This window comes from Vicia villosa, unplaced genomic scaffold, assembly GCF_029867415.1.
Source record: "Vicia villosa cultivar HV-30 ecotype Madison, WI unplaced genomic scaffold, Vvil1.0 ctg.001953F_1_1, whole genome shotgun sequence".
Classification (NCBI taxonomy): domain Eukaryota; kingdom Viridiplantae; phylum Streptophyta; class Magnoliopsida; order Fabales; family Fabaceae; genus Vicia; species Vicia villosa.
The window spans coordinates 162,042-234,130 of NW_026705789.1; the positions used below are offsets into that span (position 1 = coordinate 162,042).

The 72,089-nt window shown below is 32.3% G+C and overlaps 5 protein-coding genes across 6 annotated transcripts; 4 read left to right on the top strand and 1 right to left on the bottom strand.

The window, feature by feature from the left end:
- The first annotated feature begins 22,476 nt into the window (after positions 1–22,476).
- Positions 22,477–27,431, top strand: LOC131637250 (phosphoinositide phospholipase C 4-like). Its single transcript, XM_058907833.1, has 9 exons — positions 22,477–23,057; positions 23,482–23,678; positions 24,749–24,884; positions 25,028–25,276; positions 25,578–25,816; positions 26,016–26,133; positions 26,411–26,563; positions 26,736–26,822; positions 26,955–27,431. The coding sequence occupies exons 1-9, from the start codon at positions 22,734–22,736 to the stop codon at positions 27,246–27,248; spliced, it is 1,797 nt and encodes a 598-aa protein (XP_058763816.1). The 5' UTR covers positions 22,477–22,733; the 3' UTR covers positions 27,249–27,431.
- An 860-nt stretch (positions 27,432–28,291) lies between these two features.
- Positions 28,292–32,044, top strand: LOC131637233 (phosphoinositide phospholipase C 1-like). The gene is made up of 9 exons (XM_058907818.1): positions 28,292–28,752; positions 28,863–29,059; positions 29,139–29,274; positions 29,369–29,575; positions 29,697–29,884; positions 30,046–30,163; positions 30,245–30,388; positions 30,506–30,592; positions 31,645–32,044. Exons 1-9 carry the CDS (start codon positions 28,402–28,404, stop codon positions 31,942–31,944), a joined length of 1,728 nt encoding a protein of 575 aa, XP_058763801.1. The 5' UTR covers positions 28,292–28,401; the 3' UTR covers positions 31,945–32,044.
- A 4,928-nt stretch (positions 32,045–36,972) lies between these two features.
- On the top strand, positions 36,973–41,453 carry LOC131637248 (protein SMAX1-LIKE 7-like). The gene is made up of 3 exons (XM_058907832.1): positions 36,973–37,803; positions 38,227–38,470; positions 39,310–41,453. The coding sequence occupies exons 1-3, from the start codon at positions 37,223–37,225 to the stop codon at positions 41,176–41,178; spliced, it is 2,694 nt and encodes an 897-aa protein (XP_058763815.1). The 5' UTR covers positions 36,973–37,222; the 3' UTR covers positions 41,179–41,453.
- Positions 41,454–54,440: 12,987 nt separating this feature from the next.
- On the top strand, positions 54,441–57,547 carry LOC131637247 (zinc finger CCCH domain-containing protein 66-like). 2 transcript variants are annotated; one of them, XM_058907831.1, is made up of 2 exons: positions 54,441–54,619; positions 55,133–57,547. In XM_058907831.1, exon 2 carries the CDS (start codon positions 55,137–55,139, stop codon positions 57,171–57,173), a length of 2,037 nt encoding a protein of 678 aa, XP_058763814.1. In that variant the 5' UTR covers positions 54,441–54,619; positions 55,133–55,136; the 3' UTR covers positions 57,174–57,547. The 2 variants fall into 2 exon arrangements, with proteins under 2 accessions (XP_058763814.1, XP_058763813.1); XM_058907830.1 differs by having other exon boundaries at positions 55,086–57,537.
- Positions 57,548–67,950: 10,403 nt separating this feature from the next.
- Positions 67,951–69,297, bottom strand: LOC131637241 (uncharacterized mitochondrial protein AtMg00810-like). Its single transcript, XM_058907823.1, has 3 exons — positions 69,168–69,297; positions 68,982–69,076; positions 67,951–68,835 (listed from the first exon to the last, which is right to left on the bottom strand). Exons 1-3 carry the CDS (start codon positions 69,295–69,297, stop codon positions 67,951–67,953), a joined length of 1,110 nt encoding a protein of 369 aa, XP_058763806.1.
- Positions 69,298–72,089: the final 2,792 nt, after the last annotated feature.

Sequence of the window (72,089 nt, forward strand, 5' to 3'; positions counted from 1 at the left end):
GTGGGCTGCGGCATTTTCTTCCTTGATCATTGAACTTCTCTGCATTCAGCTTCTCAACCTCTCATGATCTTGCAGTTACACATTCTTTACTCTCTTTGCCTATCCACGTTCCAAACCGCTTCCACCCAAATCATTGTGATTTATTGTTTTCCCTTTTCCACTTTCAATCTTCCCTATATTCATGCAATTGAAGTAACAGTTTCAGAATCGTTTCAAAAGGAGAATCTGCGATATCAAAAAGGAGAAACAGGGTACCAACCAAAATATCTGATACGGCGACAAATCTGGGGTTTCCGACTGTTGAGGTAATGCTTAGATCTTATTATCTTATGGTATCAACTATCATTCTACAAAATCCTTCACTATGAATTTGAGCGAAACTGAATCGTGAATGTTGTTTGGTTTTGCTTTTTTTCTTTTCTTTCTGATATCAAATTTGATTACGTACTTTGATTTTTCGTTTTGGTTATGGTGTTGTTTGGCTGCAGTGAAAGAGAATATCAGAGAGGAGACAAGATTGTGTGGTACGCTGATGGTGATAAGATTGTGAGGTACATAATGTTTGAGGTACATAATGTGATGGTGATAAGATTTGCAGGGATGACAGTTTTCGACGTCATGACTATCATTGGGAATCAAACATTTTGTAATGGCTAAGTGATATATAAAATAAATAGTTATGCAATGTGAATTAAACTGATATGTACTGATTGAGCACTGATTGATTTTATGCAGAAAGTAACACTAAGGAAATGCTGAATGGAAGCTACTGGTTTTATCTCTGCAGGTGCTGGACTGGTGGTGTTGAGCAAGGTAATTTTGGCATCCTGGTACAGACTTTCATTCTTAACATGTGATTTTTTTTGTTGATGTTTCTGTTTTTTAAGTTTTGAAGTAATTTTTGATGACTTTTGGTATTATTAGATAAGAAATAATTGTGGTGTTTAAGTGTATGATCAGCAGAAAGTTTATGTGGAAGCCATTGAGTGAAATTGCTGGACTAACCACAAGTCAAGAAGCTTGAAGATGATACATTGCTGATTGAGGAAAAGTTTAGATAAAAAAGGAAAAGTTTATGTTTTCCTTTTTGATTGAATCAATGTTTTTCCAAATTGGAAAATTTTTACTTTGTTTATGGAGATTATTTGGTGTATCTGCATCAATTTGGTTTTCAATGAGTTGTTTTGTTTCAGGGATTTATGGTGCCATGGCTGTTGCGGGGAGTTTTATATGTTCGATTACCGGAATTGAATCTGTTGGAGGTTTTCATCTTTCAATAGATGATGTTCTTTAAGGACTTGGATATGCAGTTCCTCCAATTATGGCTCTTCTGTTTATACTTGATGTAAGTTCTTTTGGCTATGCAAATGATGATAAGGTTGTGATTTTGTTGTTTGAGTAGATATAAAAATGTGAAATTTGTAAGTTTCTCTTTGTTCTCTTTGGGAACTAATCATTGAAAATTTCTGAATGATTTGATTGCCTTTAGATTGTTTAAGGTAGTGCACTATACTTAGCTGAATGTGTGAAGTGACGCATAGCTAATTGTGACGTGCTACCGCTGATGTATTTCCTGCAGGTTTTCTTAATCTATTGATGTCAAGGATGCATATGTAACCGTCTTGAAGAGGTGCAGCGGATGCTACGCACTGCTGGACATGGATCTCAGAATTCCTTTTGGTTGTCTACTCAACTACTCTGCAGCTTCTCAGTAGATGATTTCCCATTACTTGTGCACTTACTCAAGGATGGATTTTGGTTCTTTGGCAGGAAAATGTCGGTTTTATAAAATATCCGGGTGCACTTCAAATTTCAAGTAGCGGACAGTAGCGGAAATTATTGGTTTTTGCAGCAGGAATGTCAGAGATGTACTTCGTAGCTTGCCCTACCTTCACAACGTTTAAATTCATACTGCTTATTTGATTAGAAATCGATGAGTTTGAATCTGATCCTGCTTGGATCAATAAGTATTCATTTGTAAACCATTATTACATTCTTTGTATTTGTTTAAATTATTGTATTTTTTAGTCAGTATGGAACAATTGGTATTTGGTACCTGAATTCTTAAAGTCTGCTTGTGTTGGCACCAGAATAGTGATTGTCATTGAGTGATTGTTATATCTTAATCACATTGGTTCCTTTATACGATGTTTATATTTCTTTTGGAAATGAGATATTAATGATGTTCCAAAATGATCTAAAAAATCTTTATCACATTGTCCTTGAAGGTTTTTCAAGTTTACTTCTAAAGATATTTCAAAATGATCTAAAAAATCTTGATCACATTGTCCTTGAAGTTATTTCTAAAGATAAGAATATGATAAAACGTTATCAATTAAATTGAAATTTTGTTAAAGTGAATAATATCAGGGAGATTAAAGTAAATAACATCAATGACATGTCACACTCACATAATCCTTCATTATTCATTTTAAAAATTTTACACTTATCATTTTAAACATATTAACTATTTTTTAAAAAATATTCATGAACAAATAATAAATATTTCGATCAGTTACTGAGCATTTGGAATGAACACTTATAATTTATTTTACATAATTTAAAAAAGTAATAATTTATTTATATTATAATTATTAAATTAAGATAATTTTATATATTTTTAAGAGATTTTAATTTTGGAATCATTTATATATGCTTTCAATAAAAAGATTTTTACATCATTGTTAATTATGAATCATCAAATCATTACAACATTTAATTTAATTATTATATTTAAATGGTTCATGAATGGTCAATCTAAATAATAATAAAAAATTAAAAAATTAATTTAAATATAATTTTTGTTACTGTATGACATAAGAGTACAAACAAATTCTCAATTTTACATTTGTAATACTATTAATTTATTCTTAAAATATAAAAAATTTAATATATACATTTTAATTAACTATTTATATTTTAAAATATCAATAAATAATATAAATATAATAAATTTATTTATTGATACTTGCTTTTTTAAATTATGTAAAATAAAGTAATTGATGTATTTAAAGTAATCTTTATTTTAAAATAATAGTTTTATTAATAAAAAATATTAAAAGTAATAACTTATTTATATTTATAATTATTAAATTAATATGATTTTATATATTTTTAAGAGATTTTAATTTTGGAAACAGTTTATATATGTTTTCAATAAAAAGATTTTTACATCATTGTTAATTATGAATATCTTCAAATCATTACAACATTTAATTTAATTATCGTGAATTCTTATCTACCCAACCAAAAAAGTTGTGTAGAGTTACCTTTAGTATAAAATGCTTTGGAAACAACCAAAAAATATATTATTTAATAATTAATTAAATAGGATAAAATTAAATGATACAATGTGATTGGTGGAATGTACACTACCAAACTTTTTGTGATGGGTAGAGAAGTTGTCCCCTTTAATTATATTTAAATGGTTCATGAATGGTCAATCTAAATAATAAAAAAAATTTAAAAATTAATTTAAATATAATTTATGTTACTTTATGACATAAGAGTACAAACAAATTCTCAATTTTACATTTTTAATACTATTAATTTATTCCTAAAATATAAAAAATTTAATATATACATTTTAATAAACTATTTATATTTTAAAATATCAATAAATAATATAAATATAATAAATTTATTTATTGATACTTACTTTTTTAAATTATGTAAAATAAATTAATTGATATATTTAAAGTAATCTTTATTTTATAATAATAGTTTTATTAATAAAAATTATTAAAAGTAATAATTATTTATATTTATAATTATTAAATTAAGATAATTTTATATATTTTTAAGAGATTTTAATTTTGGAAATCGTTTATGTATACATTAAATGAAAAGATTTTTACATCATTGTTAACTATGAATCATCAAATCATTCCAACATTTAATTTAATTATATTTAAATGGTTGGTGAATGGTCAATCTAAATATTAAAAAAATTGAATATGAAACTTAATAATTTTTGTAAGATAATAATTTATAGTATATTTATAAAATAAAAAATAAATAATATTATATTGAAATTGATTAAAAATAACTAAGTTAACCGTTGGATTAAATTTATAGAGGACATCCTCATTTATGATGTACAAAATACATTTTACGTTAATTACATTTATGGTGGGGTGTATTTGGATTGATTTGATCGCATATGGGTCTTATATTTTCTGCGATGGAATTGTTGAACCATGAAATAACATTTCAACAGTATAATTTGGAGCATTGATTACAAAAATTAATTTAAATATAATTTATGTTATTTTATGACATAACAATACAAACAAATTTTCAATTTAACATTTTTAATACTATTGATTTATTCTTAAAATATTAAAAAATTATATATATACATTTTAATAAACTATTTATATTTTAAAATATCAATAAATAATATAAATATAATAAATTTGTTTATTGATACTTACTTTTTTAAATTATGTAAAATAAATTATAAGAAGAGTCTACCACTTCCTGATCAATTGGCTTATCCACATCAGCAAAACACTCCATAAAATTTCACATCAGTCTCAACCTTTGACTCTTCAATTCACAATTCACGGTTAAATTCTAGCGGTTACTATCTCCATTTGACTTCCCATGTTCAATATGATATAATCATACATGTTGTTAGTTAATAATGACATTTATTGATATTTACACATTTATGTACAATTATATGCAATAATATATATTGCACATTATTAATAATATTAAATTATTTATATATGTTACAAATTTCAAAAAAATCGATAACAAAGTTTTACATTTGACTCATTCTTAAAAAAAGATTAATAGATGTATTACTAATTTAAATATTCTAATGATTTAATATATTATTTTTATTTGTCAACTTTAAATTTTTATGTGAATTTAATAATTTTGGTGATGATCAATAATAAAAACAAATTTTGATCATATCACAATTTCAATTTTTTATGAGCACTCATTTATTATCTCTTTTAAAATATTATCTTTTAATTAAATTTCATTTTTCAAAATACATGTCAAATTTATTTAATAAGTTAATAAATTAGCTATTATTGTGTCTAATATATATTTATATATATATATATATATATATATATATATATATATATATATATATATATATATATATAATATAAAATAATTTAAATATTAAAATTAAACTTTTAATGGGTCAAACGATACAATAAATAGGGGATAAATGCTCAACAATTGAAATTGTAATAATATTCGGCTGTCCACCCAAGTTGTGTTATACTAAAGAGTAATGATACATAGAGTATGTAGTAAAAGCAGTTTTATTAACCAATAAAGACATTAACTGAAATTAAAGTTTATTATTACAATGCTAAAAGGTAACTGATTTTTTTAAATTCTATTAACTGTCACAATCAATTGTTGATAAAAATAAAAAATAAAAACATATTAAATTATAATAATTGAAATAGTAGTAAGGAAATTAAATTCAGGTCAAAAATATATAAAATAAATAAATAAGAGTTTCGCTAAAATACACCTATTTATTTTTAAAGTGTATATGGTACTAATATTAACACATTTAATTAAATATTGAATAATAACAAGAATAACTTTATAAAAATATTCGTAGTTTTTTTTGAAATATTACCACACTGGTACCCGTGCGAATGCACTAATATCCCGTTAATATTCAAAATATCAAATATTAACGGGAGCGCGTAGTTATTGATTAAAATATTGAATATTACCGAGAAAACGAAGTTACTGATCACGAATTTGGATATTATCGTGAATATTAACATAAACATTAATTTAATGATAAATTTTAGGAATATTAACGAGCAAATTTGGAATATTAACGGGAACACGAAGTTATTGATCAAAATAATGAATATTAACCGAAACATGGAGTTATTGATCAAAATAATAAATATTAACGGGAACATGAAGTTACTAATCAAAATATTGAATAATGAATATTAGCGAGAACATGAAGTTACTGATCAAAATATTGAATATTAATGGGAACATGAAGTTACTGATAAAAATATTGAATATTAACGGGAACAAATTTGAAATATTAACGGGAATACGAAGCTACTGATCAAAATAATGAATATTTGCGGGAACATGAAGTTACTGATCAAAATATTAAATATTAAATATTAACGGGAACATGAAGTTACTAATCAAAATATTGAATATTAAAGATAATATTAAATTACTGATCAAAATATTAAATGTATTGAATATTAACGGAAACATGAAGTTACTGATAAAAAATGACATTTTAACGAGAGCATATATTGAATATTAACGAGAACACGAAGTTATTGATCAAACTATTGAATATTAACGGGAAAACAGAGTTATTGATCAAACTATATTGAATATTAACGGGAACATGAAGTTATTAATCAAAATATTGAATATTAACGAGAACATGAAGTTAGTAATCAAAATATTGACTATTAACGTGAGTATTAAATTACAGAGCAAAGTATATAATATTAACAGGAACATGAAGTTACTGCTAAAAATATTGAATAATAATGGAAACATGGCGTTATTAATCAAACTATTGAATATTAACAGGAACAAATTTGGAATATTAACGAAAACACGAAGTTAGTGATCAAAATAATAAATATTAACGGGAACATGAAGTTATTGATCAAAATATTGAATTTTAACAGGGACATGAAGTTACTGAACAAAATATTGAATATCAACGAGAACACGAAGTTAGTGATCAAAATATTAAATATTAAGGGGAACATGAAGTTACTGGTCAAAATATTGAATATTAACGGGAAATGAAGTTTATTGATCAAAATATTGAATATTACTGGGAATACGGAGTTACTGATCAAAATATTGAATATTAACGGGAGCACGCAGTTATTGATTAAAATATTAAATATTAACGGGAGCACAAAGTTAATGATCAAAATTTTAAATATTATCAAAAACATTAAGTTACTGATCCAAAATTTAAAAATTAACGGGAACAAATTTTGAATATTAACGGGAACACGAAGTTACTGATCAAAATAATAAATGTTGACGGGAACACGGAGTTATTGACAAAATATTGAATATTAACAGGAACACGAAGTTACTGATAATTTTTTGAATATTAACAGAAACATTAAGTTACTGATAATTTTTTTGAATACGAACGGAAACGAATTTGGAATATTAAGGGGAACACGAACTTATTGATCAAAATAATGAATATTAACGGGAGCAAGGAGTCACTGATCAAAATAATGAATATTAACAAGAACATGAACTTACTAATCAAAATATTGAAAATTAACGGGAAGAAATTTGAAATATTAACGGGAATACGAAGTTACTTATCAAAATAACGAATATTAACGGGAAAATGAAGTAACTGGTCAAAGTATTTTTCTATCAATTATGTATTTTGAATGAATCATTATTATAAATGGAGTTTGTAGTGGTTTCTCATTGGCCTACAAGAGAGAGCTGATCGTTTGAGATTGGGCTGATAGTTTGTAGTTATAATTGAGCCAAAATAACTAATTTTCTCCTTAACTAGCCATAGTTATCACTAATTGAATTATATGATTTTATTGAATATTTCTTCGTTATAATTTGTGAATTTTAACTTTTCCTTCATTATAATTTGTCAAATAAAATATTATTATTTTTATAACTTTTTCAATTTTATCCCAAACTTAATCTTTTACTAATATCTTTTATTTTTCTCAATCACAATGCGCGAAAACGACGGGTACCCGTGCGAACGCACGGGTAAGACACTAGTTTATATAAAAGATACAAATTAAGTAGTCGTGGGTCGTCGAAAATATATATTTTAGCAGAAAAATAAATGAAATATTTAAATAGTCATCTACCCGTGCATTCGCACGGTTGTGTAATATTATTATAAATAGTAAATAAATACAGTATAGTGATGATTAAGAAATATATCTAAAAGTTATACAAATTAAGTAGTTTTGGTGTGTCAAAAATGTATATTTTAGTAGAAAAATAAATGAAATAATTTAGTAGTCATTTACACGTGCATTCACATGGGTCGCGCAATATTGTTACAAATAGTAAATAAATATAGTATATTGATGGTTAAAAAATGTATATAAAATATATACAAATTAAATAGTCTTTGACCCATCTAAAATATATATTTTAATTAAAAAATAAAAATAAAAATTAAATAATCATCTACCCGTACGTTCTCACGGGTGGAGTAGTATGAAGATTGATATTAATTAGTATATAAAATATATATTTATTAAGATAATTAAATATAATTAAATGATCATATATTTATTTTATATTAAGTTTTAATTTCTTAATGTATATCTTTAATTTTTTTAACATTATTTTTCTTTAGCAGTTTTCAGCTAACAATTTAACTAAACTTTCATTATTTATACATTTTATAATAAAAAGAAATTTACTTTTGATGCAAAATAAACGTTATGCTACGTTAAAACAAATTTCTAATTCTTAAATCATAAAAATCACTTAGTGTAAATTGTCACATTATTATCACACGAAAATGACAATAAAAGACATGAAAATAATGGATTTTATCACTTTATTATTACACATTATTATAAAAAATGAATTTTATTAAAAAGAAAAAATAAGCTATTTCAACAATAAATAGCAATCATTATTATTAACACACATTTATCATAAAAATAATAATAATAAAAGAAATAAAAGTAATTGTTTAATAATAAGATTCCTATGAAACTTGATCTCTGCGTGCAAGTTTTCTATGAAATTTGATCTATTTTTTCTTATCTGATTAAAAAATTTTCTTTAGCCACCTCTCTACGGGGGTCACCCCAACGAAATCCCAAAATTACCCCTGCTTCGGAGATGCATCTCCGAAGTTATTTTTTTTGAATTTTTTTGAATTCGGAAATGAATCTCAGAAACACCAAAAAATTCAAAAAATTTACAAGTGCCTTTTCTTAATTATTCACCATTATAGGACAAAAATGAGTTGTAATCAACCTGATTTGAAATTTCTAAGTGCCTTTTCTTTCTCCCCCACCACTCTTAGACGGTTGGTTACCTTCTAAGAAATATGGTAACACTTTCCTACTTAAAAGCCTGCTCTCTCACCCATTTTTCCTCTATATGTTGCAGCTCCGGTTGTTCGTCCACCTGTTGCAGCGCCGTTTGTTCCATCTGTTGCAGCGCCGGTTGTTACTCCATTTGTTGCTGCGCCGGTTGCTTCCTTGAGTTCGGCTCTGATTTCCATCGAGAGCCTGACTGCCGAAGTTAAACAGAAGGCTACTCTAGAGTCGGCTCCGTCGTCTCAGAAGGCGGTTAGGTTTTCTAACCGACCTAGTTACGGTCAATTGGGAAGGAAAATTCAAGTTCGTGCTAATCATTTTCAGTTGCGAGTGGCTGATAAGGATCTACACCACTATGATGTAAGTATAGTTTGCTCATAAGTTTTTTGAACTTTAAGTGTATAGTTTTTGTTGTTGTTTATTATGTTGGTAAGTTACAATGTGGTATGGATTTCTAGAGGATCAGAACTTTCTAACCTGTTGCAGCGTCTCCTCCATCGTCTTCCTACTTAAAAGCCTGCTCTCTCACCCATTTTTCTTCCAATCACAATGTCTAGCTTGTAACCGCTTTCATCACAATGTCTAGCCGCAGTGGAGGAAACCATCCCGAATATCGCCGGAGTCAACCATCTCCTGCACATGCTTAACAATCATCCGTCAATGCTGCAGGATCAGGCCGTGGTGGTGGTGGTCGTGGCTCTCGCGGTGGACATACCGCCGGTTCTTCTTCCTTCGGACATCCACCTCCTCCGTCATATATATGAGAATCAATCGGGTTAAACTTGACTAAAGCACGCTTCATATATGTGAATGTACTAGTACTCATTAACTGTACTCATACAGTATCCTACAAGATATTTTACAACATGTTTAAATGATAACAGCTATGTTAACAAAAGGGCAACAATTTCTACACTTCTTGGTAAAAACAGTAAAAGTAAAGAAAGTGTAATTACCGGGAATATGAAAAGGAGGAGGTAGGTGAACAAGGGTTGGGTTTGGTTCAGTTATGTGAAGAAAGTGAATCGATGTAAAAACAGTAAAAGTAAAGAAAGTGTAATTACCGTGTTTAACAATATGTAACTTTAACCTTATGTAATGTGATCGATGTAATCTTCATCCGATTAAATAAAGCGAATCGTTCTTGTTTGTTATTTTTCTTCTGTCCAGACCTTATTTCGGAAGTGCATTTCCGAATTCCTCCAAGGGGGTGAATTCGGAGATGCACTTCCGAATACACCAATTTTCTGAAAAACAACTTTATTTCGGAGATGCATCTCCGAAATCAATATTTTTCATTAAAAAAACACCTTTTCGGAGATACATTTCCGAGAACATCTTTTTTTCCAATAAAAGTACGTTTTCGGAAATGAACTTCCGAAACAGGGGGCATTTTGGTAAATTCACCAGAGGTGACCAAGAAAGATAGGAGGTGGGTGAAGAAATTTTCCCGATTAAAGAATCATGTCTATGTTTTTTTACCTTTTAATTATTCATGATTTTGATTTAGCCTGACATATTATTAGGATATTTTATCAAATATTAAATTTAATTATACTATTTTAATAATAATATTGATATGTTTATTACTTAATTACATTTTTAATTAATTTGTGACTCAATCATGTGATAATATTTATTAAACCTTTTATTGAAAAATTTAAACAAATCATTATAATTTAAAATTTTTAATTTGAAACACAATATATTTTAAAATTATTGTGTGTTTAATTTAATTTAAAAATAAATAAACAAATAATTTTTAAATAATTATTAAAAAAAATCATTGCCAAAAAAATATTTTAACCATCATATTTGCTATAAAAAACATAAATTTAGTGGAGACAATAATATAAAATTATTATTGAATTATATATGAAACTAATATATAAACAAAATGTTTATTACTGACCACAATATTAATAATTGAATTAATATATTAGTATATTTGTAAAATGGAATAAATAATCAATTTAGTATAATATATACTATAATATAAATTTTAGATAAATTTAAAATTTAAAATAAATAAAAGTTATTATTTTTCTCTTTCCAATAATAAAATTGTTATTTAGTTATTAATTATTATTAATTATGATATGATGAATCCATCTAATTACTCTACCTATTTTACTCAAATGCTTAAATGAACATAAAAATCTCCAAACTCTGCCTATGTTATCTTTTGCGCATTCAAATAGAACAAAACTCTCCAAACTCTACATTCTTATACACTTCAAATAGAACAAAACTCTCCAAACTCTGCATTCCTATACACTTCAAATGGTATGACTTAATAATAAAACAAAATATTTCCTTTTCAAAGAAAAATCCCAAAGGATTTAGTAATAACTATTTTCAATGTTTTAGAAATATGTTCATGTTGTGTATATAATAGTCAAAAGCAGTGTTTTAAAAACCGGACCGGACCGGCCGGTCGGACCGGTCGAACCGGGAACCGGCCTGGTAACCGGTCTGGTGCAATAGTCAGATCGGGTATGCCATCAAACTGGTGGGAACCGGTGAAAATTGGGAAAACCGGCGGTTTAATTGCTTTTTTTTGTTTTTTTTTAAAACTTTTTTTGAACTTTTTTTTTAATTTTTTAAAAATTTTTTTTTTTTAACATTTCTTTTAAACTTTTTTTTTTTAACTTTTTTTTTAATATATTTAGTAGTGTATTACTTAAATAGCATTCTCACATAGTTTTTTTCGTTAGTGACGAATTAAAAACTTTATTGTCTATTTGTTATCTTTGCTAATAAATTTTGTTAAATAGCATAAACATATTGAATTTTATTTGATTTTCTTTTTAGGAGGATCCTATTTTGAATTAAATTTGGTACACAGTGGAGTTATTTTGTTATAAACTATTCAATTAGATTCTGTTGTAATTAGACTTTGTTTGCAATTAAACTTTGTAATTTTTTACTATTTTGTTATGTGTTATACCTTTGTTTAAAATTTGAATTTAAGTTATGAAATTTGAATTTATGATATGATATTATTTAAAAATTTAAAAGCTAGTTATATTTTTTTAGAGACTGAATCATCCGGTTCGACCGGTTTTATACCTATATAATGACAGGTCTATTCAACCGAGTTATCCGGTTTAATCCGGTTTAGTCGTGCGGTTCGACCAGTGACCCAGTGGTTCGACCGATAAACCAATGACCCAGTACCCTCATCGGTTCGATGATCGGTCCGGTTTTTAAAACACTGGTCAAAAGAAGAGAAAACAAAAAATGATCGAATATTTTGGACTGCATAAAAAAAACCCATCAAAAACGAAAAAAAAATTGTTTGTGAAATAGAAAGATCAATGAAGATGAATGTAAAAAAAAAACAACATTAACACGAATCATCAAAGAAAATTATAGTGGAAAGAATCGTTATGAATCATAAATTTGCAAATCAAAACTGTTTTGGAAGAGAAATTGGATGGAGGAAGAGTTTGGCATTGGATTGATTATTATAGTGGATGAGATTTTTGTAGAAAATTTCTTTATCAACCCCCATGTCTTCTTGGTCACCTCTGGTGAAAACCCAAACTACCCCTAACTTCAGAAATGCATTTCCGAAATGCAAGAAAAAGGTGTTTTCGGAGATGCATCTCCGAAAGTGCCTTTTTTTTTTAAAAAATTGCCTTATTTCGGAAGTTCATTTCCGAAAACAGCATTTCGGAAGTTCATTTCCGAAATACTGCGCGTTTTGCAGATTAAGCAAAACAGCCCCCTCCCCCTAATCATTTACCCAAACTCAAACTCTCTGCAAAAATTCTGCAAAAGCAAGTGTGAAGTAGCCAAACTCTTCTTCCAAACTCAACCAAACTCATCATCAAACACTAATTGGTAAGTTTCTCATTGTTTTTTCAAGTTTTAGATCCATTTGAATAAACTCTATTAGGGTGTTTAGAAACTGAAAAAATCACATTAAGATAGGTTATTACTGATATTAGGATGTTTAGTAGGCATAAAAATAGTTTTGGTTTAGGTTTTTGGGGTCTGCCATTGGAGGTTGCAGAGAAGTTCTGCGCAGGGGTGTTTCGGAAGTTCATTTCCGAAAACACCTCCATCCCAGTTTTCGGAAATGAACTTCCGAACTGTATCAGAAGTGCATTTTTTTTGTTTTTTCATTTGTCTCGCAAATTAATCGATTTCGATTGTTTACAGGACATGTCAGGCAACCAACCATCACGCATCAGACAGGGTAGGGAGACCCAGACTGCGTCGGCTAGACGCGAGCGGGCGGCGGCGCAGCTGGCGTCGACACAGGGACGGGGGCAGGGCCGGGGACAACGTGTGCGAGTTCCCGTGGGCGACAGAGAGGGTACATCTGCTTCAGGATCTAGGAGTCGGCTGGCTCGGGTATCTTCTTCCCGCCAGCGAGAGGAGGAGGAGGATGAGGAGGAGGTGGCACCAGTGTCCTACCACGAGCCGGAGGGGGTACCAGATGTTGACCCTCCAGCCGGGGAGGAGGATGAGCAGGAGGACAGCTATTCGGGAGGGCCCATTGACACTTCCGTGCTGATTCACTACCACGATCACGTCGCTCGGCGTATCTGGGAGGGAGAGGTATTTTTTATAAATTAACCGTTTATTTATCACCATTTTTTATAATTTAACCGTTTATTTGTCGCTTATTTAATATATGTCGCTTATTTGTTTTTTTTTTTGTAACAGGAGAGAGAGCCATTGAAAATGGTGAACCACGCCCGGAAGATCTTTATTCTGTTTAAACCAGCAGCTGAGTGGTTTAACGACCATGTGCGAGGTTCAGGGCTTAGCGGACTCTGCATGACGGGGTACACCACCATCAGCACCGGCATGCAGGGGGCATTTGTGGAGTGCTGGCGCAAGGAGACGTCCTTTTTCCACTTGCCGGTTGGGGAGATGACGATCACCTTGCATGACGTGCAGTGTCTTCTCCACCTGTCGATTAGGGGGCCGTTGTTGCACCACTCCCGGATCCAGAGGATCGAGGCCATTGAGTGGATGACGCTCTATTTGGGCATGGAGCACGAGGTTGCTCACTTTGAGTGCGTCACGACATCTGGGCCTCATATCCGGTTCACCACACTGAGCGCTTATTTTGAGCACCACCTGGACGCGGCGGCCGAGGTTGAGGAGGCGGGTGACGAGCTATTCACACAGTATCACCGCGGCTGTGCTCTCCGGTGCTGGTACATGCATGTGGTAGGCGCTGCATGCTTTGTGGACAAGAGTTCAAGGTACGTCGACGTGACCTACCTCCGCTACTTCATGGACCTGGATACCGTTCACCAGTGGAACTGGGGGGCAGCTACTCTGGCATACCTCTACCAGAAGCTGAATGAGGCCTCCAACTGGAGGACGAGGCAGTTGGTCGGATCCTGCACACTACTTACGGTACGTTTTATTTTAATACATTATCGTATTTATTTATTTATGTTTCGTATTTATTTTTAATATATTATCGTGTTTCTGTTTCAGAGCTGGATCATCTCCTACTTCTCCCGCATCCACGGCTTTCACATCGATCCTGCGTACGTGGACGCCATGCCCAGGGCCGCCAGATACGTTCTCCAGAGGGGGAACGATGCGATGGGACTATACCGTGGATACCTGGACCGCACGATGCACGACGACGTCACCTGGAGGCCGTTCAGCGACTACGCTCAGATTGTCCCCTTTGACGGCATTGCTCTATATTCAGGCTGGCTGGCATGCGGGACTACCATCATGGTCCGGTATCTCCTTGAGCGGTGCATGCGTCAGTTCGAATTCGTGCAGCGGATACCCAGGTCACCCTTTGAGGCTGCTCCCGACACAGTGACCCGAGTGCAGCTCACTGCCATATGGGAGGACTGGCAGCATCATGTGGTACCGCAGGAGTACCGTCTCACTCGGGTCACACAGGACTGGCACAGTGAGGAGGGATACGTCACATGGTTCTATCGGGTGTCACATCCTCTGCTGAGACCCGACGTTCCCGGCGCTCCTAGGCCAGCACATGAGGAGATCCTGGAGAACCAGCAGGCCGAGGATGACCACGCCATTGATCTCATGCCGATCTGCCAGCGTATAGAGATGCTTGGGCGAGACGCGTTGGATCGAGGTGTCGTTCAGCAGGACGGTCCAGAGACTGTGGCAGTGATGGAGATGATCGTCACTGATGCGGGCCGTGCGGCGGGGTACAGGCGGCAGAGGAGGGCCCAGGGTGAGAGGGTTAGGCACACCCAGTAGTGGTCGGGTTTATTTATTTTTTGATTTCGGATTGTATCTTTCGCACAGTATTATTATTATTTTCGGCTTGTATATATTATTTGGATTTGATTTATCATATTAGTATTTTCAGTTTATCTGTTGCTTATTTTATTTGGCGTTTGCGTTTAATTAAAATGCGAGACTGTAAAGATAAAACATAAAAAAAAAACACAGTTTCTGCATAATTCGGAAGTTCATTTCCGAAGACACCCCCCATGAGGTGTTTTCGGAAGTTCATCTCCGAAGACACCCCCCATGAGGTGTTTTCGGAGATGCACTTCCGAATTGTGGAAATTTTTTTAAAAAAAAAAGCGCTTCGGAAGTTCATTTCCGAAGCAGGGGTATTTTGGAATTTCCGCTGGGGGTGACCCCCATAGGGAGGTGGCTAAAGAAATTTTCTTTTTGTATGCATTGAATGGTTGTAAATATAGAGGCTCTTATATATTCAAGACATTGAATAAGATTATCACGTCTGAGGAAGGAGAATGATTGCATTGAATTATTGGAATTGGGTTCTTTAGATGAACCGTCTTACATAGCCGCCAAAAATGCTTTGGAATGGGAAGATTTCAATTTTTTTTAGTAATAATGAGTGTATTGAATTTATTGGGTGTATTAAATGTGAGATTTAAAACTTTTTAAAATTTACACAGAAATTGTTATTAGTTTAATTTATCAAGTTATAGTAGTTGTTAGGATATACATAGAAATTATGTTGAAAAATATATGAGTATATGGTGTAGTGCACTTTACACACATATAAAATCGATTATCTACCCGTACATTTGCATATGTGCAATGACCGTGTGTCAGTCCCATCCCGCACCCATGGTTTTGCAAGGCGTAAGGTTTTAGAACCCATGTGTCCATTTAAAAAATATATGTCACTTATTTCCGTTTATGAAAATAATTGTATCAACCGTTGACTTAATATGAAAATATATGTCACTTATTTTCGTTTATGAAAATATATGTCACTTAATATGACTAATATTTTTTGTTTTTTTATTGTTAATGTTATATATTTTGTACTTTATAAATTAATTTATAAATTTATTAACAGTTTAAGTGTTTAACATATATTAATTTATATTATTTTTTGCTTATTAATTAATAATTAAAAATATGGTATTACTTATATAATATAAATCTCATGTTTAAATATTATGTTAAATCAGAATTGAATGACTTTGAAATTGTTTTTACATGAATACTTACTCTAAGAAATATTTAATAATATAAAACATATTTTATATAATTTTTTTTTTTTAGGAAACAACTTACCTACTTAATATCCAATTAGTTGGTCTAAAAAAAACCCTAATATTAAAATAATTAAATTATTTCTTAAATTTAATATAATTATTATAATTAATATATATTGTAATTAATCCATTGTAGTTATAGAATTTGAATAAATATTTATTGTAATTAATCTATTTTATCCTATTATTTTTGAAAAGTTACAGGGTATCATATTCTGTTAATAATTACGAACAGACTAATTTGAACCATTTAATTTGCAGATTTATTTGAATCGAGTTAATCAGGACGGGTCAGTCTGCATACTCAGCTCTAGTTATAATTAGAGAAGTTAAATAGTTATTATTCAAATTAAATTAAAATAATAAAATAATTTTTAAAATTAAATATATTTATCATAATTAGCATTTATTGTAATTAACTCATTATAGTTAGAGAAGTTGAACAAATATTTTGTGTTGCGTTTTATGCAGGTTTCTCTTTTTTTTTAAATGCTACTGACAACCCTTTAATAATTATAGATAAATAGGGGCAAACCCGTTTAATTTGCGGATTTATGCAGAGCGAGTTAAATAGGGCAGCTTAGCCCGCATACTCAACTCTAATTATATTTAGAGAAGTTGAATAATTATTGTTCCAATTAAAATTAAATAATAAAAATATTTTTTAATATCATAAATATACATTCAATCCTATTTTCTAAAATAAATCATAATTAATAAATTGAATCAATTTTTATAGAAACAAAACGATATTGTCATCTTTAGACGTTTAAAAAAATTTATAAAATAAATCATAATTAATAGTTGAATCAATTTCGCAATATATGTAATTTCAATTTACATATTTATAACACAAAATTAAAATATATCATTAATATTGTCTTTTGGCCATAAACTAAATACTGCTCTAATTTGGATGTAATTAATAAAAAATCAATGTATCCTAATTATACTTAATTGAATCTTTAATATATATAATTGGATCTATTCATACAATCACCATGTGAAGTATAGGAAATCATGCAATTTAATTAAAAAGTTAAAATAATAGTCTCTTCCTCAACTCATTTTTGGATGAGCATGGATCGTCTCTTGCATTTCATATACTGCCATGGTCATGCCCCTAATCCAATGGCCAGGAGATTTTAAAGGAATGAAATAAATCAAAGAAAAATATATTGAAACAAAAATGAATGGTGGAAACTGAAGCTGGGCAGAGGGTAGAAGAGAAACAACAGGAGACAATTTGGATCCTTTTTGGATTCATTCTCAATCAGTAAAAAAGGTATTATAATTATTGCCACAAAACAAAAAGTGAAAGATAATAGTTAAAAATGAGAATAATTATCTATAATCAACAAATTATAATTTTTCTTTAGATAATAACAAAGGAAAATGCTATTTCTCACGAATAGAAGAATCACGAATTTGTCGCGAATGATGTGTCATTTTTTCATTTGTTTTATTACTTCATAATTTCCATGTATCTAGTAAAATAAAAAAGAAACGGTCATGCAGTTATTCCACAATGACGTCATTTATTTATTATCCTTCCTTGTATTCCATGAAAGATGAGTTTTGATTGGCTACACTTTAATCGTGAGGAATTCGTGATTAATTTATTCGTTACCTATAGCATTGCTCAATAACAAATGCTACATCTTTTCACATAGACCAATTATACTCTTCAAAACAAAATAAGAAGAAAATAAATAATAGTGAAAACTACCTAAAGACAAATTGAATAGTAAGAAACTAATCATTTGTATAAAAAATAAGATGTATTTTAGATATGTATAAGGCCAAAGTCTCTCTTCTCATAATTTTACCTTTTTTTTCTTACCCTTTCCAAACCATTCAGTCATATCTTCATCATCATAACTCAGGTTATCAGAAGAACAAAACCTACAAAAATAAAAAGTTCTATCAACAAATTGACACATAATTGTAGATAATATGTAATCAAACAATATCATAACATGATATAACAAAAACAAATTTATAATACCTCATCAGATACCAAAATATTCAGAGCATCTAGAACAACATTTGGATCACATTCAGGTCTGCACTTTAAACTGCAAATTAACAAAAAAAAAATTAATTTTTCATGTAAATGCATAAAACAAAATCTTGCCTTATAAACTAAAAATTTGAACAAAACCATTATCGCTGTAATTTAACATTTAACCAAAAATATGGGTTTTGATAAAGAACAATAACCAACGACAACATATCAATATGACTGTATTATTCAAAATTTTGATACTGCAAAACATCTGGTACCACAAATAAATTGGTATAATCAATTAGCACAGACAAATAATTTTTTAAAAAACTTACAGTAATTATAAGATTTTATAGTAAAAAAACAATAGAGAAGTGAAATATTTCGTGATGATATCAGATATATTATTGGATCCAAACTCAGTTCACAAAGACCTGAGTAAATTCAACACAACAACAAAATCAAACAAACAAATAAAGAAAAGTAAATATGTGAGAAAAAAGAGAACAAAATTGTCACGGTAACAACACCAATCTCCAACATACCAAACAAAATATTCAAGGTATCTAGATATCTATAGGTGAAATCAACAATTTTAAATTTAATGTGAATAAAGTATACTTCCAAAATCAAACACTTTAATTTCTAAAATTAACAACAATTGAGTAAAAATCAAATTCCTCCAGATTTCTCAGCATAAAGACTTCAGTTTCCTTATATTTAAATCTAAACAAAATAGTAAAAAAAACCATTTTTCTCTCATTAATTCATTAAAAATATTTTTTTAATAAAAATAGATTGAAAAAGACTTATCAATTCAAAAAAAGTAAAAAGTAAAATCAGATCGATGAAAAGCAAAAAAAAAAAATTTAAGAAGGAAAATTACCTTTGGAGGTTTCGAAAGCATGATTGATTTGGGAGGAGAAGATGAAAGATTAGGGTTATGTTGTGGGTATTAATAAGAAATCTTAAACCAGTCAAAATAAAATGAAGAAATTGGAAAGGGTTTGCCATGATTTTGATAAAGGATGAATTTACGGTTCTCATGTTGAATGATGATGGTTTTTAATGGGTTAGTCACGATTTAAGAAAAAAGATAGGAAAGGGAAACAAAATTTGAATCGGTTTTGCAGATGACGGTGGAAGAGGGAAGGACAGAAATAACTCTGAGGAGAAGTAAGTGGAGATGATTTAATATAGAGGATGAATAGCAGAAGAAGAATGAGAAACATTTGGTATGTTTCCAATGTCTTTTCAAAGTAAAAACAATGTATTTTCCAATGTTTGGGAAACTAAAGCGTGTGATGATGGAATATAGCATGTTCCAATAAAAGGATTTCAAATAATTAGGGCTGCTGCAATTTAATTGGTTTAGTTGTGTAATTATTGTTAGGGGTATGGAATACTCTCTCAAACTGATTTTTATTAGGATAATTAGGGAATTATGGTGGTAATTAATTTTTATATATTAAAGTAGATTCATCATGTGGCTTTCCTATGATACTATCCTTGTACCATTGCCTAATTGAAAATAGTAGAAGCTTAGTAAAGAGTAAAACAGTATCATAGTGGAACAAAGTGTAATTCAAAACAGTCTCGTTTGACCGAAATAGCTGAATTAAGCGGTATAATTAGTTGTCCGGAATTTGATGAAAATTTACGTGGTAGCTAAGTTTAATTAGTAGGTTAATATGATAGTGATATTTTGTTGAAATTGTTCTATTTTATGAACCGACCGAAATTGTGTGGATTTGAGTATCCTTTATATTAAATGTTGGTTTTGAAATAGAAAATGAAATAGTAAATTGAAAAATGTATTGAAAATAGAATATTGAATTGAATTAATATAATATGATTATTAATTGGTTGATTTAATTAATAGTTGAATTAATTTCAATGACTATTTAATTGGAAAATACTTAGATTTGGATAAATTATTTGGTTTATCGGTAATTTACGATATTTTGAGAATTTGTCCGTAATTGTGTTTCGGTTGAATATTTGAGTTGAGAACAAAATATTATTAAGCCAATGATCTTATTTTAATAATTAACGATATCTAATTAGTTATATGTTAATTTGGAAGTTGTTTGGCTTACTTGGTATATTGGCATATTGCGATTATTTTGAGAATTGGCCGAAAATTGTGATTTTGCTTTGGATGCTTTTGTTGCGGTTAATATTGTGATTTGCCGATATGATTATTATTGTGCATTGTTATGTGGATATCGTTGTGGTGTGAATCCTAGCGGATTTTAATATCGTATATATGTTTATATGAGTTGATTAAGTTGTGTTGAGAGCCTTTGGCTAAAGTTGAACGGTGTGATGTTGATATGTGACTGTTGCTGTTGTTGTATTGTTGTTAAGTTGTGTTGTGAGCCTATGGCTAAAGTTGAATGGTGTGATGTTGATATGTGACCGTTGTTGTTGTTATTATCGTTATGTCGTTGTTGCTAAGTTGTTGTCGTTGTTGTGATTGTTGCATTCATTGCATAAAGCATGCCTGAAAATTATGGCAACCATGTTGAAAGTTGAAGTCTTATGCCTTGGCCTTGATGGCACCACGTTGAAGGCTTATGCCTGAAAATTATAAAACACCTTATGGAAATATCACCCCTGCAAATTACAACAGATACACTAAGACTAGTACTACCACCATCATAACAACAATAGCGATCGAAATCTTCAAATGCTTGATCTTCATAGTCAAAATCTTAATCTTAATCTTCATCTTCAATTCATCTTCTAGTTTCTTCCCTTCGTCAATTCTGACCTTTGCATTATTCAGTCTCTGACTCAATGTAGAAATCATGTCCTTTGCTCTTGGTCACATCTCTTCGTCATACCAAACAAAATGGTTGCATCGTTTGTACCCTTGGATCTACATATGATAGGATATGAATTCTCAATGTTTAGAAGAAAAGAAGGAAAAGCCGTTTTTCAATCACAACTGATGGAGTTTTTATAAACTAACCTTGTACATCCCACACCCATAAAAACGGCGTCCTGGGTTAGCATCAGTCCATGAAGTCATCAAGGGTGCATCCATACCACATCTGCATTCGCCATGGACGAAGGAAGATTTGGTACGACTACTTGCTTCTGAACAACGAGACATGGTCAATTGACAAAGGTAAAAGTTTGATTGAAGATTAGAGGTTCACTGAAGAAAAAGGAGATTAAAGGTTCGCCGAAGAAGAAGGGGACAAGGAATGTATCGTATGAAATTAGGGTTCTTAGAGGGAGAACAAAAAAGATGGGGTCAATCTAATTTAACAAATATCAGTAATTAATAAAATGGGATAATATAATTAAAAATATTGGGTTGACTGAGTTAATGACGTGGCAGCGTGTTGACTGCTCCATGTCACCATTAAAACACGCCACATATGCAATTTTAGTGGGGGACTCAAAAATTGCCAGAAGTTAGTAAATCTGAGGACTAAAAGGCTGAGTTTTGTAAAAGGAATTCAAAAGTTTAAAAGCATGTAAATAGGGGGCCAAAACTGCATTTAAGCCCAATTGTTTTTTATACACTGAACTCTTTTTCCTTAAGTTAATTTTATTCCATTCACAGCGAGTTTTGCAATTTCTTTTTAACAAAACAATTGTTATGTATCATAAGTTGTAGTATATGTAGTACATTATTTTGAAAATTGTTGATGATGATTAAGATTGTAAAATTAGATGATAAATTTAACTTATTAACATAGTTTTGAATGTCATTCTTTAAAAATTTTCTTTTTATATTTTGTTGTCCTTTTTTGACTAATATTCTAGTTAAGTTGTCTTTTGTAATGTGTGATTTGTTGAGTTATCAAATCATTACAATTTGGTGTATATATATATCGCTCATGTCTCATACCAACTTTAAAAAAAAATAGAAAGTAAAACAGTACTACTATGATTCTCTCTTTCAAAATTTCACATGGCAAAATCCTAGATCATTCAAGTGTGTGCTGTACTTGAATCACTTTATTAATTCCATTTCATTGATTTCCCTGTCACCTCATTTTCCATGCGTTAACTTATATATAATTATTAGCCACTTGTATTCATCAATGAGTGAATACATACAAAATAAATACACTATATCTTATCTATGAATTTATGAAGCATTGCATTGCATTACAAATCAATTACTAGTATTATATGGGAAGCTACAGAGTCTGTGTGTGCTTCCGGCGGAGTTTCAAGTCTGGGGAGGCTATGGTGTCTCAAGAGATCCGGGAGCTTTTCAACAAGTACTCCGAAGGTGGGGCCCATATGACTCCGGACCAGCTCCGCCGCTTTCTCACGGAGGTTCAGGGGGAGGTAGTGGATGAGGAGAGTGGTGAAGTTGACCCGCAAAAGGTGGTGGGGGAAGTTTTGCAAAAGAGGCATCACATTACGAAGTTTGCGAGGCATAATCTCACGCTTGATGATTTTCATCATTATCTGTTCTCTACGGAATTCAACCCTCCCATTAGATCTCAGGTAATGTGTCATAGTCACTTGCTTTTTCTATTTTGTTTCAATTAAATGCTTTGACTTTTAGTCAAACACCTCACGTGCAGTAGATGAATTTAGATTCAGATTACATATTCAATCAATGAACTGTATAGTGTTGAATTGATTTTAATTTGTCTCATTAAATCAGTTCAGTTAATAGTTGTGCACTGACATCATATTAGATGCAAGAGCTCGGGTTCAAACCCGTGACATCTCACTTATTCATCTTTAATAGTGACATTCCACTTTTTCACCTTTAAGAGATGAAATTCTAGGCACTCCGCTATTACCTGACCGAGATGCATGTTTGTTACAAGACCAAGTTTACTAAATTTGTAGAAATGAGAATTAACAATTTGATTGTGATAGATTTGACCTATTAGAGATGATGACTTGTTTTGTAATTCAGGTTAATCAGGATATGACAGCTCCATTGTCGCATTATTTCATATATACGGGCCATAACTCCTATCTCACTGGAAATCAACTCAGCAGTGTTTGCAGTGATGTTCCCATTATAGAAGCATTGAAAAGAGGTGTGAGAGTTGTTGAGCTTGATATTTGGCCTAATTCCACCAAAGATGATATTCATGTTTTACATGGAAGGTATTTATGTTTTTACTGATCAACACATTGCATAATGGCTTTAATGTGTTGTTTAGTAAGATTTTGTGATTTACTGATAAACGCAGTTGCTTTTAAATAACCGATTCTAATACGGATTGGTTATGCAACCTATTTCACCACGGGTGTAAATGCTAGTTGTGAATTATGAACCACGGACCTAGACACGGACACCAACACTGACACCGGAATAATTTGAAAAAATGTATAAATTGAACTTAATTATAAGTGTTGGTGTCTCAAACGGACACAAACACGCATTTTTTAAGAGGTTTCGGTGCTACAGGGGTTTGTGAAACATTCATAAGACTATTTGAGCTTGAAAAATTACTAATTATTTGAAATGTGTATGTCTCTTAAGAAAAACTCTTTAGCTCATGATGGTGTATCTCCTATCAAGAGTAGAAGAATAAGTAACCGATAGAGTGCAAATTTCATATTGAGCAGACCTATCTTAGCTTGATGAATGAATTATCACATGAATTTATATCTAGACACTAACAAGGATCTCTTGTTAGGACTGTTTATGGTTAGTTCTTGAAGAAAAACCGAACTAAAATAAACTGCCACTGCAGTTCGGTAAAACTTAAACGAACCATCAATGGTTTGTCCCAAACTGATATAAAGATTTGGTGCAAAGGTTTTTTGTTTTCAAACCAAACCTAAACTATCTTTACATAAACCAAACTGTACATTTTCAAACCAAATATTTTCTGTGAACGGAACTGTTTTTTCTTTGTGAACTTTGCGCCTCTTCAAACGAGACTAGTTAAAGGCACAAATCTTTCACATTAACTGATTTTGGGCTATTTAAAAAAAAACTAAATGCCAAACCCTTAAACCAAACCAAACTGATAAAACCAAATTGTGTCAGACAGTTCACAAACTGAACCAGTCAGTTTGCAACACAGTTTGGTTCTCTTTTCAATTTGATTTGGTTCCGATTTTTTAATTTATTCAACATTTCTTTTTCTTTGATTTTAACTTTTTGATGGTAGTTCATGCTAAATAACTAACTTTTCTGTATATTCTGTGTTCATATGTGAATGTAGGACATTGACACCACCTGTGGAGTTGATTAAATGTTTGAAATCCATTAAAGATTACGCTTTCGTTGCATCTCCTTATCCAGTAATAATTACTCTGGAAGACCATCTTAAAGCAGACCTTCAAAAAAAAGCTGCTCAGGTAATTTGTAAGGACTAAAAACAAAAAGTGAAAATTTTATAAGGACTAAAAACAAATTTACCCTTTTGTTATATCTGAAAGGAGATAATCGTCCAGGTTCACAATTTTTTTGGAATTAAATCATCATTCTGTTTTTATATTAGATGATAACTCAAACATTTGGAGATATGTTGTTCTGTCCAAATGATGAAAATTTAAACAATATTCCTTCACCTGAAGAATTGAAGCATAGGATCATGATATCAACAAAACCTCCAAAAGAGTACTTAAATTCCAAAAGTGTGAGGGAGAGTTCCAAACAGTTGCCGAAATCAAATTCAAAAGATTCGGATGAAGATGAACGGAGAAAAGAAGTCCCTGATGTTGTAATTACACAAAATGAAGATGATAAGGTGAGAAAAAGTTAAGAAATGCACTTTATAAAAGCCTTTATTTTCTCAATACAATGTCCTATTGGTTTTAGTCTTATTGGATAAAAAACTTAAATTTAGGAGTCAAATTATCTTCATATAACTATACGTTGTTTTCATATATAAGCTATACGCTGTTTTCATAAGCTATTTTGAAGACCTTATGAACATACCATAAGGTGTTTTATAAGCTCTTCTAACAGTCTTAAAAGAGCTCGTATAAGTAGATAAGCTTAATGAAATCGATTCAAGCATTCTTCTGATTTGTTCTATTTTCTTACAGGGTGACTCTGACACAAATCAACTGAATGATGATGACGAGGATGATGATGTATCAAGTGATGATGACTATGAATCAAATCAAGAGAGTGAATATAAGCGTTTAATTGCTATTCATGCTGGAAAACCTAAGGGAAGTCTTAAGGAAGCCTTAAAAGTTGAAGATGATAAAGTGAGACGCCTTAGCTTAAGTGAACAAGCTCTTGAAAAGGCTGCTGAGTCACTTGGAACTGATCTTATTCGGTAGTATATCTGATTCCATATCAAATATCAATAGTTCTCTGTGGTTAATTATGTTCTGTAGATGGTAAATGGATATAACATGGTGTTGCAATTCATTGATTATCCACTATATTTATGTGTCAAAATGATTCACTACTTCTCTTGCAATTTTCGTAAAACTCTTCATTTTAAGTGTAATGCTTTCAATTTTGTATGATAGGTTCACCCAGAAAAACTTTTTGAGGATATATCCGAAGGGTACCCGGGTCACCTCCTCCAACTACAAGCCACTGGTTGGCTGGATGCACGGTGCTCAAATGGTTGCATTCAATATGCAGGTTTGCATCTTGTTTTTAATTTTTTTCCCTTTAGCATTCCTAATTAGTCTTTTCAATATTAGTTTTATGTTTGTGCGTGTTAAAAACTTATTTATCATTCCATTCAAAGTTTACTACCACGTTGTTATTATATGGTAGCGTTACTGTTAAATTAATGACGAACGATCAGTGTTTGTTCATTTGCCTCGAATCATTCTGCATAAAGATGGTAATTAAAGATGGTAATTTCTGTAAATTTGCTATACGTTAGACTAATAGACTTTAACCCCAACTACAGGGATATGGCAAAAATCTTTGGTTGATGCATGGAATGTTCAGATCCAATGGGGGTTGTGGTTACGTAAAAAAACCCGACTTTCTTATGAATGTAGGTCCAAATAATGAGGTATTCAATCCTAAAGATAAGTTGCAAGTGAAGAAGACTCTTAAGGTGAGGGAAGATATTATTTATTTTTATTTTTGGTGATCTAGTAGGACCCCGCAATCGGATGTTCCTGCATAGGTACCAGCTTAATTAACTTAATGGGACAGACCTTAGGGAGGGTCTTATCAAATGAAGCAGTTTACAAAATGCACATTTTTAATTTAATCTTGCGTGATAGGTGAAAATATATGTGGGAGACGGATGGAGTATAGATTTCGACAAGACTCACTTTGACTCGTATTCTCCCCCAGATTTTTATGTCAGGGTAAGAATATTTTATTTTTTTAGAATTATCCTCAATTCTTCATATAACTTCAATAAGCATTTAATTAAATTCTTCCCTAAACACACCATTGGTACTTCCTGCATGAGCTTACATTGTTTATTTGTGAGGCAGGTTGGCATAGCTGGGGTTCCAGCTGATGCAACAATGAAGGAAACAAAGATAAAAGAGGATAATTGGATACCGACTTGGGAAGAAGAGTTTACCTTCCCTTTAACTGTCCCTGAACTTGCTTTGCTAAGAGTAGAAGTCCTAGAATATGACATATCGGAGACAGATGACTTTGCAGGCCAAACTTGTTTACCAATCACCGAACTAAAACAAGGGATCCGCGCTGTTCCACTTTACGACCGAAAAGGAAAGCAGTACAAGTCAGTTAGACTTCTTATGCGATTCGATTTTATTTAAGCTCTCCTTCTGTACTTGATGTACCATTTCCTTCGTGTTTCAATCCAGGTCCAACAGTACATTTTTGATTTTTCATTCGGAGTTTGTATATGTTTTGTAACTTGTAAATTAAAAATAGTCATAGGATTAAGAAAGACATCATGTGTCTCATTTGTAACCTTAATGAATTTTTTTAAAAATAAATTTTGGGATTATTTTACTAATATGTGTGGATCAATTTGGTTAAATTTTCAGTTACTTGTAGAAATCAAAAAGTTGAATCCATCTTGCTATAATAATGAGAACTCTAACTAACAGCTTCTATTATAAGTTGAAATGATTATTCTCTAAAAGCTAAATACTTATTCTATTTGAAAATTCTTGGTTAAAAGGATGGATTCAATTTGTTACCTTATATTTCACACCCCTTTTTATCCTCTCCACTCAACATGAATTCTTCTCCTCTACTTAGCTTTACCAACACATCACAATGAATATTCCTAACTTTAACTTGATTATTATCTGATGCTACTTTCATCTTCATCTAGGTACATATTAGTGCAACCCATTATGGGTGGTTTAAGTGATCTCTTTAGTGACACATTATTATTTTTTATAAATCAGGCATCCTCTGCGTGTAACTGCAGAGACTAATTCTCCACAAAGCGGAGATGATCACAATAGACAGCAAAACTCATTTAAATTTTGTGTGTTTAAGGCTAGATCAAACCCATGACCTCTGATTAAGCTGAGAGAAACATTTACCACCTCATTCAAGTACTTGTGTGCATTGACACATTACTTAAAATCAACTCATTCATTTTTTTATTTGTGGGAGAAATTCATAACAACCTAGAATAGAACTTTTTGACCCTTAAGGACTTTCTAACATCTCTAGTATAGGGGACAGGTTAAAGTTCATTAAATTCTTACATCAAAAAAGCACAATAGAATCTCAAGCCATCTCTTTCTTCTTTACATAGACAAAGTTAACAAAAACCAATTTACATTCATCTTTTTATTCACCTTCCTTATAAACATAGTAATAGCATAAATTCTCTCTTGAGCTCCAAGCCATAGATAATAATTTAAAAATCCCAAAAAATCTCACACTTTCCATCCCATCTCACTGTTATCTCCCCCTCAAGAAACATCATTAATCAAACAAAAAACAATGGCAACCAAACTCGGTATTAGACAAACCTCTAGGAACAAATCAATGAAACAACACTTCAAAGTATGTTTTTGTTTCAACAGAATGTTTAAGGTTAAGGTGGTTGAACCACCAGAGGAAATCAACAATATATTTTACAAGTATACACAAAACGGCACGATGAACATGGATGAACTATGCAACTTTTTAATTCGTTTTCAAGGAGAAGAGGATAGCGATGTTACCAAAAAGCATGCTCAAGATGTTTTTCATAGTTTAAAGCATCTCAATATATTTCAAAGGAGAGGTCTTCATTTTGATGCTTTCTTTCGGTATCTCTTTGGTGACCTTAATGGTCCCCTTAATGATCAGGTAATGTTTTTAGAAGAAGCAATCTTTTTGTTTCTAGTAATTTTGCAAATAGACCTTTTGGATTATTTTTTATCATGACTTTGGATGTTTTGATATATTTGTATCTTCAGGTGCACCATGACATGAGTCAGCCATTGGCTCATTATTTCTTGTACACAGGCCACAACTCCTACTTAACTGGAAATCAATTGAGCAGTGAAAGCAGTACCACCCCAATCATAAATGCTCTCAAAAAAGGAGTTAGAGTCATCGAGCTCGATTTGTGGCCAAATTCAAGAGAAGACGACGTCGAAGTTCGTCATGGAGGGTATCCATTTTCTCTTATATACCATATTTTGTGCATGTGCATATAACACAAACTAATGGACTTATTTTTTGAGCTGCAGGACTCTGACTTCTTCGGTGAAACTCAGAGATTGTTTGAATGCCATTAGGGACAATGCATTTCATGCCTCTGAGTATCCTGTTGTGATAACTTTTGAAGACCATATAACTCCACCTCTTCAACGCAAAGTCGCCAAAGTTTGTAGAACTCGTCGGATGAATTAGACCACTATAGCATATTTCAAAATTTTAGTAAAATTTTTTTAGTGGGAATTAATGTTTTTGAATGCAGATGGTTGATGATATATTTGGACGTATGTTGTTTCGTCCGAATCGTTCACGTCAAATGGAAGAATTTCCTTCACCAGAATCGCTGAAAAGAAGGATTCTTATTTCAACTAAACCGCCAGAGACTCCTGAAATTCAAAGCCAAAAGATACAAGAGGAAGAAGTTGAGTCGAATGAGGAGAAGGACGATGGACCTAGACTCGATCGTAAGGTGACAATAATTTTAAAAGTGATTATTTTTTCACAACAAGAGAAGGGTAACAAAAGTGTTCATATCTTGAATAAACTAAGGTTTCTAAATAGGTTAATTAGTGTTTTTTGCAATTAATTAGGATGAATCGGATGACGAAAGCGAGGAGGAAAAGAGTCTTGCATATAGAAATTTGATTTCTATTCATGCTGGGAAGCCAAAAGGTAATGTAGAACATTGGTTGATAGATCATGATCAAGTTAGGCGTCTTAGTTTGAGTGAGCAAGTTCTTGAAGAAATCGCCAAAACTCGTGGAACTGATATTGTCAGGTAAATTTGAATGTCATTTTGGTCTAAACTCTCGGTTTTTGAAAGTCATATTATACTCTTGCAATAACTGTACTGAGTAGTGACGAGACGACAGTTAATCCTGATCGATGAATTGGATTCATAAGAGTGAGAAACTCTCTCAACGCCTGATTTTTTTTTAGATTCACCCAACGGAATTTGCTTAGAGTATATCCAAAGGGTTCGCGCGTGGATTCCTCAAATTATGATCCTATGAATGGATGGATGCATGGAGCTCAAATGGTAGCATTTAATATGCAGGTTAGACTCTTCTAGTCTTGTTTCATTCTATTTTACAAAACCTCTCAAGAGATTTATTTACTTGCAACATGTTTTTCTCAGGGACATGGACATTATCTTCGGTATATGGAAGGAATGTTCAAAGCGAATGGTGGTTGTGGATATGTCAAGAAACCTGACATCTTATTGAACAATAATAACATCTTTGATCCTAGAGTAAACCGACCGATTCAGAAAATTCTGCAGGTAAAGGGAATGTTTCTATTTAGAATTCCTATTTGAAATCGAAACTAAAGAAAAATATCTTTAGTTTTGCTTTGTATTTTTGAGCCAAGTCTAATTTGAATATGATGTGAAAAACAGGTTTTGGTATACATGGGTGAGGGGTGGCGTTCAGAATTTGGCCAAACACACTTTGATTTTTACTCTCCTCCTGATTTTCGTGTTCAGGTAATTATTCTTTTGATCATGTTTTGAAAGATTTAACTTCAAAATTCAATCTTGATGGTGAATTCAAGAGTTGGTAGTTAAGCCCTGTATCGACTAAAAATGGTAGAACTGTTGGATCATAAGAGAGAGGACACGTATACCTAATTCCTTAAGGTTTTAGGTGGATATATGATGTCAAAGTCTCTTGGATCTTGAACATTTAGTCTAATAACACTCTCGATGCTTCTCGGTATCTCCAATAAATGGTATCACATAGACGACTCATATGCTTGATTTAATAAGAGTACTTATTCTCATGCTTTCCGTCCATGCCATTCAAAATAAAATCCCCTCACTCCTCCCCGAGTCTTTGAATGAAGCTATGTCTTTTTTTGTCTGTAAACGAAGTGGTAATAAATAACCATTAGAAACTCACAATTACAACTGTGACTACCAGGGTTTGAACCGTGGTGATTAGGGGTGGCAAAACGGATTTTTTCGCGGGTGGGGCAAGGTTTTTAGGCCCACTCCTTTCAATGTGTCAGTCCCGCCCCGCTCTGTTTTTTTGCGGGCATGAGCTTTTTCATACAATTTTACTATTTTAAGGTCTAAAAAGTTCAAAGCCTGCGGGCTTTACCTGCCCCGTCCTCACTTTTTTGCGGGGCGAGGCAAGGTTTTAGACCCGCACTCTCAAATATGTCCGTCCCACCCTGCCCTATTTTTTCGCGGGCTATTGTGGGGCGGCCTTAATGAGACGGACATATCCGTTTGCCACCTCTAGTACGTCGAACCTAACAATATCTGTTTTTGTGAGTTGAGATAGGATTTACAGACAATCTACTATGTCTTATTGTGAAATAATGTTACAGGTTTTGTCCTAAAAAATGCATTGCAACACATTTGAAATAAAGACACATTGCTTAATTGTGAAGTCATTTGTTTTAATGTGTCCTATTCTTGTTTCTTTCAAATACAAAAAATGTCACTTGATCTACACAAACAAGATGAGTACACCCCACAAGCATGCAAATTTGAACACAATCAATAATACTAACATATATATATATGTGCAGGTTGCTATTCATGGCGTACCAGCGGATACAGACATAAAAGTAACTAGGACAATTGAAGATGAGTGGGTTCCAGTATGGAATGAGGAGATAAACTTTGCACTAACTTGTCCAGAATTGGCCCTATTATACATCAAAGTTGTCGAACGTGATTTTTCTGGACAGCATGATTTTGCTGGACAGACATGTTTACCTGTACCAGAGCTAAAAGAAGGAATTCGCGCTGTTCGTTTGTGTAATCGCAAAGGTGAACTTTACAAGCATGTTAGGCTTCTAATCCAGTTTCGACTTTTTAATCACTAGAATTTCATACAATGTGTATTGTATATAAACTGTATCAATGTGTATCAATTGTACATTTTATCAATGTATACTTTGTACATTCATGAATATGAACTATCTTGATGGCTTATTAAAATTTCTCTAAGATGTTATCATCAAGTTGTGCTTGATTGATTATTATTACTCCATTATTGAGATAGCATTATGAATATTTAAGGGAAAGTGTTAATAGGTAAGAACTTTTATGGTTCTGTTTATCTTTGAATGAAATTTTGTCCAGTGAAAGAGACATAATGAGGAAGAGACATTGTTTTAGGAAATATTTGTTTCTCTCAAAACCATGTAGAGGAGAAAAAGAGACTTTAAACGATAAAAAAATGACACATTTTGTTGGTAAAAAATAGATCTTTTGAGAAACAAAAGAAAACATAAATATTACTGTCTTATAGATTAGGTATATTTGAATCGCAGAAAAACCATGATTCTTGTAGCTCATCCACATTATAAAAAAATAAAGATCTTTGTGATTCATGATTAATTATGTATTTTTTGATATTGTTTAGAAGTGCACAATATTCTTATAGTTGATGCATTGTTGGATAAATAAGGGAAACACTTATCATTTGAGTGATACATAGTAAGATCATGATTTTGATGAATAATTGACTGTCGATCTGAACATGTTTTAAAATGATACTTTGGTAAAACAAATTTTTCATTTTCATAAAATAGTTTATGGATGCTTATAATGTTGATTATGCACTTGCATTTAAAGAAAATCGTGTCATACTTCAAAGCACTTTCAAAATAAAATTGATTAAATCTTGAAACCTCTCATAAACTATGTATATTGAATTTCTCTAAATCATTTGTATTGATTTCGTTTGAGGAAAAACAAAAAGTTAAGTTGGAGGGAGATGATAAGTGTCAAAAATTTGTAAAGTACATAAGGACTTGTTAATTTATTTTGTAAATAATTAATAAAAAACCTTTGATTAGTCACTAAAACACGATAAAAATGCATGTATGAACTTTTTAAATGTGTATTTGCTATGTACACGTAAAAACAACCATGAAAATGTCAAAATGAGTCAGTCTTGCCTCCTTCCTCCTTACTTGGCTCTTTTCTATGTCTGGATTTTGGAGTCACAGGAAGGTCTTGATTCTGGGAACTAGATCTCTCGGATCCTCCAATGGGGTTATGCTTAACATACTTCTTTCAGCTTCGCTTGAATATTGTTGTATCTATCATAGACGAGATGTATTGGTTTCTTGGTGAGATGTCTGTGACAGTAGTGCGCTCTTTTGCATCACATGCCTTCTTTTCAGCATTACTCTCCTCGCCTTTAATGTAACATTTTTCTCGCATCACTACTTTAACTAAATATGATTATGGTCTTTAGGTGAGGGATTCGTTAGAGTGTGTCATCTTGAGCCCGTTCTAAAATGCTCATACGAACATTTTTTGGTTTGGATCGACTACCTTGATTGTTGCTTCTTCGAAGCGGACGAGATACTTCCTCAACGACTCTAATGGACCTTTGTGTATGTTTAATAGACTTGTAGCAGTTAGATACCAATGCTTGGTTGCAACAAATTTGTGAACTAGATTTTACACCAAGTCTTGATAGATGGTGACGGAGAGCCTGAAAAGGCATATATATACCATCTCAAGATTGCGTCTCGAAAGGTGTCGTACAAGAGCTTGTAGTTCAAGGAGCTAGGTACCCTAATGATTTCCATATGAGTGTTGATGGAGGTCACATGCTCATATTGGTTGTTGCGTCCATATAACTTATCAAACGATGGGACCTTGAGGTTCTTAGAGATGGGAACCTCATATATCCCATCTGATAGAGGTTGAAGATCCAATACTTCTAGTTTATCCACCGTATTTTTCCTAGTTGGTTTTACAAGAAATGAAGAACGTTATCCTACAAGGTTTGATTTTGGCGACGAAATTTTTCCATAGCATCACGCATCTCTGCTACGAGACTTTCCTTATCATCTAATTCCTCACTGACAGAGTCGTTGTCTTTTTGTTCACTGTGATAAAGGATGAGCGCAAATATAATACTCCAGTTGAATGTTGTGACGATGGCCCATGTCAGTTTTACTAGGGTCTCATGATGGACACCAATTTTACTCACTAAAATTACAAATGTCTGACAACCGCTAGTGATTAAGGGCTATCACAGGATTTACGATTGTTATTGTATTGAGAGTTAGCTCACATGAGGTGAGAAGTTAATGTAAATATGTATTTTCTCTATCTTCTCCTCCTAGGTCTCACGATCCTGATGAATTTTTAATCTCATGGGCCTGGAACTAAGTTTTCCTAGGATGTAGCAGCCACTCCAGGAAAAGGTGATTGATTCCTTGAAATCTAAGAAGTGCATTATTAAAATGAGATTCATAATGTTATCAGGTTATTATCATTTTTATAATCTAATGGTGTCACTGTGTACTCAATCATTTTTATAATCTAATGATAATCTAATGGTGTCACTGTGTACTCACAAAAATACAAGGCATGCAATATAAAGTTTTGAATTTCATTTAATTTGTGACTTAAAATATGATAGTAATAAAATTAAGGGTTATTACCATTTTTGCCCCCTGCCATATAGGCGACTTTTGGTTTACCCCCCTGTAAATTTTTTTTTTGTAAAACTAACCTTGCCAAATGAAGATTCTGTCATTTTAGACCTCGCCAGCAAATGGCACATGCCATTTGCATATGTGGCATGCTGATTGTGTAATTCTTTTATTTTTTTAATTTTTTAAAATTCAAATATGCTGACATGTAATTATATTTTTTATTTTTTATTATTTTTAATTCCACGTCATATTTATTTTTTAAAATTTTTTTTTAAAAAAAATTTAAATTTTTTTTATTTTTATTTAACATAATATTTTATTTTAACGTAATATATATATATATATATTATTTATTTTAATATTATTCAAATTCAAAACACATAAATATTGAAAAAAATACCTGCGGATTTACCTACGGATTTTAAAATACCTGCGGATTTACCTGCGGATTTTAAAATACCTGCAGATTTACCTGCGGATTTTAAAATATCTGCGGATTTACCTACGGATTTTAAAATACCTGCGGATTTACCTACGGATTTTAAAATACCTGCGGATTTACCTACGGATTTTAAAATACCTGCAGATTTACCTGCGGATTTACCTACGGATTTTAAAATACCTGCGGATTTACCTACGGATTTTAAAATACCTGCGGATTTACCTACGGATTTTAAAATACCTGCGGATTTACCTATGGATTTTAAAATACCTGCAGATTTACCTACGGATTTTAAAATACCTGCGGATTTACCTGCGGTATTTTAAAATACCTGCGGATTTACCTACGGGTTTTAAAATACCTGCGGATTTACCTACAAATTTTTTAAAAAAAAATATTAAAAAAATAAAAAAGTAAAAAATATATATATATTTTTTAAAAAAAAATTATTTAAAAAAAAAATTTTGAAAAAAAATTAAAAAAAAAAAGAAAATCCACGTGGAAATAAAAAAAAATCAAAATAAAAAAATATAATTCCACGTCAGCTTAGCTGAAATTAAAAAAAAAAGAAAAAAGAAAAAAATGCCACTAAGCACGCCACATAGGCTTTGGGCGTGTGCCATTTTTCTCCAAGGTCTAAAAAAACAGAATCTTGAAATGGCAAGGTTAGTTTTACAAAAAAAAATTTACAGGGGGTAAACCAAAAGTCGCCTATATGGCAGGGGACAAAAATGGTAATAACCCTAAAATTAATGTAAAATGATATTGAAAATCTAAAATATGATAATATGAAATTAATGTTAAATGATATTTCAAATAATTTAAGGAAATAGTTATTCTTTGATAGTTTTTTAAATAAAATTATAAGATGAATGTTTGTGAATTTTATAAAAAAGAGGACCATTTTTATGATTTTAATCCAATAAATATTAAACTGGTAAAATCAATCCAATTTATCTGTCAAACCGATTTAATCGAATTTATTAAAAATTGAAATTTTATCATTTGAAATTGAATCTTTTAAATGAAATTGAGATTTACGTCAGATTTAAATTTTAAGTCCAATAATAACTCAAACAAATTCTAAAAGTTTAAAAATTTAGAATTTTCTTTTACAAATGAGATTTATCATCTTGAATTTGTTGTTCTCAAGTCGAATACTAATATTTTTTTTTTTGAAAAGATGCTCTTTACGTTTATTTGTACATTAGCATTAAATCAATTAAAAATAATAAATATCAAAATGATAAATAATATTTCTATCGTGTTCAGGTTTATTCTACTACTTCATTTTGTTATATTTTAAAATATTTAAAGATATTATTAGAAATTTTTTCAAAAAAAAACTCAAATAACCATACCAAACTAACCACTTTTAAAATTAAAAAATTTATAAGACATCACTGATGCATGCATTGAAATTAAATAGGATGCGCCACACTGCATGGCGCATGCACTTAAATTTTAAATGAAGGTTTCGTGTAACTACTTAGTTATTATTAAAACAATCAAGTAGTCACGTTGAATGTCGCATTTTCTTAAAATTTAAATGTATGTGTTACATTACGTGACATAATAAAAGTGCATGCGCCAAACAGTACGACGTCTTCTCTTAAATTTTAATGAATGCGCCATATAGTCTGACGCTTCTTTATTTTTTTTTATTTAAAAAGTAGTTATTTTAGTAAGAGTGGTTATTTCAGTTATTTTTTAAAAAAAATTGGTTATTTAAAAAAAAATCGCATTATCAAGTGTCGTATCAAATTTAGTATACTTCCAATCCAAAAAAAGATGTTCATAAAGGCTATAGTCAAAGTGAACTACCAAAGAAAGGCCATGGAATAATAAAAAGGAAACTCACTTATTGAAAGAATCTATGCCCACCCACACACTTGCTCAAACTAATCCATCCCACTAAGAAAGCACACACACATCTTAATCTAATCTGCCACATCACCATCATCATCATCATTAAAAAAACATCATCACCTCACCACCACAAAGACAACCAAATATCTCACTCTCCCTGCTCCTCTTCTTCTTGTTTTTCTCCTAACTAATAATAATAGTAGTAATAAATAAAGAGTAATATTTCAATGACTAGACCGCTTAAAAAATTCAAACCAAATAAAACCTTGACACTTTTTCATTTCTTCACTAAACTCCAAACTTAAATACCTGATACCATATAGAACCATACATATTAATATTATTAATAGTATTATCTATTTCATTTTATATATATGATTGCCGGCGATGCCGACGCCGGTAACCGTTGCTCGGCAATTCCTCACCGACGAAGCCGCGCGTGCACTAGACGACGCAGTAACAGTCGCCCGCCGTCGTAGCCACTCGCAAACCACCTCACTTCACGCCGTCTCCGCCTTACTCTCCCTCCCATCTTCCTCTCTCCGAGAAGCCTGCTCCCGTGCTCCCGTTCGATTCCCGCCGCATCCGTCATTTTCACACCGTCTCCAGTTTCGAGCACTCGAGCTCTCCGTCTGCGTGTCTCTCGACCGGCTCCCGTCGTCGAAAGGATCAACGACGGAGGAGCCGCCGATTTCGAATTCACTCATGACCGCAATCAAACGGTCACAGGCCAATCAGCGGCGTCATCCGGAGAGTTTCCATTTGTTTAATCAGTATCAAAATGGAACGTCGTCGTCTATGTTGAAAGTTGAGCTTAAGCATTTCGTTGTATCGATTCTTGATGATCCGATTGTGAACCGTGTTTTTGATGAAGCTGGATTTCGAAGCTGTGATGTTAAGCTCGCGTTGCTTCAACCACCGCCTCAAGTTCGTTCTTCTTCAATGAAAGAACTCTGCTCTAAATCCAGGTATGTGTATTCTTTGTTTCATTGGTTTTTATTGATTGTTTTCATTGCTTTGATGTGTGGAACTCTGTCATATATATCATATGCATTAGGAAGGTGGAGACATGTGCTAACAGATTGAATGTAATTTACATGATTTTCACTCTGTCATTATAGTTGATCCCTTTCTTGTTATGCATTGTAAGAACTCAACTAATGTTTTGTAAGCATGGATTCTTAAAATCTTCTATTTTTTTAAACTCCTACTGTGAGCTCAGAAAATTAAATAGTCTGCTCTGTTGTTATATATATGAATATTGGCTACACAATAAACTTCATTTTTTGTAGAGGATGCTTTAGTTGAAGTCTGTCCCATTGTTTGCACTTTAATTTCTGACTGTTGTGCTAATTGGATCTCACTGTTTCATGCTCATGATAAACTTACAGTTTGATGGGGTCCTTTGTTCCATTTGGTGGATTCTTTTCTACACCTTCTGAGAGCAAAAATCTTGCAAGCTCTTCAAATGCATCTTTTACTCGCTGTGACAAATGCAATGAAAAGTACGAACAAGAAGTTGCCAATGTTTTGAAGGTAGATCCTACTACTCTGTCATCTAGTTGCTCAACAAGCTTGCCTTGGTTTAAAAAGGATGTTGATGTGGATACACATGGAGGACTTGATGTGGCAAAGGTTTGTTATGATCTCCGAATGTTAGATGTTCTTGTTTAATGAATACTGTGACATTCACATGCATGCACATGATGCATGCAACATGGTGGGGGCAATTATTGTACTAATCCACTTATATAATTTAATGGTACCAATAATGCTTGCTTGCCTATACTGGTTTAAACTATTTTAGCTTCCTTAATGTGAAAAGTCGCTTTAGAGGTTAAAGTACGTAATTATAGATTTATTGTCATTGATTTGGGAACTAATGGTTGAGATTATGATCTTATGCATGTAAATGTATGACAACCTATGAAGCTTATATGTCAATAATTGATTTTAGATTCAATAGCTCTAGCTTACCTATTTTACCATTCACTTAAAACTATACCAATTAAGGTAACAAAAAACCTTCCAATAAAGAAAGAGGGGGAAATTTGGTAATTTACTGAACTTAATAAATTAAACCTTTCTAAAAGTGTAAAGCCTAATAGCATATTCTACATCCACCAATATAGTGGCCTATATAATTTTGGTCTGCCATATAAATCTGCAGTAGCTGAAAGGACATTTTTGCTATTAATATTGGGACACAAAAAAGTCATATGTTTCCTTTATAACTCATGGAACATCAGCAATTTATTCTATCAAATTTTACCTATAAAATGATATTAGAATTATTTATTTTCCCATGAAGAACTGTAAGATTTTGTTTCTTGAGGTTATATTTGCTAATTGCTAATTAAATTTCTTGAATCAACTTTTTATCAACTATCTTATTTTGCATCACTTGCAATATTTCACTGGTTCAAATCTATGGTGTACATATATTTAAGAATGAACTCCATCATCCAGTGCAGACTAATGAAGAAAATACAAGCTTGAATGATAAGATATTGGGATTTCAAAAGAAGTGGAATGATATTTGTCAACAACTTCATCAAACAAGGGCTCAGGTTCTATCACTTGAGGGTTTTCGGTGTGGTTCAGGTTTTATTGAAAGCAGCAGTAAAGATCCATCACTTAATGGACTCCAATGTTCTAATACATTTTCCTTCATGCCTAAAAATTTGGATGGTGCTTTTCCATCAAAAAAGTTATCTCCGGCTCTAGTACATACTGATACAATCAGTGTTGATGTTGGAACTGATCATGTGCAGAAAGATACAGAGACTCAGGAAATTGATTTGACAACTCCTTGGGCCGCCCCTTCACGTATGGCCAATAGTTGTGTGCTTGATAACAAATCATCTTCGTCCCTTACTTCTGTGGCCACAGATTTAGGATTGGGAACGTTATATACATCAACACCAAATGCTTGCAAGCCAGATACCCCAAGGGTTCAGGATAAAATAAAGCATTTTGAGCGTGTGTCAGATTCTGCTTCAGCTGATTGTGTTGCTATTCAGGGAAATACATCACACCAGATTGCTAGATCTTCCTGCTCTGTTTCAAAGTTGTCAGCTAAATTTGATTCCGTAGATTTTAAGTCTCTTAATAAACTTCTCTTTGAAAAGGTTGGCTGGCAGGATCAGGCCATATGTGATATCAGCCGAACTTTGTTCCTTCGAAAATCCGGCGAAGGAAAGAGTAGAGACTCACATGGTAGAGCAGACATATGGTTTGCTTTCCTTGGACCAGATAGAGTTGGAAAAAAGAAAATTGCTTCAGCTCTTGCAGAGGCTATATTTGGAAATACAGAAAGTGTAATCTCTCTGGATCTAGGTTTCCAGGACAGATTTTCCCAGTCAAACTCAATTTTCGAATGCCAAAAATCATTTTCTTATGATGTGATTATTAGGAAGACAGTTGTGGACTATATTGCTGGGGAGTTGAGTAAAAATCCTCATTCCGTTGTCTTTCTCGATAATGTGGATAAAGCTGATTTTCTGGTGCGGAGTAGTTTGTTGCAGGCAATAAGAAGAGGTAAATTTCCAGACTCACGTGGAAGGGAGATTAGCATCAGCAAAACAATCTTTCTTTTAACCTCGTCTGTCTGTAAAGGCAACGGCTCTTCTGCATGGGACGACAGTAAAATGTTTTGTGAGGAAACAGTCCTAGAAGCCAAAAGATATCAAATGCAGCTATTACTTGGAGATACATCTGAGGATGCCAAAAGAAGCTGTAGTACAAATATCAAGATTGTGTCGCGAAAAGGGTTTTCAAAACCTTCATTTCCGAACAAAAGAAAGCAGGTTGATATAAGTGACTTCAAAGAGGAGGAAACAACAAGCAAGATGCAAAAACAGGTTTGCGAGACATCAATCCCCAATCTTGATTTAAATATGCCTCTAGAAGAGCACGAAGAGGGTATGAATGACAACGACCGTGAACACAAGTCTGTAGTGGATAACTCAGACTCCTGGTTTAGTGATTTATGCAATCAAATGGATGAAAAAGTGGTTTTCAAGCCATTCCATTTTGACGAGCTTGCCCAGAAATTATTAAAAAACATTAGCATACAATTTGAAAGGGCATTTGGTTCAGAGTTTCAGTTGGAAATTGATTATGAGGTAATGACACAGATTCTTGCAGCTGCTTGGTTAGCAGACAAGAAAAACTCGGCGGAGGATTGGGTAGAAAGTGTTCTTGGCAAAAGCTTTTTTGAAGCTCAGAAGAAATACCATCCTGCAGATAAATATGTTGTGAAGCTAATTAACTGTGAATCTATTTTTGTGGAAGATCCTGATCTTGGAGCATGCCTTCCAGCTAGCATTAACATGAAGTAATTTTTTTTGTTTACTATGTAGTATGATTGTAATTACTTGTAAAATGTAGCTTTTAGATATAACATATGGTAGTTGGTAGCATTGTTCAGCTAATTAATCTCACATTTTTTAATGTATTGATTTTTGTGTTGTAAGTTCTGTGATACAAGAATGTGTAGTTTTTCCGGTAACATGTCCTTTCTTTCTAACTTCCTTTAAATGTATTGTACCCTAAAATATTTGTTTGCAAGTGTTATATTGCAGTAATATGGCATTATTCTTCGCACCACAACTCTGCACTTCAGTGAAAAATCAATAAAGTCTTTAAATTCAGAATTTAACCTCCGGACGCATAAAAAATATAACCACGGTCAAGTCTCAAACCTAGGTTAGAACTCAAAATAAAGTTCGTGAGGAAACTCCATTTCAATTATTTTTCAAGCTTTCTCGCTACTTCTATGACATTGCATTCAATAATAGGAGATAAGTGAATCTCTACTCCACTCAAATCAATCAAGATTTTTCAATTTTCAAGCTTTCTCACAATTTGGCAAATTTTTCATTTCTTTCATTTTTTTTGGTTTGTGAGGATTTATTAGCCAACTAGGTTGTTTATGGTTCATTACGTTATAGTTAAAAGCACAATGAATTGATTTTGATGCATGAATTGAGATTTTTTTTTTTCAAGTTTATAGTGTAGGGTGTTTGTTTGTTCGTGTTCTGCGTTTTTCTAGTTTTTGCCCTTGTACGGAAGTTAACTTTTGGATTTTGCGTGTTCTACATTGTTTGTCCCATGAATTTGAATTATTCAATCATGGTAAGATTTTACTGATTTAATTAAAGGTAAAATGTCTAACAACCAAGAGAGACTGAGTTATGGTAGAGTGGCTCATCATGCTTTCATTTGAAGGGAAAATGTTAGACCCTCTTGTCCAGACACTGGTGCCACTTCATTTGATGTAGGAGCATCATCTTCTACATTTCACGTGTCTCCGACATCGTCCTCTTAGAGACATGAGTCCCTTGTTGCTGCTCTAAAAGTTCAACTTGATGTTGTCGTTCTTGATGTTTATCCAGGAGACCCCTCAAACATTTCACTACTTTATATGTAGGGACGTGTAAGATGAAGAGCTAAAATAAATGTGTATTTATTCTTTTAAACATATGTGTTATAACATTTGAAGTTTTTGATGTTGATGCATTTTTTATAGTACCTATATCAACCACGGTAGGAAGATTGCAAAGCTCCCATAAATTGGTGAAATATGGTTTTAGGATGTCATGCAGCTATTTGGGCTGCAAGATTTATATAGGATTATGTATACTTTTATTACCCATGGGTTATTGTCTACTTTCATTGAGAGATGACACTCGGAGACTTCTTCATTCCATCTTTCGATCAGTGTGATGTTCATCACACTTGATGATGTATAAGATAGGCAATAATGAGGTTATTACTAGATCTAACGCACTAGAGATGATGGTGTAATATTTGGGAGTTGACCCATGTGATGCCTAGAATAAGATAGATGACACCAAAGGATGTTATACCAAATTTGTATTTCGAGAGATGTTGTACACATATCAACTGGATGCGGCAGTTGAGGCCGATGGTGATGATGCACAGATAACACATCATAGAGTATGTGCATTGATGTCATACCTCTTGTATCTGGTTTACACGTCCATATTCGCGGACATAAGTGCATATTATGTTGATTTCGTCTACCTGAGATACTTCATTGACTTGGAGAGAATTCATGAGTACAAACGGGGGCCTTTTGTTTGATTTTCCTTTACTCCAAGTTAGGTGAAGCTTGCTTATGGAAGACTAGACAGATGACAATAAGTAAAACCCTATTTATGGTAATATATTTGCACATTTACTATTAATAATATGTCATAACACTTGGGCTACATCGTTACTAATATTGTATTTGAACCATTTTCAGTCATGAATCCTCCAGCACTTTTCACGTCTCTCCAGTTGGGCATGTGTGGATGACTATGATGAGACATTGCCACATGCTTGCTCCTTCATCCCGCTCAGTGGGAATTAGGATACCGAGCTGTTGTTAATCTTGACCGCATTGTAAAAAATTAAATAAACTTCATATCGTAGGACGATCACTGTGAGACACACTCCTTCAATGAGATATCCTTCTACTTTGTATGGTTATCTTATGGGTCACAACTAATGTATCCACATCTACCTGAGCAGGTCATTCACCAATCTGAGTATGTGCAGGGTATGCAAGATATTCCTAGAGTCTACAATGTTGTTGAAATGACATAATCAACCCAAAAACCGAAAACATCTTTTGATATTTTACTCATAATAGACACTAGTTCCTTCAGTTACAGAATGATAGTGTGTTGTAGAAATACATATGACAAAGAAGCAAAGGAAATGTCTTAAGAAACTATAGAACTGACTCTTCACATGTTTGCATGATGATTTACAACAAATTAATAAGCATTACCAGTGCTCCAGAACGCCATAGAAAGACACTCGAGTATTTCAGTTTCCAAAGATCATTATGATAGAATCTACAAAAGACATATGTAACATATGGCATATTTAAGGCATGAATTCTCCAGGATATCAATGTCATCTCTTGGCTTTCCATTCAAGTCAAGACGTGACTGACATAAAAGGGCATATACAACAAAATCTTTCGCACTATCAAGTAAAGACAAAGGCTTCGGGGGGAACTTTTTTGGACCGACTAGAAGAGCCAACAGCTGCACCTTAGAAAAGGCAATAATTCGTCAATTCGCTTGCAGCATATAAGTGTTACCCTAGGAAAGAGTGTATGAGATTTAAGTCAAAGATACATCCAACGGCTCCCCGCATCCTACGCTTGAAAGATATCGGGTTGTTACAACTGTCACACTATATAAAGGGAAAACACATCATTTTTCAGGTACATAATTTTTAAATTGAAACTTCACTCAATTATCTTACTCAAATACTGATTTGAGCGTTAGAGTGTTAACCTTGTAGGTTAGCCCCTCCTCGCCACTCGAAAGCTCAAGTCTAGTCTACCATTGCACCACGCAACCTCCAAATCAACTCTGGTTTCATAACGAAAATGTTGTATGAGTATCATATAAGTGTCACACACCGATTTAAAGAATATTGAAGAAAAAAATACCATTTATTTAAAGACATTTATCGGACTCTTCTTACATTTGACACGCCTACTTCTAAAAAGTGTCGTGCTTGGTAGAGTCTAATATAGTTTTTCAACTTCATTTACTATTATTTTTATGAATTTGAGTATTCTAAAAGTTATCTAATTTAATACTACTAAGTTGTATGGCCTGAGATTTTTAGTTAATGGTTGTGGGAGTGTTGCATATTTCTTGTTGAATTGAAAGGTTTTGTTTGCTATAAAACTTCTTAATTGTGGCATATCTTAGTTCACTCTACCAAGACGACAAACCAATAAACAAGGTTGTTACTGTGAACAAGTAATGGTTTTTCAATCTAGAGTTCACTCTACCAAGACGACAGACCAATAAACGAGGTTGTTACCGTGAAGAAAACGCAACTGTGAGCTTGTCATAAATGACAGTCGGTGACACCAAAGAAACTGGTCCAAAGCATAAAATCCAAAACGTGAAAAGCGTGACAATCCGAAATATTAGGTTGATTTGCTTTTCCTAGATTACGATTGACACGTGTGAATCCACTACTCGAAGAAGTATTAGATATTGTGCGCAGCCGGGTCCACGTGCCTTTGTTTTCCACCCTTTTTTCTTTTGTTTTCTCCTCCATTTCTATTTCTTAGACTTATTCTGGAGATTTCTGAGAGATAATGGGGAAAAGCTTCAAAGAGGAGATTAAAAAAAAGTGTTCTTATTATTTAGAAGACGGTTTGAATAAATGACGATAAATAAATATTTATAAATGATACATTTTTTTAGTTTTAAAAGTATTAGAAAATATGTATAGAATTATTATAAGTATTTTAATTTCGCTTTCAATATACTAATTTATAAGTTTGTTTATGTTAAAATATCTTATACTATTAAAAAAAACGTTTTATAGTTCAATGTAAAAACTATTTTATTTTATTTTATTCTGAGTGTTATTAAAATAATGAATAAATTAAAATTATGAAAAGTAGGATCGAGTTTATAGTGCTTGTTTTCGTGTAAGAATTTCATAACTTTAACTTTTAGAAAATGTGTGTCATTGAGTTGATGTGTATATGTGTTGTATATAAACTATTTTTAATCTCTTAACTTTGATTCTCAATGTGGAATTATTTTGACCATTTTGAAACAGTTGCACTGGGGATAAGGAGTAAGGTGTGAGTACGTGGGCCCGACCCTTCTTTTTAATGTTTCGGTCAATCTCTAGTCTACACCATTATGTCTACAAGGTATTGTCCGATTTGGGCATAAGAATTCTTATGACTTTATCCTTTAGAAAAGATGCTTATTGGATTGAGGTGTATGAGAGTTGTATATAAACTACCCTTAGCATCTACTTTTCAGGTACACTGCAGATATAACATGTTAATACTGATGTTTCAACATCAAAACATGACATTAAGACAAATGATATGACATCTGATCTTGATACATGATAATGACATTCATATGAAACTTTAACATGCAGATAAATCACATAGTGACAACCAACACAACTTACAAGTTGAGATTAATGTCTCAACACAAACAACAATGTCAAGACAGATGTCTTGACATCATCTGCTGACAGATCACATATTTACCAGCCAGAAACATAATATTGGGGCTACCAAGTCATTAAGGAAGTTCACTATCAGCAATATTAGTTCAAAGCTAAACACCCTTGTTTACAACTTCTCGCATAATCACTATCCAACACTACTTCTTCCTAGAAGTCGACATATAGATCTGAGAAATCGCCATCCAACTTCCAATCACCGCAGTGATAAAACAAACACACACCCCGTGACTAAGAGAACCAAAATAGAAAGATCACACTTTTAAATAAACAAGTCACAAACTAGTGACAAGGCAAGATTACACTTCCGGTCAAATAAACTTAGTCTTGCTTCACAGCTTTAACTAAGAACAAAACTTGATCTTGCTTAAAAGCTTTGATCAAGAACAATACTCATTATATACTTAAAAGCTTAAGAGTGAGGACAATACTCAACTCATTACCTAAAGTCTTTTGAGTGAGAACAAACATCTTGACAAACAGTCAAGTGACATACAGTCTGCCACACAGTACCAAAAGATACGTGGGAGACTTGAAACACAAGAGACTCTCAAAACTGCAAACCTAACACTTCCCCTGATTTTACAATTGTGTAAGTTGTATTTTTTTAGGTTAAGGTTCTCTTTAAATAGTCCTTAGCAGTCAATGAGCTTTAAAAAATTTGCCCAAACATTACTTGATGCCCATGCTGAGAATTGCAACAAGTTTGTAGAGATTTATCTTCTAATCTTGGAACAAATCTTCAAGTTTCCTAAATTGCCCAATCAGCAAATTTTAGAAACTTTAATGCTAACTTGATTTGATTATCTAGTTCCAGATTGAATCTTCTTGACCTGCGATTATTATTGAGATATTTCTGAAAGAAATATCACAAAATCTAATCAAATTTGTCAAGATTTAAAACAACCTGTAATGATGTTCTGGTTCAGGATGGCATGACATCTGGTAGAACATCTTTCTTCACAGTAAGTTCAAACTCTGTTGTATCAGTATAATCAAGATGTTACGACATCTCGCTTAGCATATGTCAAGAACCAGATTTTAGCAAAATTGTTGCCAACCCAAAATCATGGAACTAAGAATCCCCCCCCCCTTTGACAAATTTTGGCTAAAATAACCAAAACACAATTAAACCTGTAGATAGGAATAAAACCACAATAAAAACAACACAAGCTTTCATGATAAACATGTAAACTTTGTAAATTTTGTAATCATATAATTACATCATCATTAAACAACTTAATAGCTTGTACAATATTTTCTTTAACACAACTTAATAGCTCATACAAAAGTCCAAAGATAAACTCAGGAATACCATGCTATTTCTGATCTATCTTCAAACTCCCCCTAAAAAACAGCTCTAATTTACCACCTTGAACTTAGACTTGAGCTATCCAAGTTTTCCTTGTTAGTAGAACATGAAGTAAATAAAGTATATATCAATCACTATAATTGATCATCTCTTTCAAATAAGCAATTTATAATGATATAATAGTGCTCAAGTGTTTATGAATGAATGAGAATTTTTTTTGACTTGATATGAAACAATGTGCAGAAAAAATCTTAATAAAAACACAAGTATCAAACACTTGCATGAAAATTGGTGAGAACATGATGTTTAAATTGCAATAAAAGAGGTGAAGCATTGATATCTCAATTGTATGGTATTTATATGAGTATCATACCATTTAGAAAATGGTGTATAATGATCAATCAATGTAATGGTCAATGGTTTAGAAAGGAATTTCGTTTGGATTAGAAAATGCATGAAAAAGTCCCACTGAATTAGTAGTAATCAGTTACTTGAAATGAGGTAACGGGTTACTCCTAAGCGATGCCTAAAAAGTTTCAAAAAAATATGCCCAGGTAACCAGTTACTTGAAATGAGGTAACTGGATACTTCACCCAAAACAGGCTAAAAACATGCAAACAGAGACACAACCAGTTTCAAGTAACCGGTTACTTGGCTTCATGTAACCGGTTACTCTGAAGCAAAAAGTGAAAAAAAACGCTTGTGCAAATTACTTGAAACCAATGACACTAAGAATTTGTTATGGTAATGCATATGTATGAAAATATAGGTATTTTTTAGCACTAATTTATACGAAGGTTTAAATTTTAACTTGTATCAATTTGAGTTTGAAGATCAATCAATCAAAACTAATCTTCATCAAAGTTGAAATCTTGATCCATAGTTATTTGTCCCTTTTGCTCATCCTTTCTTGATAAAAATGCATATAAGTTGTCTTCATCAAAACATATACTTGAAGAGGCTTGACTTCACATTCTCCCCCTTAATGATGATGATAACTATCGAAAAATGAAGTGCATGAGTTTCTTTGTAGAGATTGACTTGTCCTAATGTGTATGCTCCCCTATCTTGATAGCCCCCCTTAATCAATACTTTTCTTGAATCATGGAGTGATTTGAACACAATTTTTTTGCTGCACATAATTGTATACTAGCAAGCCGAAATACACATGCCCCGTGCCTCTTCTCCCCTATTGTTATTATAAAAAAGATGGGGGGAAAGAAGCAAAAACTACAATATAGATATGCAAATAGGAGAAGCATAACACACAATGTAACAAAATATAACATTATGACAAAACATGGAACAATATATCGTCTTAAACGGTTGACAAAGACATAACAGCAACAAAATGGAAATAGAACATAGTCTTAAACAAACATAAATAAAACATTAAACCATAACAACAACATAAAAAGAACAAGAAACACAAAGACATTAGGTTTCATCTTCATCCATATCCTCCTCACTTTCCTCATGGGTTCGCTTGGAGTTTGCAATAGGAGTGAGAAGTTCTAAGCAAAGGTTATCAAAGGAGTGTTCATGTGGTTCTCGACTGAGCATATTTTGTTGTAGAGAAACTCATTGGTGTAAAATTTGGTTGGAACCTAAAATTGAGTTGGAACCAGAGTCGGAGTCAGAGCTGGAGCTTGAGCTGGAGCTGCTTGCGAAGATGATGTACCTTGAATAAGATGCTTGAATATCCCATCCACATCTTGAAAAATTCCCATCTACTTGTTGGCTTCTTTGAAAGTTATCTCACACTATTTCGAAGACATCACAATTTTGGGTTCCCATTTTAATTCAACACCACAATATTCCAAAATGTTTGAAATTGGTCGACAACAGGGGAGTCCACCATTAAGCCTCTTTTGACGTAGCATGTTGAACATTATCAAAAAGGCCCAATTCAATTTGATTTTCTTCTTAATTGCATAAATGAGTTGTAAATTAAGAACACTATGTTGCAAATGATTAGAAATCTTTGGCAAGAGTATGTATGCAATTAAATAATGCAACATACAATCACTAACCTATAAGGCAACTAAATAGAGGTGAATCAGAGCGGAGGCTGATTGTTTGCTTACAACATCTTGTTCTGAGACACGACTGATGCTTCATAGTCCTTAAATTCTGGATCAGCACAAACAAAGCCTTGATGAAGACGAACACCGATAGACGGAATACCCAAGCATAACCAAATTCCTCTTGAGTTAACAAAATTTCTTTTTGTTTAACAAGAGAAGACACAATAAAATCATTTGTAACCTTCAACTTCCTATAAAAATCTTTAACAAGGTCCGGGTAAACATAACCATAATCACCAGTAAAAATTTACTAATTCCTTGAAAGTTTAACAGTCCATGAAAATCAAAGCTCAAATTTGAGAAAGAGACAAGATTACCATACTTTGGAGGTGTAAGGGGGGATTTCTAAAATCGAAGAGCAACCTCCTAGACTTTAGAGAGGGTTCTATAATTGCAGTGTCAGAATCTAGAGTTGGGTTAGAGGAACCTTCACCAACCTTTTCCTTTTCCTTTGCTTTACTTGGAGGAGTCATTTATGGAGCTTGAGAGGAGAGAAAGTTAGGGTTTGTGGGGGTGATTTTCGGAATGCCCCTTTTAGGTGAAAGAATGTGCTTTTTGAAATGGCTTATTTGGTTTAAAGTGTGACAAAGGTATTATATAATATGTTTTGATGAATGGGTAAAAGAGACGAGGTTGGTAAATGGAGTATTGTGAGTGGGTAGTAAAGATTGGGGTTAATGACATTGATTTCCAATAGGTGAGTAGATGGAAGAGAGATGAGAGACTGACTACAAATCAAAAGCTATTAAAATAGAAAATAAAATAAAATAAAATTCGGTATAGTGTAACCGATTACTTGGTGTAATGTAACAAGTTACTTGCATGAAAACAACAATACAGAAGCACTGGAATTGAATTTTTCGATGAGGTAACCAGTTACTTCATCTCAGGTAACTGGTTACTTGAAGAAAAAAATTGAAAAAACATAAAAATAGTAGCAATGATGCTTAAATAATCCACAATTTTAATCACATAAAAACATATCTAATATTTAGATAACAAGTTTAAGCAACATATAAGCACATAACTTGATCAAAACATATTAAATAAAAAAATTTACAAATGAAATTGTGAAAAAATTAAATATGAAGAATTTTAGCATGCACCTTAAATGATGAACTTGAGTAAGTGGATAATCGAGAGAGTTATCATACGTCATGTTCATCCAAAATGTCTTGTTCTCTTCGAATCTTAAAGAAAAGTTCCTTTTTAATTGGTTTCGTGAAAATGTCCGCTAATTGATTATGCGTATCCATGAATGATACTTCAACGTCACCTTTGAGAATATGATCGTGAAGGAAACGATGCAGAATATCTATGTGTTCGGTTCTTGAGTGCATGAATAGATTCTTTGTTATGCTGATAGAACTTTAGTTGTCACACTTTAAAGGAACGCATCCAAGATTTAGCCCATAGTCATTAAGTTGTTGTTTTAACCATAAGATTTGTGCACAATAACTTCCTGCTGCAATGTATTCTGCTTCACTCGTGCTAAGAGAGACAAAAGCTTGTTTCTTGCATGACCATGATACTAATGTGTTTCCTAATATGTGACATGTACCGCTCGTACTTTTATGATCAGTTTTACAACATGCATATCCGAATCAGAATAACCAACTAAATCACATATGCTATGAAGCAAAAAGTGAAAAAATGCTTCTGCAAATTAATTGAAACCAATGGCACTAAGAGTTTATTATGGTAATGCATATGTATAAAAATATAGGTGTTTTGGAGCACTGATTTATACGAAGGTTTAAATTTTAACTTGTACAAATTTGAGTTTGAAGATCAATCAATCAAAACTAATCTTCATCAAAGTTGCAATCTTGATCTATATATATTTGTTTATTTTTCTCATCCTTTCTTGATAAAAATGCATATAAGTTGTCTTCATCAAAATATATACTTGGAGAAGCTTGACTTCACACGGAGCAGCGCCAAGGAAGCAAAATAATTGGTTCATATAGACGTGCTTGTTAGTGGAAGTTGTTTCGAGGAGAACGGGAAGGTCATCTTTGGCGAGTAATGTGGGAAACTCCTGTTGGAACAAAATTGGTTTGTACCATATCTCTAAATTTTTTATGATACCAAATTATTTAAAGAAAAAATGGGTATACTAATTAATGTTCAAGTGTGCAGGACCATAGACTAAAATTTCTGATATAAACTTAGTACTAGTACTGAAAATGAACATTTAAAGAGAAGCTAAAAGATTCAGAATCTGAAGGATTAGAACCTGGGAACTAGACTCTAAAAACTCAAACTCTAAAGGAGGTCAATTTCTGAAGAATAGACTCTGAATAAAGTCAAACTATGAAAATTAAGACTCTAAAGGTATTAGAGTTTGGTCTGTCAACGTATGGATCAAGAAGAATTTGATAGGTCCCTATCAGGCTCAGAGAGAAATTTGTCTTCTTCTGATCACGTGCATATCCAAACAAAAATTGGCACAGACAACTAGGATACAACAGATAATTCCTCTTGAAGAAAAGAGAATTCAAATGTATTTTCAACGACATTAACCATTTCAAGTAACATTCCAATGTCTATGATCAAGCTTCTCTAAGACTCACTTGTGCTAACTCTTTTCTTCAACGAGTATTTTCTGTCTCTCTATATAAGGAGTTGAAGACTTGAAAAAGTCAATCAATCCTTGACAATCAAAAGAGTTGTTACTCTGTCAAATCAAAAGCACAACTTTAACTTATAATTTCTTATCATTTGCATATTTTATAAATTCATAAGTCCTAAGAGTATTTTTTATTTGTATACTATTTACACCTCTGGTTGTATATTAAGTGTAATTTTCAAACAATCTCTTATCTGATTAAGTTAGACTGTTAGAAGTCTTTTGCTTGTGTGCTTGAGCAGATGAAATTTATTACTTGTGTGTTGGAGCATTAGAAGTCTCTTACTTATGTGTTTGAGCATTAAAAGTCTCTTTCTTATATTCTTAAGCGTTTCTAATCCCTTGTTATTATGGTGAAATCCCTTGGAAGTGCAAGGGGACTGGACTACTCTCGTTTTATGGGAGGAACCAATATAAATTTGCTTGTGTCTCTCTTTGTTTCACTCTCTATCTCTGAACTTATTTTTTATCCATTGCAAACACTTGTGTCTATATGAGATTATAGGCTTTGAGTTTAGAATCTTATAAGAGATTTTTACAAAAGAAATATAAAGGTAACACAATTCAATCCCCTTCTTGTGTTTTTCTCACCTTCAACTCCCTCTTTACTCTTGTGCTATTTAGACGATCATTATTGCTTTGTCTTTAATTAATCTTTAATTTACATATAACATGAAGTGCTATAACACAATACTTTAGATGAATAGGACGCAGTCCAATCACTACTACTATTCATGTCCTGATTCAAGTGGAAGTTTAGGATTCTTCGAATGGAGTCGTGGTACAAAGTACTTTACATTTTAAGTCGATTGTAACTGGAGGGAGCCCTGTGACTAGGCCCTTTGTTGGGGTGACTCATGAGAAAGGCTCATCTCCTCGACATTGGATGCTTGATCAAGACGTATGAAGGTCTCATTTTGGTGTATGTACATCATTGAACACAAATGTGTTATCTCCTTTGCTTCTTACCTGTCCTGGTCCATGGACGACTGGTGAGTTTTGATCCTCTATTTTTGAGAAGGATTAAACAAATTTGTTGGCCTTACTATCGAGCGAGACTAGTATCTGAAGAGCTTACCATGACAATTGGTTTGCTGAAAGAGATAAGGACTGAAGTGCAAAATTTTGGGTACCCTCACTTATTAGGTGAGAGGGTGAAATCTCTTTTACAAGAGGTGAAGAGGAAAGATGAAGCTCCATCGTCGTCTTGGTCGACGTTGTCCATAGTTGAGGTCACTCTTGCAAAAGAGAACTAGGATTTAGAATCCTTGTGTAAGAGGGCCGAGGATTGTGCCTGTAACTGAATGAGGCTTAAAAAAGTTGGAAGAAAGTTGAAGACGATCGTCAGGAGATGCTTTAAGAAAATCTTGAGTTATCCAGAGAATATGTGAATTATGTTGAAGACAAATTTTCTGTTTTGCAAGTTTCTTATGAAAATGCCCTACGCCAAGTGAATTATCTTGAGAGCAAGTTCGTCCTAATCAAGAGATGGTGGACGAAAAACCAATCTTTATTGGGTGTGAGTCGGCCTCGTGGTTTATTTTTGGTGGGGATGAATATACTCGAGTGTTATATTTGTTGTAAATGAGTTATATAGTTCTTGCTTCGCAACATCCTCTCATTTTTGTGTGCTTATCATTATCATTATTGTTACTAGTTATGGTATCATTTTAGTTCCTCGAGTTTGTTTCTATGGAAATTTACTGATCTTTGAGGTTGTGCCTGAAAGTTTTGTTGTACGCCTCTAAGGATCATCCTTGGCCAAAGATCAGCACCATTCCAAGCTCCCAAGTTTAAATTTGGTTTGAGGTCGATGTAGTGGAGACTCACACCTGCCTTTGGAGTGACTTGCTATTAAGAGGGAGTGAACTCATACTACTACTTTGTGATTAGTTGCTTTTATCCGCGCCATTGCGGCACGAGGTATTGTCCACTTTAATGTGACAACTCTCATAGTTTTATCCTTTAAAAATGTGTTTTGTTGACTTAAGATATCTGTTATATATAAACTATCTTTAATATCTATTCACAATCAATATAAAACTATTTTAACAACCCAAAACAAAAAGTATAGGAATACAATGACTAATGTATCTATATTTTTGACCAAAAAAAAATCATATTTTACAACATATCACTTGAGACAAAATTTTAGACATTAGATAAAAAATAAAAAAATATTTGTTATGACATACTCTCTTTATTTTGAAATAAGTATAATTTTGTATTAGTACAAAAATTAATTGTATTTTCTTATTTTATCTTTTAAATGATAGACCACATTTTTAAATTGCCTCAATTTATCATACATTTATAATAATGGACCACATTTTAAAACTATATCATTTAATCAATAAGACATCCTATTTAACAAAAAAGAAATAATAACTAATAGTTATTAAGATTAATTACAAAGTTGTAATATTTTTTATTCATTTATAGTTTTTTACAGTAATTCATAAAAAAAAAAAGCTAGGACCATATTTATTTGGAAAATGGGAGACTATATAAATTTTATTATTCTTTTAATACAACAAATGGAATTGGTGACTTCTCCACAAAAAAACAGAATGGAACTGGTAAGAAGTGGAAACTAGTGAGCTCCCTTTTCTTGACCAAAACCAAAAACTATTAGAAAAATCTTCCACTCCCTCTTTCTCATTCCTAAACAAAAATCCTCTACTTCTTCTCTCTGTGTTTTAACCAAGGTACGGTTCATTTTTTTGTTCTTGCATGTTGTTTTCACTTCTTCATGATGATGGGTTCTTGAATTCATGTTAAAAAATGGTTCCTTTATTGGTTTCTTTGAATCTTTAATGTAATGTTCAGAAAAAATAATAATTGGGTTTTGGTTTGATAAGAAAATTATTATCGTTTTATTTCACCATGGAAAAAACAACATAGGACAGGTTGTTTTATTTTTTTATTTTTTTCTGTTTGTAACGATTTCTTGTTTCTCTTCGTTGTTGCCAATTTTATGTCTGTTTATTTTTCTGTAACTAAAAGTTTTTTGTTTTACCAGCAATCACATGCAAATGCATCCAACAAATGACAAGAATTATCTGTTTTCTCTTTCGTTATGTTAAACTGAGTTTTCTTGCTTTATATTTGAGAAAAAAACATCATGGTTGGTAGAATAGATTCTTGAACTTGTTTTCTTGTGTGGCTTTTCAGATTCTGTTGAGGTATTAAGGGAAGATATTTCATATTTCCATGTGCAGCGGTATGGGGAATGAGAATGAGAATAAAGAAGGTCGGCGTCAGGATGTTTATTCTTTGCTTGAATTTTCAGCGGCAGATGATGTGATTGGTTTCAAAGACGCGGTCGAAAACGAAGGTTGTGATGTCGATGAGGTTGGTTTGTGGTATGGGAGAAGGGTTGGTTCGAATAAATTGGGTTATGTAGAGAGGACTCCTCTTATGGTTGCTGCTATGTTTGGAAGCTTGAATGTTTCGGCGTATATTCTTGGAACGGGTCGCGTTGATGTTAATCGGGGTAGTGGATCGGACGGTGCTACTGCTCTTCATTGTGCTGTTGTTGGGGGTTCTGCTGCTTCTGCTGAGATTGTGAAGCTTTTGCTTGATGCGTCGGCGGATGCTGGTGCTGTTGATGCGAACGGTAAACGGCCTGTTGACTTGGTTGTCTCGGTGGGGAATTCTATGTTTGATCTGAGGAAGAGGATGTTGCAAGCTCTTCTGGAGGGTACGGGCGGGGCTGATCAAACATGTGTTATATTTCCGGAGACAATTGACGGTGTTGATGAATATCAAAGGCAAGATTTAAACTCGCCTCGTTTTTCAAAAGATTATCCTCTTGATCTTTCTCTACCTGACATAAAGAACGGAATATATAGTACCGATGAGTTTAGGATGTACACATTCAAAGTGAAGCCTTGTTCTAGGGCGTATTCTCATGATTGGACCGAGTGTCCATTTGTTCATCCGGGGGAAAACGCAAGGCGACGTGATCCAAAGAAATATCTTTATAGCTGTGTCCCTTGTCCCGAGTTTCGCAAAGGATCGTGCAGCAAAGGGGATTCATGTGATTATGCACATGGTATTTTCGAGTGCTGGCTTCATCCTGCGCAGTATCGGACACGTCTTTGCAAGGATGAGAGCGCGTGCACAAGAAGAGTTTGCTTCTTTGCTCACAGGGTTGAGGAGCTTCGCCCCTTGTATGCTTCTACCGGTTCTGCTATCCCGTCTCCGAGGTCATATTACAGTAGTGCTTCCGCATTAGAGATGGGTTCACTTAGTCCTACTGCGCTGAGTTCTCCGTCTGGTTTGATGCCGCCATCGTCAACACCGCCTTTGACTCCATCTGGAGCTTCTTCTCCTGTTAATGCGGCAGCCATGTGGCAGGCACAGTCTAATGTTTCGGTCCCTACCCTTCAGCTTCCTCGAAGTAGGTTGAATTCGGCAAGAACTGCTAGAAACATTGATTCAGATATCGCAATGATTAGGGCTGAAACTCAGCGGCGAAGCCAGCAACTAATGATGGACGAGATATCCGGTCTTTCCTCACCTTCCAACTGGAAAAATTCCATTCCTAACAGTCCATCTTTTCCGGTTTCTTTGAGCAGTCAAACTACCGGCGAACTAAATCGGTTTTCGGGCGTGAAGCCTAATAACCTTGAAGACATTTTCGGATCACTTGATCCATCAATGTTTCATAAATTCCACGGAATGTCACTCGATGCTGCAGGAACTCAGTTACAATCTCCAACTGGAATCCAAATGCGTCCGAATATGAATCAGCAAAACTACACTTCGGGCCATTCTACTTCCAGTGTGATCGGATCGCCAACTAGATTTGATCTATCCGGGGAGTTATCTGCAGCAGCTTTAAATTCAAGAGCTGCCGCCTTTTCCAAGCGGAGCCAGAGCTTTATCGAGCGCAGCGTGGCGAACCGTCCTTCCGAGCTTCTTTCTCCTGTCAATCCTTACGCCTTCTCCAACTGGGGATCACCCGATGGAAAACTGGATTGGACCATACACGGAGAGGAACTTAACAAGCTGAGGAAATCGTCTTCTTTTGGATTTCGAAGCAGCAATACTCCTTTAACTACACAGGAAAATAACAACGAACCAGACGTCTCTTGGGTTAATTCACTTGTGAAGGATGCTACGCCGCAGGAATCTAGCCGATTTAGCGATGAAAATCAGAAACGGAAACTGCAATACAATCTTAACAACGGAACAGACACGATTCCGGCTTGGTTGGAGCAATTGTACAAGGATCAAGAACAAGCTGTGCATTGAATGCAATGTTAGAAACTTTCAGTGTTCACTCTTTCTTGCAACTCTTTCAACAGTTAATTCATTTGATAATATTTTTTTGAATCTTATAGAGTTTTTGTTTAGATGACAATTTGTAAAACTGATTGGAAAAAATAGTCCCCTAAAGCTATAGAATATACTATATTTTTCTGATTTTTTTTGTTATATTGATCTGTAAGTTTTAACATTCCATTGACCAAATTACATTCTATGAAGTGAGGATAATAGTATAAAGAGGTAATGATTTTTAAACTGTAAATTCTCAAGTTACATATCAAATATTTTGTTCTATTTTTGAGGTGAATAAGCTATAAAGTCAATTTTGGCGATTTTGATTTTATTTTTCTTTCTATTAGCTATAGTGATGTTTAAGTGGGTCCAATCTAGTTACAGCTTAGGTGAGCTAATGAGGCTAATACTTAAATGCTGTTATTCTATTTGTGACACTTGTAGCTTCCAAATGACATTGCTTTATAGTTGGATTTTCTAGCATTTACCAATACTAGCATAGATTTGCATTGACAAACGACCTTAACCTCTCTCTGTATAAGTATGATGAGTAGGGTGGCAAAATAGATTCAGTCTATCATTCTAGTCCATTTTACCTGCAAGATTTATCTCGTAATATAGATTTAGTCTAGGCGTGTCCGTTTTATCTACAATTTTTTGAAAAACAAGATTTTAGCCTTTCAATTTTTAATATGTCTTTTTCGCTCTACTCCATTCTATTTTATTTTATTTTGGATTTTTACATACATGGACATTAAAATTTTTTTTACAAATTTTAATTTTTATGGATGCAAAGCCGACATGTCTGCCCTGATTTTTTTTAGATAAGACAAAGTTTTAAGTCCATACCCACTATATCTGCCTCCACCCAGCCTTATTAATTTGTGGGTTTGAGCAAGACAAGTCTATATAAGGCAGACATGTCCATTTTTCACCGGATCTTATGTCACCTGAAATACAGTTCATTGTCGTATATTAACTTCAAAGTTGAAAGGTTAATCTTACAAACGTCCCTCTTCGATCACCGGAGACACATATTACCCCATCAGAAACCTTTTGCACAAAAATAGCAACTTACTACTCATCCATTTTCTGTTCTACATTAGAATTATATGATACAATTAAATTATTTTTGTATGCAAGAAAGAAGTTCCGTAATACAACTAAGTAATAGTATGATGCTTTTGTGATTTGATTCATAGAACATGATGAAATAGTGAGTTTATGAATGGTAGAGCACTAAGAAAAAGAGCTTTTTCTAAAGCTTGTCGTATTGCATTTGGCTTTTAACGCACTTGGCTTCCATCAACCTTTTTTCTTGGGACAAAAAGCAATTCTACTAGTTGAGAACTCTTAGCATGATTTTGGTCCACATATTTAATTTAGTAAATATCTTGGGAGGGAAAATTTTGATTTTGTTTAATACCGACTGAAAGTTTAAGTAATAAAAGAACTTTATTTGAAACTTTAAATTTACAAATATTATTACACCCACTTAACTGATTATGTTTGTTTGACCTGTTAGTTTGTTTTTAGTTTTGTTAGGTTTGTTATTTTTGTTCTACCTTTCATTCTTTATATTCATTTGCTTTATATATAAAAAAAATCATTTGAAATTGTCATATTCGGTTTTGTGATTTAATCAATAAGATTTGAGAGTAGATTAGTTCATATTTATGTAAGTATGGTGTAACACAACTCTAGATAATTGAGTTTTTCTTAGGTTGGAGGCAACACGGGGTCAGGAGCATTTTAATTTGGGATACACTTTTGTGAGAGATACAACATTCGTCCACTTAAAACCTTAAGGTGGTAGGTGTGTGAGTTCTCTCACTTATAAAGTGTTCATTCTTCCATTTTTTAACCAATATGAGACTTATTTCTCATACTTGATTCTCAACACTTTAAACATGTGGCTAGTACATATAAGAGAACATCGTGGCGTGATAGCAATTATATGTCTCTCCAATGAAATAAAAATAGCTAAACTTATCATGCTCTTTCTCTTCCCCATTCACCCTACAGTTTGGGGTGGCGCCTACACCCAGATCTTTGTGGATCGTCTTCTAAAACTTTCGTTTGGTTCACTCTCTCTATTATTAGGGGTTGTAACTCTCTTAGGCATAGTACAACATGGAAACATGAAAGGATATTTCACTATTGAATGAAGAAGGTGTCACGGCGGCGACAAAAGAAATTAGCAATGAAGAGGTATTTTATGCTTTGTTTGACAATGAGAAGAAATTGTGAAGAGAGAAGTAGATAAGATAGAATAAGAGAGAGAAATAGATAAGAAATAGAGTAAATTTGTAAATGACAAAAATGACCTTACGAAAATTATCAAATAAAATATTAATCAATTATCATCTTTTATTTGAATTAATTAAACCTTAACTAATTTAATGCAAACTTTATTTAAATATTTAATATATTAATATATTTTTATGTAAATTAATCAATAACATAATTAAACCAACCATTAATTTTTTCCACATTGTGGACCTTTATTCTAATTTTAATTTTGTAATTATTATTTGGTCATCCATTAATTATTGCAATTATATAAAATATAAAATTGAAAATAAAGGTAAGTAATAAAATCCATGCGCCAACGTAAAACAAGAACAATAAATTTTGTAAACAAAAGGACATAAATGAAAAGGATTAAAAAAATGCACATTATGCTCCTTTCTTCGCTAGTTTGCGAAGAAACAAAAAGGTGGTAGGGCCCACTATAATTTTGTCTCTCTGCTGTGTTTCACTGATGTTCCAAACAGAAAAATTATTATTTCTCGCGTCTCTCTCTATCTCTCTCGTTGTTATCTCTCTCACCTCTATCTTTCTCAAACCAAATACACTATTAGAGAACACCTGCAAGGAAGCTATGGACGAATAACCGTTTTAATGCTAGGGCCTTTATGAGCACCATGGTCGAGGCGTGGAAGCTCAAGAACCCAGTTGAAACCAATAAGCTCAATAAGAACCTATTTGTGTTAAGATTTTCAACTAAACGAGATCTAGAATCAATCTTAAGAACTGGTCCTTGGAATTTTGACAGAAATCTGCTGGTTTGGCCCGGGTCTCAAGTGAAGAACAACCATTGGGATTGAACATGCATTAGAGTTTGTGGGTGACAATCTATGATATCCTACAAATACTTTGATTTGAAACATTGGCGAAGAAGATTGGTAATATCACGAGGTCTTTTGAGGACATGGGCTTGAAAAAAGCTCATAGAAACAATAGATTTTTCCAAGGAAAAATATCTATGAATCTAAAACAACCACTAAAGAGGGGTATAATAGTGCGAGTCAAAGACAAAAATCTCATAGTTCATTTTAAGTATGAGTGAATACCAACTTTCTGCTTTGTATATGGAAGACTAGGGCCTCAGATGAAGGACAATGAGCGTTGATTTAACAAGGTGAAGAAGAGTACGAGGAGTCGGAATAACAAGATCTATCATATGGCTTGTGGCTTAGGGCTTCACCCTACCCAGATTATTTAGAGAACAAAAAAGGAAGGATCTAATTCATATACCGATATAAAAACTCTGTTCAATGCGGTTGCGGTGTGATTTTAAAGTCTCGCTTCCGGATGCATTAGGAACTCCATCGGACAATTTTAATCATGTTTTTTTAAGTATTTTTATCAAAAATCAATATTTTAGAATTCTAAAACTCAATTTACTTCTTATATAATTAAAAAACATAACATTAAGTGTTTTTCAATATAATATTTCAAACACTTTCTTTTAAAAATTCACGCCGTAACGGCCGCAATGCGCATCACAACAAGCGCAATGACCGCAATCGCAACATCCGCAACCGCAACCGCATCTGCAGCCGCAACCGTAATTTAAAACCATGATATCAACATTTATACCATTCAAAAAAATAAATTGAAAGAAATAAAGCAACAAGAAAAAAGTTCCAAATTATACACATAATATGCACCTCAAAATTACCACTAATGGTGCCATGGATGGAGTATCTGCATGCTTGGAGTTCTCTTCCTAGAAAGGCTTCTCCCGAAATTTTAAGGCCCTCTATAGCTGGTAGTGAATCGCCATCAGCTGCTGCAGAATAATATGTTTGCTGAAGTTATGTGTTATAGATAAAAAGGAGAAAAATAATAAGAGTTTGAATATTATTGATAAATAACTTGATAGTAACTTGATACAAAATATTTAACAATAATCCCTATATATAGAAAACGTAGACTCCATAAATAAATATGGAAATTAGAAAACAAATCATAATATCTACTTAATCTAAATGCAAGGTTGTCATCATAGCAACCTTGAAGATAACCTAACCCTAATGCTTATGTGGCATGATTTTAGCAACTTTGAACACAATCCTAACTATGCTTATGTGGCATAATTTTAAATTTTTCAATTTTTATAAGTTACTATTTTTTTCTAACAATATTATTAAAAAAAATATATTCATCTTTTACTATCCTAATAATAATAATAATAATAATAATAATAATAATAATAATAATAATAATAATATATTCAACTAACACTATTATATTTTATTATCCTAATTTTTCATTTTTTCATAAAAAATATTTAATTATCAAATAATAATAATAATAATACAATTTTTTTAATTAACACTATTACATTCAACTAACATTATTATATCTTATAATCCTAATTCTCTTTTAATTTTTTTTTTATAATTATTCTCTTTTAATTATTCTGTTTAATACTAAAAGTATAATTTTTTTATATAAACTTTGAATTACTTAGTTTTTTTAAATATTCTATAACTCAAGTATTATAAATATTCTCTTTCGATTGCTTCAACATTTATAATAATATTCTATAACTCAAGTATATTCTGTTTTTGATAATATATATATATATATATATATATATATATATATATATATATATATATAACTTTTACGATTAATAAATTTTAATATTTAATGTGACAATTATAATTATTGCATTTTAAAAAAAATAATAATAGCCACATAAATGGTCCAATAACTCCATTCGTTTTGAAAATATAATTATTGACATTTAGTTTTCTTATAAAACGTACCACTCCATTACTTTCCGTTTTCTTATCATAAAGTCATTTTTAATCTATTAATTAATTTAAGAAAAATCACCCACGTCATTATTCTCAATCAGTTTTATTTCATAACCAATCTCCCTCACCCACTTATTCTCTATCATTCCCTTTATAAATAATCGATCCTTATTATCTTATTTCATCTCAATCACAATTCATGTCATTGAATCTCACATATAATTCCCTTCTTATGCTATTTCATCTCAAACATAATATTTACATTTTATTATGTTATTTCATCTTAATCACAATATTTACTTTTCATGTTAATCTCTCAATCACAATCTTTACTTCTCATGCCATTAAGGGTGTGTTTGGTTCGGGGTAGATGCCATTTTCTTTTGTATTATTGCTCTCTTCTGTGTGATTTTTCTCAATTGTTTCTATCAACTTATTATAATTATTCTCCATCTTCAAATTATTTTGAAATTTTTGTCCTTAATATAAATCATAATCATTTTACTTTTTTTATTTTTTTTATAACTCTTTTATGTTTATTTATGTTTTTTTTCTAATTTTGTTATGTATCCTATCGTATTTTCTTTTATATTAAATTTTAAAATTTTCATTTTAATTAATTAATTTATTTTATTAAAAGATTTAAACCATTTATATTTAATAATAAATTATTTTATGTATTTTATGTGTTAAATAATTCATTACGATTTCAAAGTTGTTATCAACATATAATTTAATTTGTTTTTGAATATTTTATTCGAATTAAGTGAACTCAATTTTTTAACGTTATGTAGTAAATTATAACTTTTTAATCACTCAATATTAGAAAATTTACTAACAAAAAAATATGTATAAATTTTACACATTTGAATATCATATTGTATCACTTATATAAGATAATAAGGATAAAAATGTAAATTATTAGTAAAACCCCTCTCCTGCCCTCCTGAACCAAACATATTTTTAATTAAAATCACCCCCTTCCCCTCCCCTCCCCTCGTTTGAACCAAACACCCATCTGATTAAAAAATCTCCTCACCTCCCCTCCCCTCTATTAAAATCCCTCCCCTCCCCTCCCCCTCGTTTGAACCAAACACGCCCTAAATCTCAAAGTATAATTTACTTATATCATTGGTACTTCTCATGCCACTAAATAAGTATAATTTACTTATACCATTGGTTAAAAAAAATATTAGTTTAAAAGTAGATACATGAGATGGTGGCAGCAACGACGGCAGAAGAATGTAAAAAATTTGGTTTAAAAGTATATACGTGAGAAATGGTGGGTGGCAATGATGGTAGAAGAGGGGGTACATGTTCCTTATTTTTGTATTCCTTGATTTCTATATTTACTACTAATATTTGTTAATTCTTAATTTTAGAAATGGTGGGTGACAATGATGAGAGAAGAAGGGTATAAACTTCTTATTTTTGTATGCTTTGATTTCAATATTTATTAATATTTGTTAATTCTTATTTTTTTTGTAGGAATAAATTTTGAAACATTATAAAATATTTTAATTTTTTTTTGATAAATTGGATTGTGAAAGATTGAGGAGGGTTAGAAGATACAAATTTATTTTGTTTGTTCAATTTTATAATTTGTTAAGTCTTTTTAATTTTATTGATGTTTATTAATTTTTTATTATTTGTTTGTAGGTATTGTCTTATATATAATATATTATATTTGTCCCTTAAAAAAGATTTAAAAACTTTTATTTTAAATTTTTATTTTTTACAATTAAATGTGTAATCTTAAATAAAAAAAAATTCTCTCTTCTACATTTCAGATTTAAATTATAAATTATATGTCTCTAGAAGACATATATTCCCCGTTTACAATGTCGAATGTCGAAAAACGTCTTAAATGTCTACATTAATACGTTCTCAGTGGTGGCAAAGGAGAATTATTGGCCTTCCTATCAAGGAAGTATTGTTTGGCACAATGACCAGATGCACTCTTCAATCGTCCAATATTAGAGGTAGGTTTGTGGTCTTCTTCAACAATCAAAGATTGAATTAATTAGGATTGGAAATTCCGAATTACTCATGTGTGTCGACCGTACATTTGCTCTCCTAGGATGTAATAGAGGTTAACACCCTTAGAGTTATTTGTGTTTTATTTTTCTCTGAGTTTACGTCCTCATCTATGGATTTGAATGGTTGGTTTTTATGATGTAACTTATGATTTGTAAAATGGTACGGAAAATATTATAGTGTTAATCTTTTTCTTTTTGTAATTGCAACACATATGTATTTAGTCATCGATACAACTCCTTAAATTATAAGATTTTTATAATATCTTTTAACAATAATCTATAAGAGAAATGTGTATTTGATTTAGAATTATTTATTTAATTATTGGAGATCTTCAATAAACAAAAATGATAGTGTGAAAAAAATCTACTTCTCATTGAAACTCTCTCCATTATTCAAGCATTATTATTAATAATTTTGGAGGTACCATTTACACTTCACTTGAAACAGAACTTTGGGTCATCCGGAATATAAAAAACACCTTATTTGAAAATACTAAAAAAGTCATACAGAATATAAAAGACATCTTATTTGAAAACACTAAAGTTATCCACATCCTCCGTGAAGACAACTCAAATTGCATATTTCATGGTAAAAATCGCATCCACTAACAACGATATCCTGATTCACATCATTTTTATGTTTATAGTTTTTTGTCTCTCTTTTTTAAGCATTATAATAAATAAAATAATTAATTTTTATTGCACATCATTTTAATAATATTGTGTTTTTATATGAGTAATAGGTATGGTTTCTATTTTATTGTATATATCAATTGAATCCTTAAATTACATTATTTTTATTTGTATTATTATTTTTTAATTTTAATTTTAATTTTATTAATATGATAATAATTATTAACTATCCCTAAATATCTTTTAAAATTAAATAATTATTTACGAAAAATAAAATTGTAAAAGAAAATTTAGTTGTAAGTTATAATTGATTTAGTTTTTAGTTACTAAACTATTTAAGAGTTACGTAATGATAAAATATTTGATTTATTATAATATTCAAGTAATATGTACTATAAATAATTAATTTATTTTGTTAAATGGAAGAGAAATATGAGGACTAATTTAAATTTTGTATCATAAAATTATATTTAAGAATATAAATATCACTATTTAATAATAAATTTTAGAATCATCAATGTCTATAGAATTTGAAAAAAAAAACTCTTTAATGTTTCATTTTAATTTTCATAATTTTTTTCTTTAACTTAATTATTGATGTGAATATAATTAATTTATTGAGATGATTATATAAAGTTTTTCGATTGATTAATGATATACATTGCCCCATAATAAATAATAGCTTTCTATATCCTATTAAATAACCAATTCATTAATCAAGTCACAACATATTTCTTCCACTATAATAAATAAATAAATCATGAAAACATGAATGAATATGGTAAGATATGATATAATTTTAAATAATTAATTTTTTTAGAGAATATATAATTACAACTTTTTTTGGACTTGACATTGAATAAAAATTTCTTAGGTTTTATAAATTATAGATTAAACACTAAATTGAAATTTACATTGATCGACTCTTATATTTATTATGAATTTAATGATTAATCACAAATAATACATACACATAATTTTATATAACACTTTTTTATAATATTTTATTATTAGCGTAAATATGACATATCTTTCTAATTTAAAGATATAATTGAAATTTTTTATGTATAATTTATTAACATTTCTCATACTATAAAATTTTATTTTGTATTTAATATAATTTTAAAATATGTTTAATCATATAATTATAATTAACTACACTTAATCAAATATATTATTTGATTTAAAAAAAAATTGGGTAAAAATTATAAACAAACCCGTGCAACGCACGGGCCAAAAATCTAGTTTATAAGTAATTGATCCGTTGTCGTGCACAGATAAAAAAAACAAGTAACTTTTGAAAGTAGTGTAACGGTAACGACAACTCGGATATCGTTCTCAAGGATTCTTGCTAAATTAACAATTGTAAAATCAAATTGGGGGGGGGGGGGTTTGGTTTATGATTGATTTAAGAGAGAAGTTGCAATTAAGTGATTATAAAATAAGTGATTATAGCAAACAGATTTGAGTAGTCCAATGGTAGTTTTAAAAATTAGACCGAATTATATGACAAACTCATATAGTTTAATCTCATATAGTTTAATTTGATTCTAGGTTCTATCTAGGGTTGTTTATGGTATGATTTACTGAAAAAATCAAACTGAACCGAACTAAATTATAATAAAAATTTATTCGAACTAAATCGAACCATTTCAATTTACTCGGAATTGAACCGAACCATATTCATTGGTTTTGATACCGTTTAGAAATTCCAAATCATATCGAACCATTCGTAGTTAGTTTTTCCCAAATCGAACCGTTTATTAAAGAACCGAACCATTAAAATATTTTAAATTTTTTTATAAAAAAATTAAAACTTCTTTTTTGTATTTTTTTATTTTTAGTTTCGATCTGGTTCGGTTATAGTTCCGGTTCAGTTCGGTTACAGTTTTGGTTCGATTTTAGAACTGTTTGTTCAATATGGTTTGGTTCACTAACCAAAAATAACGATTCAGTTATTTTAACTTCAGTACAGTTTGGTTCGACAGTACAGTTCAGTTCATGGTTTATTTTGAACAACCCTAGTTCTATCAATGACTTAAAGTTTGACCAATGATTTATTAATAGGGTGTAAATGGATTAGAAAAAATCAATTAAATTGATAATTTAAACTAAATCAAAGTGAAGAAAAAAACAAATTTTTTTGGTTTAATTCTAAAATCAAATCAAATCGAATCAATGAAAATTAATGTGGTTTAGTTTGATTCTCGGTTTTAGTTTTTAAAAACCGTCAAACCGATGAACCAAACTAATGACTATAATTGTGTTCTAAATCTTTTATTCTATCAATCATTAAGCACAAATTTTACATTGGTCCAACCATTCTTCATATTTGGTTACATTTATTTTCTTTCATCAAAACACGTGCATCTATAACCAAACTCCAAAATATAGAAAGTAGAAACAATAAGTCACAAAACTTATTTTAACCGAACTAATGCTCTTGTTTCCCGCCACCAATCTTGTTCTCTATCTACCATTGTTCTGATATGATATGTTTGCCTTCTTCGTGTTCAATTTCTCTTCGTTAGTTTTCATATTTTTAAAATATTTTTAGTTTCTTCTTCTTACAAAATTTATTTAAGTCTTGTTACAAAATAGCTTTGATGTGTGTTTGAGGTGTGAAACATATTAATTTATTTACGTGTGATAACAATGGCAGCACAATACGCCATGGGATCAAGAAACAGAAAATGCAGTTGAAAGGAAGAAGAAAAAGAGAGTAGAGTAAAGATGAAAATATTGTTTCATTGATTACTTTTTAAAATACACCAGTGAGGTTTATATATCTAAGTACAAGTTGATAGTGTATCATCTAACTAACTAAATATAGTGTATGTACAGTTGGAATACAAGTATAAAGTAGAATACTTAAGTTAATACCCTCCCTCAAGTTGGACTGTGTATGTTGCATAGTCCTAACTTGGTCACAACATTAGATAGAGAAGGAGCATGAACTGGTTTTATGAAAATGTCAGCTGATTGAGCTGTAGTAGATATAGGTACCAGATGCATTAGCTTGGACTAGAGCTTCTCCCTTATCACATGACAATCTAGCTCAATATGTTTGTTTCTCTCATGAAATGTGGGATTGTGAGCTAAATGAATAGCTGATTTACTATCATAAAATACAGAAGCTGGCTTTGAGAATTGGACTTGCAGATCTGCAAACAAATATTGGAGCCATTGAAGCTCAAAAGTGAGAGAAGCTAAGGCTCTGTATTCAACCTCTGTTGAGGACCTTGAGACAGTTTGTTGTTTCTTAGATTTCCAACATATAGTAGAGTCGCCCATCATGACACAAAAACTAGTGATAGATTTTCTAGTCTCAGAACACCTTGCCCAGTCAGAGTCAACAAATCCATATAATTGGAATTGACTTGAAGAAGAGAAGAGAATGCCTTTAGCAGGACATGCTTGCAAATATCTCAAAATTCTATTAGCATCCTTCAAGTGTGGAGCTCGAGGTTGAGATACATACTGACTTAAGTTTTGAACAGCATATGATATATCAGGACGAGAATTTGTTAAGTAAACCAGCCTTCCAACTAACCTCCTGTATGTGGCAGGTTTAGACAAAAGATCACCATCAGTGGTGGTGAGCTTCAAGGTAGGATCATAAGGAACATGAGAGGGTTTTGCAGCAAAATAACTTGTGTCCTCCAGAAGTTCAAGAGTATACTTCCTCTGATTGAAGAAGATACCTGCATCATACCTGGAAATCTCAAAACCTAGAAAAAATCTCAAAGCACCAAGATCCTTAATTCTAAACTTTTGATCTAAAAGGTGTTTAACATGAGCAATTTCCTTCAAAGAGTTTCCAGCCAATACTATGTCATCTACATATACCAGAAGTGCAGTGAAGGACTTTGCAGTAGACTTAGTATATAATGAGTGATCAGCTTGGGACTGACAATATCCCAGTGAGATAAGAAAAAGTAGAAAGCTTGGAGTACCAATGTCTACTTACCTGCTTGAGGCCATACAATGACTTGTGCAATCTACATACCTGGTTTTGATCAGAAACAGAAATACCATGCGGAAGTGTCATATACCTCTTCATTTAGATCTCCATGGAGGAAGACATTGTTCACCTTAAGTTGTTCCAAATGCCATCCTCTAGTAGCATCTATTGCCAAAAGCACTCTGACTGTAGCAATCTTGGCAACAGGGAGAATGTGTCAAAATAGTCTACACCCTCCATTTGTGTGTAACCCTTGGCAACAAGTCTTTCCTTGTACCTTTCAATACTGCCATCAGCCTTATACTTAATCTTGTACACCCATCTACATCCAGGTGAATCTTGCCAGGAGGAAGGTCTACAATAGACCAGGTGTTGTTAGATGTTAGAGCCTGCAACTCAGCTTGCATAGCATGTAGCCAACATTCTGATTTGTTAGCTTGTTGAAAAGATTTAGGTTTAGTATGAGAGGAAATGTTGCATCAAAAATGCTTGTATGTAGGAGAACAGTGATGATATGAGAGGGCAGATGAAAGGGGATAGTTGGTTTTATGAGGAATATGGGAAAGAGGTATAGAAGTGGATGCATGATAACAATGAAAATCTGCTAAATAACTAGGTGGATTGGATACTCTAGTGGATTGTCTCAAAGGATGAGCATTATTGGGTGGAGTAATATTGGGACTGCTAGGGTAAAGGATGGGAAGAAGTATCAGGAGCAGGACTAGCAGATATTTCAAGGTGATGAGAAGGACTGGCTGCAGAAAGAGAGTTTAAGGAATCTGAAAGGACAGATTCATTAGGCTTGTCAATAATATGTTGGTTATGAGGTGCAGTAGCAGGACTAGTAATGTGTAAAGGTGATGTGATTTCAGGGCTATCAGAGAAAGGGGATAAGTCAGAAACAAGGGTTCTTTCTTCTGTGATACTATCATGAACAGGGACCACAATGTCAATATCATCAAGTGTGTGGTAGTGTGAAGTGTTAGAGGATGGATTAGTGGATGATGCAATATTTTTGAAAGGGAAATTATTTTCATAAAACACCATATTTCTTGAAACAAAGATATTATGATGCTGGAAATCATAAACAATATATCCCTTGGTGCCTTATAACCCAGAAACACACATTTCCTGGCACGAGAATCAAACTTTGTCCTACGGTGTAGCAATGTGGAGGCAAAACACAAACAACCAAATACTTTTAAATGAATCAAAGAAGGAGGTTCATTAAACAACAACTCATGTGGGTATTTTGACTTAAGCAAAGGGGAAGGTAGCCTATTTATTATATGGATGACCTGCTGAATACAAAAAGTCCACATACTTAAAGGGATATTGGAATGGAAATATAAAGCTCTAGCAACATTTAAAATATACTGATGTTTCCTCTCAACCACCCCATTTTGTTGGGGTGTTTCAACACATGATCTTTGATGTAAAATGCCCTTAGATTGTAGAAAAGAAGCCATAGCTATAAACTTTGTGCCATTATCAGATCTAAGGAATTTGAGAGTTTTATGAAACTGATTCTGAATATATTTAATAAATTGTATAAGACTCTGCTTAGTTTGGTCTTTAGTTTTCAAAAAAATTACCCATGTAAATCTGGAATAGTCATCAACTAAAGTTAAAAAGTATTTTTGGCCTAGAGTGGAAATAGTGGAGAAAGGCCCCCACAAGTCAGCATGTAAGATATCAAAAGTATAATCAGAATGAGAAGTACTTAAAGGAAAGGGAAGTTTCTTTTTCTTTGCAAAATGACACGAGTCATAAGGTGCAGCCTTATTGTTACATGAAATGAAAGGGAAAATCTTAGAAACATTTTGTAAACCAATATCAGAAATGTGCCCTAAACAAAAATGCCAAAGATTGCAGTTATTATTAGAAATAGTAGAATGTGAAGAATGCTGTCCTGTAGAGTCAAGAACATATAAGCCCCTTTGAAGGTCAACTATACCAATCATTGCCTTGGAATGACTCTGCATGATGTGACAAGAATGAGCATTGAATTGGATAACACAGTTATTTCTAGAAACTAATTTAGCAATAGAAATAAGGTTTACATGAAAACTTGGTATGGATAGAACATTATGTAGAGTTAATGAAGTAAAAACATGGACAGTGCCACAAATAGAAGCATGACTCTGAGATCCATCAGGCAAGCTAGCAGAAATAGGAGGTATTGTATTATGATTAGTGAATAGAGCTATATTATGGGAAATATGATCAGTGGCACCTGTGTCTAATATCCAAAGATGAGGGTGCTTACCATTGCTAGTTGAAGCATGAGAACTCAAGGTAAGAGGCGAGATGGACAAGAGTTGGCCTTGGAATTGGTCTTAGATTGTTGAAGAAGTTCCAATAGGTTGTTGTATTTCTCCTGGGTGAATGTGAGACCAGGTGAGGCAACTTCTGTAGTATGGTTGGCATTGGCCATTGTTTGATTTGATGAATCAGAATTGGCTGTTTTCCCTTTTGATTTAAAACCTAGGGGATAACCATGTTTGATAAAACATGTATCGACTGTGTGGTTAGTTCTTCCACAATGTGTACAGATCCGAGTGTGCCCTCTTGGAGCATTAGAATATTGAGATTTGCCCTTAGCATTGTAACCAGGTTTACCAGTTTGAAATTGTAAATCTGCAACTTCTGTTAGAACATGAAATGTTCTGATCGATATTTCTAGTTTTGATGATATTATATATGAATTTTGTATAAGACATTGTGGTACTCTAATTATTCATGTTTCCCATTTCATGAAAAGTCTAAAAGAGTATGCATTAAATCATCATTCAAAGGCTCTGACCCAGAAGATCTGGATTGCTTCATCAGAACATGGTCTAGAAGACATCAGAAGATGGTCTTGAGAAAATCAGAACAAGATCTAGAAGGCATCAAAAAATGGTAATCAGAAGCAAGGCTCTGAAGATCTTATGGTATCACGCTACAAAGAACTTCCAAAGTTTGATGACTGAAGTTGCTTCTGCACCAACGCTGAAGACTCTGATATACAAACGTCTTTCTAATAGTCTGAGTCCAGAAGCAAGTACAAGATGAAAAGGCTACAACGTCAAATTTGTCTGACTGACAAAAGGAACGTTAGAAGCTACAAAAGGCAAAGTCAGCAAGAGCAGTTGAAGCATGGCTCGAGGTTGTTGACAAAAGAGTGAAACATTAAATGCAGTAGTGTACTATTCAC

Excerpts from the sequence above, each read along its gene's own strand:
- LOC131637250 (XM_058907833.1), top strand. The coding sequence starts at position 22,734 with ATGGGAAGCTACAGAGTCTGTGTGTGCTTCCGGCGGAGTTTCAAGTCT. Across the intron at positions 23,679-24,748 it reads ATTCATGTTTTACATGGAAG|GACATTGACACCACCTGTGG; the intron begins GTATTTATGTTT and ends ATGTGAATGTAG. Across the intron at positions 26,564-26,735 it reads AAGTGAAGAAGACTCTTAAG|GTGAAAATATATGTGGGAGA; the intron begins GTGAGGGAAGAT and ends CTTGCGTGATAG.
- LOC131637233 (XM_058907818.1), top strand. The coding sequence starts at position 28,402 with ATGGCAACCAAACTCGGTATTAGACAAACCTCTAGGAACAAATCAATG. Across the intron at positions 28,753-28,862 it reads ATGGTCCCCTTAATGATCAG|GTGCACCATGACATGAGTCA; the intron begins GTAATGTTTTTA and ends TTGTATCTTCAG. Across the intron at positions 29,885-30,045 it reads CGTGGAACTGATATTGTCAG|ATTCACCCAACGGAATTTGC; the intron begins GTAAATTTGAAT and ends ATTTTTTTTTAG.
- LOC131637248 (XM_058907832.1), top strand. The coding sequence starts at position 37,223 with ATGCCGACGCCGGTAACCGTTGCTCGGCAATTCCTCACCGACGAAGCC. Across the intron at positions 37,804-38,226 it reads GAACTCTGCTCTAAATCCAG|TTTGATGGGGTCCTTTGTTC; the intron begins GTATGTGTATTC and ends ATAAACTTACAG. Across the intron at positions 38,471-39,309 it reads GAGGACTTGATGTGGCAAAG|ACTAATGAAGAAAATACAAG; the intron begins GTTTGTTATGAT and ends CATCCAGTGCAG.
- LOC131637247 (XM_058907830.1), top strand. The coding sequence starts at position 55,125 with ATGTGCAGCGGTATGGGGAATGAGAATGAGAATAAAGAAGGTCGGCGT.
- LOC131637241 (XM_058907823.1), bottom strand. The coding sequence starts at position 69,297 with ATGCAAGCTGAGTTGCAGGCTCTAACATCTAACAACACCTGGTCTATT. Across the intron at positions 69,077-69,167 it reads GCTGATGGCAGTATTGAAAG|TCAGAGTGCTTTTGGCAATA; the intron begins GTACAAGGAAAG and ends AGATTGCTACAG. Across the intron at positions 68,836-68,981 it reads ATGGAGATCTAAATGAAGAG|TCCCAAGCTGATCACTCATT; the intron begins GTATATGACACT and ends GGATATTGTCAG.